At 39.2% G+C, this 72,089-nt stretch overlaps 1 protein-coding gene across 1 annotated transcript; it reads left to right on the top strand.

Moving 5' to 3' along the window:
• Nucleotides 1-36,957: 36,957 nt before the first annotated feature.
• RRP15 (ribosomal RNA processing 15 homolog) lies at nucleotides 36,958-66,944 on the top strand. Its single transcript, XM_027641351.1, has 5 exons — nucleotides 36,958-37,026; nucleotides 40,342-40,616; nucleotides 42,452-42,549; nucleotides 43,374-43,572; nucleotides 58,771-66,944. Exons 1-5 carry the CDS (start codon nucleotides 36,963-36,965, stop codon nucleotides 58,921-58,923), a joined length of 789 nt encoding a protein of 262 aa, XP_027497152.1. The 5' UTR covers nucleotides 36,958-36,962; the 3' UTR covers nucleotides 58,924-66,944.
• The last annotated feature ends 5,145 nt before the right edge of the window (nucleotides 66,945-72,089 follow it).

Genomic DNA, 72,089 nt, shown 5'->3' with positions numbered 1-72,089 from the left:
CCCCAAAAGCTGGTTTTGTCTTCTGTGAAGGTATTTGACAGTGTCACTGCCACTCCCCATCTACAAGTGCTCTGAGTAGATATGCAGCATCTCAACAAATGCACTCCCAAGCAGTCCCTTCAAAGGGCTGACTTGAGACAGCAGTCTGCTAAAACCACACTTGAGAAGTATCACTCCTCTGTGTGTCAAGGCCACTGTGTCCCAGTGATGGGACATTTTGGCAGGACTTCCAGGAAGTTCATCTCTTCTCTCTCTCCTCATCCTGTCTGCTCAGTTAGTTACTTATTTGTCAAAAAACCCTAAACTATGGGACAAAATAATACATAACCCTTAGTCTTGTAATGCTGCGTAACAGTATGACAACTGGATTTGAGGACTGTATTAGTTAAATACACTAAGAGCAAGGTTACTTATCACAGACTTTTATGCTAGCATATATCGATGTCAGTGTTTTTTCTCATGCTAAATTACAAGTAACTTTGAATTTTTAAGTGTGTATTAGCAACCTTATTTATGTTTGACTGTTGAAGATACCTCCTTGCTTACAATCTCAAGGGTATTTCTGAGATTTAACAATTATAGACTATTAATACTAGAGAATTGTAGCTGTAGTACTTGCTGCTCTCATGTTTCATTTTGTCACTTGCTTGCAAATCACTGAAGGCACATCTCAAAACACCTTTTAAGCATGGAGATATGCAGATAGGTGTCCAGTGTGATTTTCATACACACTCTGGTGTCTGACTTCCATAAAACCAGTAACTTCATAAAGCTGGGTCAGAATCAGAGCCTCCATCACAGACATTTCAACAACTATATTTCTTTGAATGACTACAGACTTAATAAATTATCTTTGCAAAACTTGGCCACATTTAAGATATTGCCATTAATGCCTATAAACAAAGATTTCCCTTATCTGCTACTGTTGCATTAAAAAAAAACCCTAAACAAACCAAAAATAAAGGGAAGAGAACAAACAAAAAATGCAAGTAATTGAAAAACTAATAGTAGCCAAAACCAGAGAGGTTTTCTTGCCATAAGTTTTGTCTGATGTGCTGCTGTGAAGCAGCTATATGGACTAGTGTTCCTAAACATGAATCATCTTTTCCTTATTTGTGCAAGTCTGTCTGTCTTTTTTACTTCCCTAATTGAATTCATTATTTTGGCAATATGATTGATTGGATCAAAGAATAGCTTTATTATGTTGTTCTTTTTCTTAAAGCAAGTTTCCTGCATTACTAGATGTGAAAACAGATTTGTTTTTCAGCAAAAGTAAGTTTTTGTGTCTGGTCTTCCAAAAGACCATGCTCTCTATCTGTTATGTTGCTTAATACAAATAAATACATTGATTTTCAGCAGAGGTTTTCATATAATAATAAAATCTAAGTAATAAGAAAAGTATAGATAAATACTAGAAAGAATTATAACAATAAAATGCCCTCTAAATTACAGAAAATGTCTAACCTAGGTGAACAGAAAAAAGGGTTAAAAAAATTGCAAGAATTCAAGAAGCTTAGATGACTTTGGAAACACAGATCAAAAACAAAGAGACTGGAAGTATAATTAACTCCATTACTGCTCAGTCAAATGAAAACAGCTGTGACACCCCATCTTATTTATGACAGCAGCAAATAGCTCTATTCCCTTGCTGGTTATTGCTGTAGGACAGCAGTGGTTCTATAGTAGGTGAAATAGAAACAAGCTGCTAATATTTATGTCACTAGATCAGGTTATGGATACAAGATTTATGCAAAAGTTCTATAAAAATATCTAAGTAGCTTTTATATCTTCCTGCAGCAATCCTTTTCCAATAGCAAACTAAATATCTCTTTATTAAATATGATCCTACACTCTGAGTAGTACTGTGGCACAAAGGCAGCTCCTCCACTGCTGAACATGAGAATACGTTTTCCCTGAAAACCCAGTTTTGTTCATTCTAAAACATAAATAGAAAGCTCTTTAGGTCTCAAAACCCCCCAGTTATTTGTAAATTCAAGCTAGACATTGTCAGTGTGGGCTGGGATATGTAGTAGATTGGTAATAGAACAGTTTGCTTGACTTCAAACAGCCTCTGATTTTAAAAGCATGGAAGGCAAGAAAAACATTTTTCAGATTAAAATCCTTACTTTATTAGAAAATATCATTAAATCAGATGCTACCTCCTTCGATATAAAAAAAGTGTTAGTGGGCAGAAGATTTCCTGAAGCAGTTTTCTATCCTGCTGCTTTAATCACTGTGCTTACTACACCTAATCTGTCTTCTTACTCAGACTAACTGCCCATTACATAATGACTGAGAAATAAGATTATCAATAACGGGACAGAAAATAAAGCTAGTAGGATGTTGCATACTTCACTGCTAACCTTTTTACCTTCTTCCCTGCTCATCAACCTCCCTCCTCCTATTCCCCTCCAGTTTTGATGCTGCCTGTACTCCCCAGCTCCACGGTGCATTGATGCTTGCTCACCATCACAACACCTACCTGCACCCTCACAGATCCAAATCCCTTTAATTCTCTGCCTCTCTTCCATTATGCACCAGGAGTTTGTTCTCTAAGTACCTCACTTAGGCCTCACGTGGCCAGATCCCTTCTCAACAGCCATTGCCTTCGAGGGGCTTTGGACAAGCCTGACACCCTCCCAGAAGAGGTCATCTCCTCCACTTACACCATGGATCCTACACCAGGGACCCACATGGCATATGGGGGTCCCGATCCCTGTCCGAATGCAACCAAATATGTGCAAATGTTCCTTCCCACCCCTCCCAACATCATGCTTTTTCCCCACCTTATGCTTTTCCCCCACTTATTATAAAGAATATCATCAGGAACCAGGCTCTGGGCTTTGGCTATGCTGGAATACCTTAATGGTTCTGTGCCATATCCCCAGGTAACAAAGGAATAATAGCACAGCTGAGGTTGGGGACCAGACAGACAGATGCCATGTGTCTTTGTCCCCCATCTGGTTCTTGCTTCTTTTTTGGGTTTTCTTTTTAAATATTTCTCCAAAATCAACAATATTAGTAATCCTGGAGATTTGTTTAGCCCATCAACTGCATATCCAAACAAATGCCATCAAGATCACCATGAGGATTTCAGATGCAGGTAGAAACAAATTTGGTCTCTTCCTACCAACACAAATTCATTGTTCTAAAAGGTTTAACATTTCCTCCTGTTTGGCTTTCACTGAAAATTATGTGCAGAAATCTGGTGAGGAACTACATATGTATTCAGGGATTTAGTTATGTATAGGTACAGCACAGACCTGGTGAGCTTTCCATGTTGTCTCATCACTACCCCTTTACTCGGTCTTTTTGCACCTGCCCACAAGAAACCATAGGTATCATCTCTCTTTGTGATAGCCTTTAGCATCTTGCCACTGACTAGTGTTGAAGACATTTTTTGGTCCTGACACTTAAAATTATTCATGATAGAGAATACAGGAGTGAAGCCCTGGATCTGACAAAGATGAAAGCAAAACTCCAGTTGGCCTTAGTAATACTAAGGCCAAGCTCCTGGCAGTCCTGTGGGCAAGTGCACAACAGTCACATTAAGACAACTTGGCATTGCCATGTTAACACTGAGCTGCTGCTTTCAGCTCTTCCACAACGCAGATGTTTTTGCCTCAACCTGGCAAAAAAATTACCCAATTTTGAGTAACAGTGGTAATAACTGCAGTTTTTAACTCATAAAGGGGTGAATTCCCCCTGTGTTTACTTCCTGCATGATGAAGAAGGAGTTCTAGATGCCCATAGGAAATTAGGATATATAAAACATATTTCCTACACTTTTTCTTAGGGAATAAAATTCCTCATTCCTGCCTAGTACAAAGACTCAGATTCCAAAGATAATTTGTGCAGGCAATGTAAATTAAGAACATGGTAAACACATGCTTGGATTTGGACCACAAATCAAACTCTCCCAGGCCTCATTGAGATCCCAGATGATTTCCCTGCTTCCAGAGAGACCCTGCATTTCTTGGCTTTCAGCCTCCTTGCAGCTGCAGCACAGCATCACCATTACAGCTGTGAAGGCAACACAGTGGCCAGCTGTGCTGGCAAGGCTAGGCTTCCCACGGAGCTGTCCCTGTGAACACTGCTCAGAGAGCTCTTGGACAAATGAGCTGAACATCCCTGGCAGTCAGAGCCACCTGGGGCCTTTTTCTGCTGTGGTGTTACTGGGAAGACTCAAAAGCAGGGTTTTTCATTTCGGCTTTGTGGAGAGGGTCAGATTCTTAAAAGTATGAAGAAACTCCATTTTTGCTTCTTCTGTGTGAGTTATCTCTTTTGTTGATAGAAAATTGCAGCCAGCTCTAGGTAGCTGCTTGCTCTGTAAGCTGCACAGAGCATGCAGCCGGCAAGGCTGAACACCTTCAAATCTTCGGTCAGGAGATGGATTGTAAGGTACTTGAGGCACCTGCACAGAGAGGGCTGATTCTCAGAATCTAGGAAGCCTTGCACCCTGTTGCACAAACAGCTGTAGAAACACAGGACAGCCAAGATACCCCAAAGGATACCATGAACCCAGGTTTTTGTTGCTGAACGAAGCTCTGAGCGCCAACAGTGATCCCTGAACCATCATCACAGGAAAATACCCTTCTCTTGTCTTCTGCATAAGGTGGTGGCCAAACACAAAAAGATGGCTGGCGTGGTAATGCATGTGCTGATACAGGAAACTTCATCACTACAGCATTCTTGGTATTTTGTAGCTTGCCAATAGCATGACTATAAGCTTTCCTATATTATTATAACAAAATTAGATGATCCTAACAGTTATTCATGAAGAAGCATTTGAGGCTACACACAATTAGCACAGTAATAAATAATTGTTTTGTAGCCTTAATGACACATTCACTTCTTTTGTCATATCTTCCCATATTTGGCCTACAACAGGCCAAAGACAGGCAATGTTTAAAAATTCAAAACAAGAAATGCAGGGTACCCTGCACATTTCTGCTGAACTTTCAGCAACATAATCAAGAGAAGAATGTAGTCTATGAGGTATTCATATTTTTAGAAATTAAATAGTTCTTGTCTTAAAATAAATATGATGTCATATAATACAATTTATCCAGAAAGTAGAAATATAATACTACTCCAAATCAAAACACAGGAGGTAAAAATAAAATTAAGAAAACACATTTAAAACATACTGTACTTAGTTAAGATAATAATTAAATGTCAGTTTATATTTCTGTATAGGAATATCTTTAACCTGCAAAACACCACAAAAATATTTTTTCTTTAATAAGGGGAACTATATTAACTCTATTTTGTGAAAGGAAAAAAAAAAGTCTTTTAATTTACATCTGTAAATTGCTTATTAACCTCAAAACAAATTAATTTCTTTATCTGTCCCTAGTCCACATCACCGAGATGGCAATAGTAATTAAAAAACAGATAAACTGTTAAAAAAGTCCGTAACTTAATACACATAGGCAACCTGAGTTCTTAAGTGTGCAGCGATAGAGATATTAAAAACCACCACACTGATAAGATTCTGCTTTAAAGATGAGACCTCATATGCCAACTTTCAACAGAGAATGATTTCTTAAAGTCAAGCCATAAACACTAAAACTAGGATTTCATGGCGACACTATAATTTATAATACTTCTGCAGTTTTCAATTATTCAGATGCTCATGGCCCAACAAATTGAATAATGAATGGAGTAATGAATTGAACCCTGACAAGATGATAACAGAAAATACTATGAGTAGTCAATACACAGTGGAATCCACTTACAGAAAGATCCCTCAAAGAAATAACTTGTTTGAAGGACACATTTTCTCTTGAAATCCAAAAGACTTGTGGGAAAAAATGTGCAGGAGTTGCCATTAACAAATAACTGCTAAAGGCATAAAACTGCAGAACAGTAGTATATTTCTAGTGACCGAACTGTGAATCATAATCATAAATAGACCAGTTATATTTTCTGTGGATGTAGGTTATGCATTTCATTATTGCTTTTTTTTTCCTCCCTCTAATGCCACAGAGAGGGAAAAAGAATGGCCATATAAATTCTTAAACACTTTAGCTGCAGGCTTAGCCTTGGAGGTGTGATGATATTCCACAGATGCTAAAGCACACAGGTCTTAACAGCATTTAATACATTTGCATCCACACTGCAAGCCAAAAACATAAATAATAAAAATGATAAATATACTGTTCAGAATGGCAGAGGTAATGCACGTTTGTATCTCCCAGCTAGTATTTAAAGGAGCAGTGCAGGCAGCCAGCAAATGCCATGTTAAAAAAAATTACACAGGTTTTAAAAAATAAAATAAAATAAATAAAAAAATTACCCCGCCCCAGAATCACAACAAAAAAAAGCCCACCCCAAAACCAGATTTAAATAAAGCACTACTCTGCATTAGCAAACAGATACGTATCTTATTCCACATCTTCAAATTTTATGAGACATTGACCACTGCTTCAAATTAAGGTAAACAACACTGCCTTCCAAAAACTGACCCCAAACTTTGTGCCAAAAATCAAAATAAGCCTTTTATGGAAGCCTGGCTAATATTGGACAAACTATAAGAGAAAAAAATCCTGACTTGTTTTAGAGTAGATCCAAACACAAAGCCAGTTATTTGTGGCATGTTTTGCTTGAATCCAGGGTTAGTCTTCAGTTCTGGGTCAACACTTCCACTGAGTTCACCCCAAAGACCCAAATAGCTGTAAACACTGTAAAAGCTGGAAATAAACTTAACAGGTCCAGACTGTTTGTGATGAATTTGATTCAGCAAAGAAAACTATGAGGCATCAAAGGATCCTGAGCTTAGTTTTATTTGGTTTTCTACAAGCCAGGGCTAAAAAAAAAATAAAAGAGAATACAGAAGTCAGGCTGTTTTATATTCATTACTCAAATATTACAGTGGGTTTCTCACCCGTTCTGTGTGCCTCATTGAACTGTTGGGAAAGAAGTGTGCTTATTTCTTTCAAGTAGTGAAAGAAACTGCCCAATTCTGGCATCCTGAAGAAAAATCCCAGTAACCCAGGAACCACTGACCAGGTAGCATAGCCCACCTTTCAGGAGCATCTCCAGGTGCTCTGTTCCTATATGGACACCTCTAATGTGCAATGACAGTTCATCAAATAGTCACATCAACTGGAAAAAATAGATCTACATTTCTGTCTCCAATAGGGGCTCAGCTCCAGCCACGTGGAGTACCAGCTCACTACCCTTTCAGAAGCTCCCACATTTGAATGAACTCACCTTGGACCACCTTGGTAATAGGTTATAGCTGGGTTACAGTGTACGGTGAGCCTAGACTGCACATGCAAACCCGTCCCTCCTTATAAACTTAAAGGGATTTAGTCAGCTCTCAACACCCTGAAGATATGTCATGGAGAAATTCAGATCTCTGCTGTAATCCTGTAAATCCATAATTAACTAGATGGGTGGAAGAAATAGACATATAAATATCTAAACTGTTTGTATATAATTTTTCTTTATTGTTTTCCTCTCAGAATAAAGGGACAAACAGGCAAGTCTGGAAGTCTGGACTAGTACTAACACTGAAAAGGCAAGTCTGCCTTAAGAGTGAATTGGCTTTGAAAATGAGATGCTGCAATAGAATCATTGTAATTACACTTAATATCACTTACATTTTTATTTCAGCATTTTCAGCACCCTGTTGGTACTAAGTGACCGCCAATCATATTCTAAACATTAAATTGCACCCTTTGTCTTTCCATTTTTCTTCAAAAATTTTTTTTTTTTTTTAACTGGTCTGCACTGTGCTTTTTTCATTTTTTTTCTAGTATTTAACTCATCAGCTCTGGCAGCTTCCAATGCTTATCAAATCCAATATCCCATTATTGAAATCATGATCTAGCCATAAAGACACATTGATTTGTGTTTATTGTTAATATTTTAGAGCTTAAAGCACATTTTCCTCACCAAAAGAATTATTTGGTGCTCAGTTCTGTCATCTTAGCTCATATTGAGCTGGTGCAGTGAAGCCAATGGAATGTCAAGACTCAGTGAAGCATAGGGATGTGATTCTTAACTAAAGAAAGAAACTTTTGAAGAACTTTATTTAAACTATTGCTGTTATTCTTAAGCTCAACTGCTATGGAAGGCAGTGGGAATTGCTCCAGAGAAAGCCCAGTAACTAGTTTTATACAGGCTTAAACCCTAATTAACTTCCTTCATTTTCCTTTCCCACAAAACCACTGTGAACTGGAGCACTAAAGGGAAAGACAAGATCTTGCAAAGGATACAGGAAAGCTCTTTGCAAAACAAGCTTTTGAAAAAAGGAAATAGTCTATGTATCACTTGAAGACAAGTCACCTGATCAGAGATTCATCTGTTCTCAAAGAGATGCTTCACCAAAGAGATCTAAATTTCAGCCTGGTACCACCAGTAAAATCTTGGTATGGTGGAGCCCTTCCCCCACAAGGTGGAGACTTCAAAGGAAGATTTAAAGTAATTTTAAGGAACATAACATTTGGAAAATGTCAGCCAGCTACTATTAGAGAAAAAAAATCACCTGAAATATCTATTTCTGAAGAACTTGCACTGCTAAAACATTTTCTCCAATGGCATTTTCTTCACCTGGGGCCTGTGTTTGATATTTTTCAGAATCTTTTTTTTACAAGACTGCTTTTCTCCCATATGTTTCATAACAGGAAAAGCACCTCTGTGCCTTCATTGCTACTTTGTATTTCTCATTCTTTTGTCTGGTGTTGTCAAGAAATGCATTTCCTTCATGAAAAAAAAAATCAGTTGTATGTGGATGGTGAAGAGCCCTGGCCAAGGCTGTTTTCTTTACTTATTTTGAGGTGCTAGAGAACCTCCCCTATGAAGACAAGCTGATAAAGCTGAGGCTGTTCAGCCTGGAGAAAGGGTTGCATGGAGATCTCACAGCAGCCTTCCAGTATTTGAAGGGGGCCTATGAGGAAGACAGAGAAGGACTCCTCTTCATCAGGAGCCATAGTGACAGGACAAGTGGGAATGGGTACAAACTGAAAGATGGGAAATTTAGGTTAGATATATGGAAGAAATTATCTACTGTGAGGGTAGTAAGATACTGGAACAGGTTGTCCAGAGAACTTTTGGATGCCCCATCCCTGGCAGAGTTCAGGGCCAAGTTGGATGGGGCATTGAACAACCTGGTCTAGTGGGAGTTGCCCCCAGCCATGGCAGGAGTGTTGAAACTAGATGATGTTTAAGGTCCCTTCCAACAAAAAACATTCTATGATTCTATCTGTACAGCCTGTACTGTCTAAGTCTCCATTAAACAGTTTGGGTTAGAAATTACTTGATATTTTAATATAAAGGTCATTTGTTTCTGTGCCTTAATTCACACATTTAGCAACACTAGACAGGGCACTAAAACAGGGTTCATATTTAAATTCTGTTATGATTAGTGCTTCAAAATTCCCCAAACATGTTGGGGTCTCAATGAAAGACATCTTGTAATTATAAAATTGCTATTTTATTGTAGTTTCAGTTTGCTATGTACAACATATCTGCATCATGCAAACTTAGCTCCTCTTGGGGCTAGTAAAACTTGCTATTGGTGTTTCAGAATACACCTCCTGCAGCAGGATCACAGTGGTTCAGTGGTTCTTACCTCCCTATACACCACAGAGCAACATTTATGCAAGCAGCTCATGCTGATGCTAATATATGGGTTATCAGCATAAATCCAATGCTAAGTACGGGAATAACTTCTAACTCACCTATCAAGATTCTAAAAGCTCAAAACTGAAACTGTTCCTGAAAATGTTACCCTGTCCAGCAGCTCTGGCTTCTCTCAGACCTAAAACATTATATGAACCCCACAAATCATACTGGGGCAGCACTTCTACCAAATCCTAGCTATGTGGATTACATGTTGCCCACTTAGAAGCATTGTCTGAGTGCCTATCCCAGCTGGTTCAGGCAGACACAGCACCTCTCTTCACACTTGGCCCCAGAATGCTGCACCATGGGGCCAGGCATGGCCACTGCATGCCCTTGCAGTGCTGGGGAAATAAATGCCTCCTTTGCTTGTTTGATGAGGAAATGCTGCAAAGCATGTAGGTATCCCCACAAAATGAAAAGTCAGATGTTACTTGAAACCCCTTTCAACATGTTGATTTTTAAATTTCTGTGAGGACAGATGAAAACACAGCTGTACTGAGAAATGAGGTGTTATGCTGCAAGTACTGAAGAAGGATGTGTGTCCTTGCTCAGAGCCAAACACTGAGGCAACACCTGTGGGTGACTCCAGAGATATGTGTGAGGGACCCTCTAAGGAGCTCAGGAGTTCACTTTCTTTGGTTGTGCTCACCCTTACTTTGATCACTGTTTAATCATCCCTACTAAAAAAAAAAAAAAATTACTTCAAGAGTTTATGAAGATAACCCAAAGGGTATGAGTCATGTTGCCTTCAGTAAACACACATGCATTGATACTCACATTTATAGAAAAGAAACAACAAAATCAGCAGCAAAATTTTGGTGTAAACAAGGGATGAAGTAAAGATTCTCTCTTTCTTCTACAGATCAATTCTCTATCCAAGTTTGTTCCTTATTTTATGCCTCTCTCTTCCATTAATTATCCCCATTTACTGAATGGCAACTGTAGTAGCTGTCAAAACCATAGTGCTTGCGTTGCAAGCCAAATTCACTTATGAAAAGAAAATGGAATTTTGGGGGTTGTTTTTGGATTGGTTTTGGGGGACAGATAGAAAAAGACACTTTCTTTAAGTACTGAGGGTGCCTCTAAGTAGATTATTTTTAACCACATACAGTCCTAGTATGATTCAGCAGATCAGTGAGAGTCCACTTCTTGAGCTAACAACATTTTGTGGTCCTTGCTCTCCTATGGTGAGGAGGTATGCGACTGTCCCCAAAACAGTCTACTCCCCTGCAAGTCCCTAAACTTCGTTCAAGCTTAAATGTCAAATAAATCTAGTACTGGTATTTTGCACAATTATTAATATCATCATCACCTAACAACCTGATGCACGTAATTTATCACAAATTTAAAATGTTTCTGTAGGAACTTCTGTTTTATGCTATGGACACATCATCGGTAAAACAAGTTGCTTACACAGTAGGGTTAAAAAATGAAAACCCCACAAACAAAAATGCAAGCACCATTTAAAACTGCAGAAATGGTTATAAATTTTGTATTACTGTCTTTCTAATTGTTACAGAAAAATGAAATACTAAGCCATGCTTTATTAAACTATAGCTTCTATTATACCTTCTCTTCAATGATATTGTCTCCATGTTTCATTTTACTAACTCTGAAAACACTGTTGGAGTCAAATATAAAATAGTCTCAGGTTTCTTACAAATCATGCTTCACAGTTAAATTTACTAATCAAGTTAAAACTGCATCACTTCAAAGCCTAATGTATAAAACATTTTTATCTAATGTGTTAAGAAAGACCAGGTTGAAGAACACGTTTGACTCACAGAGCATACTGACTTGTCTACTAAACAAACAGCTCTACTCAGTGAGAGCCTGGTTTCTAACAGATTCCTTTATTTTTTGGAAATCTATAATGTCACTCAGAAAAGACTCTAAAAATGTGTACATGCAAAGTCAAATGTGTATATACAGTCCTGCTGGACTCAGTGGGATTCAATGTATTTCAAACACCTGCACCTATGGAGCATTTTACTGGATGAGAGTCGTACAAAATATTAAGACCTGGATTAAAGCATAAGCATCCATAAAATCCATATCTAAATCAAAACTGTAGCACAGTTCTAACTGCATTAAGCACTTAGATAACACTATGTACTTAGAAAATGCCATATGGTGAACACATACCTGCATATAGCAGTAAATCATCCAGGATTAGGTGTCTTAGGTATCTACAGATCTGGTACTGAAATGAAGTTCTATGTGGAAGGTCAAAATTCAGACAAGTACAGTAATACCAACATCAGGAAAGGTAGCTTTGTAAAATTGGAACAGTTTATGTTGGGCTTTCTGCAGAGGAAGAAGATATTACATACACTGTTGTTCATGGGATCCATTTGAGACTCAGGCATTGCTGTGCTAAACATTGTGTTGTAAAAAGACAGCATCTGCCATGAAGAATGCATGGCTTAAATGGGCAAGAAAGAGATGATAGGAGTGGAAACAGAGAGACAGACAGATAAGCAGACCATTCAAAGATCTCAGAGCAGACCAGTGCCATGGTTGTGGTTGGAATCTGCCCTGGAGAGGGACATGGAAATCTGATGGATACAAACAATCTTCGTTTTGGGGGCAGGGATCAAAAGGAGATGTGAGTGCCTCCAGCTCCACTGAGCACCATCCCCAGAATCTGCCTCACAATGTGAAGGTGTCTCCCAGCACTCCCAATCAACTTCCTTAAGCACAGTAATATAAACTGTATCTCTTATAGGAAGGGCAAGAAAGTCCATTAGGATTTCATGAAAGAATGCAACTGTACAAATAACTGAACAACTGTGTAGACTGGTCACCTTATCCAAAATGAACACAGTTGAGGGGTTTTCTTCTTCCTCTCTCTCAAACAGACTACTGAGACAAAGGAAATATCCTTTCTGGAGTCTTGAAAGTCACTCCTACAGCTGAAAGCTCTCTATCTGGCACAGCAAGCACATGCATTGTGCTCTTCACCTGTCATTTCACACACCTGTGCCAGTCAAGGTCTTCTCTTGTCATGGAGACAAAGTCCAATGCTGAAGAACTCCAGCTCAAACAGGGAAGACCACTGTGTGATTTTAATGGGGCTTGGTCTGTATATTTAATATCCTCCTTTGGTGCTCTTCCAGAGATCAGACTTAAGAGAAGTCAACACAGCACAAAACACAGATATGCTTGCACAGTTGAGAGGTATTTTTTTAATAGTAAAATAAACAAGAAAAGTGGGGGAAAGCAGAGGAAAAACTTCCTCTCTGATCATTAGTGTAAACCTAGTTCTTGGAACATTATGGAAAATTAGTAGCTTTTAAGAAAGGGCTTTTAATTGCTTAATCTAAGTAATGTGGACAATGGCATACGTGTTTTATTTTAGGGTCTATCTAGCCCACTCAGAAAATGTAATGGACCTAATTTTCATTTAGTATAGGTCTGTGCAGTTCCTAAAACACCTAAATGGCTATTAATTTAATCAGGTAATTTAACTATAGCTCTAGAAAAGGCCACCAGCTAGTTGTCACGCAATGATTATGAGGATGACATTTCTATCCCATGATGCCAGAGGCAGACTTTGATACATCATTTTCTTTTTGAAGGTTAAACTCAGATAACCTGCCTTTGGCATTTAATTAGCTACATATTAAACACTCTTTTAATAATAAAATGATTAAAAATTTTATTGCTTCTCAAATGAGGCCCTTTTAGATAGATTTAATGACTTGGTTAGAGCACTGTAGTTTGTGAACCAAACCTTAGTTAGACCAGTATATAGTATAATGATATGCTTTACAGCTTGCAAAATCTGTATTTTATTCAAATGACTGCCATAATCATTTTGGGTAAAACTTATAATGCATTCTTCTGTATTTTTAAGTCTAACTGTTAAATGTCATTGAAAAGTAACCGAGAACCAACTGATTTCAGGATTTAAAGAAATGATCAAATTCAGGGAGTTACATTAAGCTGCAGTAGGATTAATGTACTGTATTTTATACAGAAATTGTTTATCCTTTTAAAAATCATTTTTCACAGTTCAGTATCTGCAAAAAGAACCCCCTCTTGTTCACCTAGCAATGATAAAAAAGCGTGAAGTGGCTGACAGTCTCCACTCTTTATTTGGTATAAAAATGTTAGCAATTTAATGAAAACTGACACAAAAAAAGATAATATTTTCCCATTCCTGCATGGTAATAACAGTGTCATGACTGCAAAATAGCTGTAAAGATAATAATTCCATGGGCTGTGCCCACAGAGCAAATAGCAATATAAGGCAAAGCAAGTACATGGCATTTAAGAACATATATTTTATGTCTGTGTGCATACAGATTTCTCCCTGTACTTAAGCCAAAGAAGCACCTTACCTACAGATTAAGGTAATTATTAAAAGCTCAAATTTTTGTGGCCAGGAGTTTGGCCCACCAAAATCCCATCACCTTCACAACCAGAACTAGGTCATCTCCTCACAGGCAGTTAGTTGCTGGCAGAGACGCATAATGTAGGAATCAACCTACCATCCAGTCCCCTTAAAAGTGGTCCCTTAGGGAAGAAGTACATTGTCAGGACAGCTGGATAAAGAGAGAAGTTCATCTCCAAGTCTGTCAACCTAGCACTTTTCATGGGCATAAAAATGAAGGAGATAAACAAGAGCAAACCCAATGAAGAACTGAAAAGTAATATCTTTTAAACTGTATGCCTTGTTTCCAAGTCTCTGAAATATTTCTCATCGTTTAGACCCTGCTGGAAAAAAACCAGTTTTTCCTCAACATTTCCTCAACCCAGTCGTGACAAAGTAAAAGCCAGAGCCTTTTCAAACCTGCCCTTTAGAGACAGGAAGGACAGATTATTTCCATAGCCAAGATCTATTTCATAAAGGAAAAGTCAGAGGCCATCAGGATTGTAGTTATGCCCACTTAAGTCCCTGTCCAGATGTAAATTAAGACAATTTACAAGTTACTCTGCTTACAGTCTCATCTAAGCATGTCACAGGGAGAAGAGGTCTACTTCTCTCTGCTCTTCCCATGTCTCCTGTGCCAGGGCAGGCATGCACCAGTGTCTTCACCATTGACACCCACACAATTTAACATCTCAGCTTGATATAAGACACCATATATCTACAGAGTCAGGGCAGATGGTTGTGTCAGGGCCCCAAGCATGCCAACAGGCTGCAATTGCCCTGACCAGCCTCTCACACAGAGTGTACCTGCCTTTGTGCCTTGGTGATGCCTTGGCCTGGCATTGTCCACTGGCCTCCCTGGGTTGTTGTTTGACCCTGGTTGCTGTTGTTGGACTCACCCTGCTCCTCCTGTTCAGGTACTGTGTGGCTGAGAAACCCCTGCCTGAGCTTCCCTTGCTGTTACCCTTGCCTCTTGTCTCATCTGCCCTTGGGAAGTAGACTGCTCCTGCTGTTGCCTGGCAAGTTGCTAGTCAATACAAAACATTGGGGTTTGTTTTTTTTGTTTGTTAGGGGGGGTTCTGTGGGTTTTGTGGGGTGGTTTTCATGGTGAGTTTTGTTTTGTTTGTTGGTTTTTTTTCTAAATGTACAACCTAACATGTAGAAATAACCAAGATAGAATGGAAACCACAAGTTAGGTTAGGAAGCCAGCAAAGTGCTAGACAACACCGTACTAAAAGGATACTTTTCAGGGGCTAACATCCCTGTGAGAAGCCTGTTGTCAATGGTTTCATACAGCATCATGCTGGTGTATGGACATTCCCAACATGCTCCCTTTCAGCTTTTTTAGGTCACACCTCATTTCAATATTTAAGATGTCTGCATGCCTAATTATATGATATCTGTAAAAGGGTAAGAGGTGCTTTGCACCTCACTTGATGCTTGGAGCACCTAGCCCATGAGATGAGATAAAAATGTAGAAGTGCTGCCCTGACAGCCCAAAGGTAGTATCATTTACATTTTTTAATCTACACAAAAGATTGCCACAGAGGACTGCCACAGAAATGTTTCTAGTAGAAATTGTAGTAGATGCATCAAAAGAAAAGATGAGGTTATCTGCTCTTGGGCAGTTCTTACAAAGACAAATGGAGAGCATATAAAGTACTACCATTTCAGTACACTTCCACTTCAGTAAAATGCTAAACACTGGGAACTAAAGATTTTGGACGCTATTTCTTCTCATAATTAGCGGACATGTTGCTTGAAGAGACAGTTTATCACCGGGGTGATGACACTGACATTGTTGCCTTTGCACTGCCCTTTTGTGCAGGGTGGGGAAAAAAAAAACTCTCAAAGTTTGTCTTCAAGCAGGCACAGTTTTCAACATGAACTCAAGAAGAATGATGGTGGGGAAGAAGACAGGCCAAGGATTTTCTTAGGTACTAGATCTGCAAGCAGTACAAAAAAGAAATTGTATTTTTTTTCTTGATTTCTTTTTCAGTATCATTCATTTTAAGCACTTCCAATTCTGTTACCCTTTCCAGGATGACTTTGGTTTTCTGAGGTTTTTGGTGTGGGAGTTGAATCTTCCCTTTCAAACCACCTAACGCTGCAAGCTATTGTTACTCGAAAGCAGAGGAATAAAACAAGCAGCAAATCTGTCTTCAAATGCGAATGCCCTCTTCCAGTCATGCATGTGCCTGCTCTGGGAACATGCCCACCCTCTGCAAAAATTCCTAGGCATATCAGCTTCCACATTCTCATTTTTCTTTGTGAGTAATGACTATCCCTTTTCTTATGTTACACTTCTGTGCCCAGGTATTCAGTTTCTGCTTTTTCACAGGGGAAAAAAGCTATGATCTTAATATCATGGGATGATACTGTAGTGTATTATTTTACTACGCATCTATGCTGCAGGTGAAATAGTGAATGAAGAAGGTTCAGGCAACACTCTCTTTTTACTCCTGTTCTGAAACTATGCAGAATTTTTACTCTTCAAATACTAGAAAAGTACTTCCTAGTGTGGTGGATTACATGGTCAAGGACTAAATACATAATCAAATATAAATTGTTAGCCTTTTTGTGTCTCTTGCAGTGCCCATCAGGACTAGTCAATGTGAATGCAGGTCAGAAACTGTCCTCCAACGATGCCACCAAGCAGATCCTTGGGTAAAGGCCTGGCTTCAGGAAAGGCAATGGTAAAACTCTGCCTGCCTGCAGTGATGCTCATTTTTCACCCAATTTATTCAAATACATCACCTACAGCTAAACCAAAGGTATTGTATTAAGGATATCGTAATAATGGCTGAGCCAAGATAGGTACTTGTTGCAATGAAATAAAACTTCTCCCTGTCTCCTAGGTATGTGATCCTACACTCCCCAGTACCCTACAGAGTCAGTTCATAACACCAGTAAACATTTAATTTGGCAAGGAGAAAAATTTTTGGTTGCACAGGCAGCTGAGCTGAAAGTTTTCTGGTTGCACATCCCCACTTAGGGATCTGACAAACCCCAGGCCTGGCTTAACTGAACAAAACAAGACAGCGGATCTGGAAACAAAGCATACTGCACTCAGAAACTGTAAGAACTTCAAATATTCAAAACCACATTTCTAATTATTATTTAAAACCACTCACAAAAGCAAAACCCAAAATCTCTGTATGTGATGTTATAAGCTTATCCCAGGATTAAGAACTGGTAAACTAACTAGTTTTAAGAGAAAGGTCTAATAGCACTGTGCTAGCAACAATCAGAGGTACAACACTTAGAAAAAAAAAATAAAAAAAACACGAGATGTTTCCTAGAAAAGTTTGATGAAAAATTTCATGGGGTAAATGAAATCTCTCCTTTGACTTCAATGGGCTTTCTTTGAGGGGTCAAGTGACTTAATTTAAGAGGTACTTTTTTGCTAAGATAACTGAAAACAGAAAATAAAGTTACTAGGATTCCAAATTTACCTCTAAACCCTATGTGAATTAAAAAAAAATAATCTTTGAAACACAAAGATTGTTATCCCATAATTTGCAGAAGAATATCTGGTTTCCTAACTCATTTTCTATGGATAATAAGATCCCCTTCCCACTGTTACAACATTTATCCTACTTAGATTTGCTTATATTTTTTGTTTAGGAAGTAGAAAGTTCCGAAAGTGGTGAAAGCCACTATCAACTTGATATACTTAGCTATGAAAGAGAAGTCCAGTGAAACTATATATATAGTTTTATTCTTCCTTAAGATCTTGAAAAAAACCCCAAACCCAAAAAAACCAACAAATATAAAACAAAGAACTATAAAGAAAAAGTAGACAATAAAGAAGACTTTTGTATCAGAAAGATAACAATGAGGTTTAGTGGTTTTCAGTTTCTGGGCTTTTTAGGTACATTTTGGCAAACTGTTATATAATTTGCATTGCTTTTCTTTTAGAAAATGGTTTTATGGACAGGGCTAGAAAGCAGCTTACTGATAGTTCTAAGCTCAGAAGGAAAATACTCTTTTGGAGTTCCACATACTTACAGCATGTACAGAATAAATTAAAAAAACAAAACAAAACAAACAAACAAAAAAATCCCAAAACCAAAACCAAAAAACCCCAAACAAAAGAATATAAGAAAGCATAGCATTATTAATCTTTTTACATTCACAAACACAAAATGAACATCACCAAAAAAACCCCACAATCAAACCCCAGCAAAAAAACCAACCCCAAAAAAACCAATCCCAAATAAACCAACCCCAAATTTCTTGTTTCCCCAAAGCCACCCAAAAATAAGAGCATCCCTTTTATATGAAGTTCTGGTTCAGGCCCTGGTGGCTATAGGAGCTTCTATGTGTTAACGGATTACTACGGAAAAAGGAATCAGGGTCTAGTATCTTGGAACTACTCTATTTAACAAAAAATTACTTTTTCTCTTCAAACTGGGTGGAGAGTTTCTACTGAACATTATTTCAGCTCCAAATGAAAATCAGTTGGTCCATAAGGATTCATATTTAAACTCATGTTACTTTTTCTACTATTCTTTGTATGATTTCAGAATTACACGTACAGTTTTTTCCTGAACCCAGAGAAGGAATCATGACCTGAGACAATGGAGCAAGATACTCTTTTAGTATATATCTTGACCTGTGCCAGAAAGCACGTGATCCTTTTTGTTTTATTCCTGGCTCAGCATTCAAAATAGTAAAGAAGTGATCACTTGTAAGGAAGTGTTTAGAATCATTAGGCATACTTTGATCAGACATTTGCCTCATACAGAGTAATGAGAGATCAAATTTGACTGCCTTTGTGGCAATAATAACTTAGGAGCGGCAAGGAGTGATTAGTTTTCTGCTGATAACCCTATTGACCAGTCTTAATATCTCTTTACTTCCAATACAGTAACTCGGAACAGAAAACTTTTCCATATAGGTAACACATTCTCAGTAGCATTGAGAATTGCTATTGAACTCAGCTATTGAACTCAGCTGCTGTGCTCAGCCACACATACAAGATGTAACACTGCATTTTCATTACTGAAAATTCTTTGCCTGTAGCAGTCCCTGTTGCAGAAGAAAAGTTTGATGTGCCCAGTGAAAATGAGCACTTGCTCCACTGAGGAATAAATTACCAGTGTAGAAGTCCAAAAGAGAAATTGCTGCATTTTTTTTTTTTAATACAAACTTCCCACAGACATGTACAACTTTTCCTGTGCAGGACAACAGCAAGAATTCTTAGTTTTACAAAACCAAGTAAAATCCAGCTTTGCCTAACAACTGCTACCTGCAAAGTACAGGAGCTTTCCTTACGTGAAATATGCTCACACAAACCCAAACCCCAAAGCTATTGTTTCTCTGCATATCTGCTGCTTTGCTGTCTCCCCTCAAGGACAGAATCTTGGGGGTTTCATTTAATTTCTATGAAAATGTAATGCTTTCTCACTCTTTCATTTATGTTATGCAAAGTCAGTATTCTCCTCTCCAGAATTTAAAGCATACCCAGTGAAACTTGACAGGTAAGGGAGGGTAGGTGGAGGAAGGTCTTAGAGGTCTGAGAAAGAGAATATAATTTACAATGCCTAAAACCATAAAATCTCATTAAATATGTAAAGGCAGCAGACCTACCAGGAGAGGAAACTAGGTAGGGCTGGCCCCAAGCACGGAGGACGTGCTCCACAGAGACTCCCTGGTGACCTTCAGTGGGGAGAGGACTGTGTGTCGGAGAGCTTTCCTTCACTGTAGCAGAATTCTTGTGGGATGTTCTCCAGCAAGGTGAGTTGCTGGGACACCACTCCATTCCCCCTTCCTCTTCACCAACAGTGGATGAAGTGTGGGATCTGTGTGTACATTTGTCCATCGCATCACTGCTTTGCTTGGAAGGATTGCTGGGGTGAGTGAGAAACAATTGCCCAGTTTGATCAGATTTAAAGACCATTCCTGTAAAGTATTCATGATTTTTTTTGCAGTTTCTGCTATAAATCGGACCATCTAGTGTTTGGAGCATATAGGTAGGGTGTACGAAGAGTAGCTGTCCTCTGAACTATGATCCACAACAGTCCAGGAAAGCCCATCACTGGGCAGATCTTACCCTTGTCTCTCATTAAATTTTTTCCCAAGTCCTCACAAACCAATTCTGACAAAAGCATCATTAAAATGCTACATCTAGGAAATGCTCAATCTCATCAAATTTTTCAGACAAATGCTGTCTTTGAGCTTTTCCAAGCACATCACACTCAGTCTGCATATGGGGTCCATTTCTATTATCTCAGTAGGAACAGAGTGTGCTTAAAGACCCTCAGGCACCCACATAGACATATATAGAACCAGATTCTATACTTCAAGGATTAAATATGTGCATTGGTCAAACAACAAAGAATTGACTGCAAAAATTTCAAAATGCCTAGTGTTCTCTAAAAGGAGGACTAAATACATATGATTTACTATGACACCAACTGAAATCCATTCTTGGCCTTTCAGTTCCTTACCTTTTTTTTCCCTCTTCTTTCTCCTTTCTGTTTCAGTGGACAAAAAAAAAAAGTTCCATCTTAAGCATGGCACTCAGCTACTCAACTTTGCTACGAATATGAAAAACAAATGCTCAAAAGAAATGCATCTGCTCAATGCAGGTCTCTAAAATACAAGATGCAGTGAAAGAGCTGTCACGAGTCTTACTGCAAGTATAAAAAAACTCAGGGGTTTTTCCTTTGCATGCTTCACATCTAATCAATTTATGATGTGACAGTATTCCTAGAAAACCTTCTTTCTCACTGTATAAAGACCTGGTATTCAAGCATTTTTGAGTGATAATTCAATAGGATTAAATTACACTCATGTGACAGCTCAACCTCACTAATGAGGTACATTTCAGTAAACTGTTGACAGAACTGTCTGGAAGGCTTCTTTAATTTACCAACATGTAACAACATGGGAAAAGCATTAGTCAACTAGATGAAGATGAATAAGCATTGGGGGCTGGGGGCATTTTGCATTAACACATGACAACCTAAAAGTGTTTTTGTCATTTGCTCTATTTAGCCCAAGGCAGTCACTGAATAACTGGTACCTATTTGTGTGATTGACTTACCAAACCAACAGAAGGGATTATATTTACAAATATCTATATGGAAAACAAGACAGAGGAATGTCTTTTTTTTTTCTTAAAAGATAACAGTTGTTTTGTGGGAAGATGTCTTACAGCTACAGCCAGGCTGAAAGAATTTTTAAATCTCCTCAGCCTGCCAAAGTGCTGCATTGATTAATCCATTTCAGAGGTTCTTTAAAACTAGAATTTTTTTAAGTTTGTTTATAACATATAATTTCATAGAGCTGTTGACTATCAACCTTTTACTAAGCAGAAAATGTAAAAGGAAGAGAAAAAAGATGCAGAGACAAACTATGGCTTCAAGTAACACAAAACAACTCTTCAAGTGTACCAGTTTCTGCATATATACTGCTATTAGCATGTTTAAATAGAAGCTGAGGGATACTTAAGGAACTGATGTCATCATCAAACAGGGAGACTAAAACGCATATGAAAGCAAAGACAAAACAGTGCCAGTAATTTTAAACGTGCAGCTTCCTGTAGGTGTAAATCAATTCGGGCAATTTTAAAGATATAAGGAAAAGTCTCTTGCCCAGTGCCCTCAGCTAATGTATCTGCTGCATTTTTAAAACTAGTAGAGTTAAATACTTGCAAATAGCTTAAGATTAGGCAAAACAGGTTGTGCCATGACTGATGGTTAGTGGTCCACTGAAGGAAAAGCCTGTCTTTCTGTTTAATCAGGTTGCATATTCAGTGTGTGTGTGCGTGTGTGTATTTTATTCTGTTCTTCCTCACTATCACCTAGTGCAATGTTCACAGTTCTGTGAGTTTTCCTCTCCAACAGGGACTGTCTGCTTCAGAAGAATTAAAATATTCCTTGACGGAGGGGGAAAAAAACCCCAACTGAACTAGAATGTAGATATACATCCTAAAATAAGACTGTGGTAGAGGACTGAGAGGAAGCAGGAGATTTTTCTAGGATTACCAAAAGAGGAAAATTGAAAGACTGAGTTCACTTGGATGGGAATCAGACCCCAAAACCACATAGTTGTCTGATTATATTGAATTCAAATAATGTGAAAAGAAGAGAAACAAAAGAGGTGTAAACTAATCTTGCCATGAGGAAAGCCAATGAGGTTAAGTGACAGATAACCACTGAGTCTTTTAAAAGATTCATCATATTTGGATTTGTGCTGGTCTGCTGCTGTGGGCTACAATTGCCTTAAGTTTTTTCCATCTGTACTGGCTGTACTACCTGAACTCACCACTTCTTTCATCTGTTCATTAAAACAAGACTTCATCTCGCCAGTGTAACCCTATTGTCTGTGACCACAAAATTAGAGAAATCTGCAGTCTTAATACCGGTTAACAACCCTCCTGCAGTCTCTTCAGCATTTCAGACAAGGAAATATGACTGATGAAAGAAAAAGGGCTACCTGAGTAACACCTGGGGAGCAGCATAACTGCCACAGTCTCATGCTGAGTGTCCACTGTCGCTTCCCTGTCACTTACACACCAACACCCCTGGCTCTATACAACAGCAGATCCACAAAACAGCAGGGGCACAACATTAAGGATAACCTGAGTGTAGAGTAACCCACATTCTGGTCCCTTCACACCTACTACAAGTAGCTTCCTACAGGAATAAAAATACTGCAGGTGCTGGCAGGTGCTTCCTTCAAACCTCTCTGTCCTTCTCTGCTGTCTCTCTCCTCCCCATGTGACCTTTGTACAGCTGCAGCACTGGTGTTTTGTATGAGCTGTGCTCTCCTTCACCGCGAGTAGTGGGAAGCCAAGAACTTTGACTGCATTTGTAAAACTGTTTTGAAAATGTATAGAGAAATGTCTCAAATGACAAATATCCAGAAGAAGGAAAAGGGGAGGGAAAAGATGATTGTCATATATAGAAGAGCTCATTTAAAATTGTTTCTGAAGACCCTTGCACCTTGTGCTCCCAGTGACGGCTGATTGAAAGCACTGATGCCACAAAAATAGAGTAGAAAAACAGATGCGTGCTGTGCCGATAATGTATCTTTTTTAACAGTTTGAGTCTCTGGGGCTAGGAAGGGCTGGTGCGTGACTTTGTCTCTCCCTTTTTTTCCTCAACCCAGATGCAAGCGTATTTATTATGCAGCAGGCTGAAACCTCTTTGTCACAAAAGTTAACTTCTTTCCATTGAGTTTTACTATCTACTGGAAAGGGGAATGACTTATACAGATTTCACTCCTGCAGCACGAGAGTAGCTCACAGTCCCGAAGTATTCATTGCCACAGAATTATTTGATGGAGGATAACACTATTACTTACACTCCGTACATGGCAGAACTTGAGCTCAGAAGCTGATGCATTCAAACTCAGTGACTTGCCCAACATTACATGAACTTCTCTGCCACAACAAGGCCCTGAACTCGGGTCACCCAAGGTTGCCTACATGGAAAGAACAGCAATTCAAAGAGCTTTCTCTTCACATAAACCAGCTTCTGAAAACACAAAATTTCCTTCTTAATTGGTTCTTAGGTCTACCAAATGTCTACAGCTGACAGATGACACCCTGAATGATCCTCAGGATGATATGATCAGACATATTAGTAAGTCTTAATGTGGCTTAGATGGTTTAAAGTGTTTTTCCTGTTCTGCTATTTTATTAAGAGTTTCTAACTGTGGTGTAATAAGTGATAATCAAAAGGCTGGCATGCACTGGCTAGCCAGAGAAAGACTAAGAGCCTTAGCATCCAAAATACCAACACAAGTAATTGTCAACACAAGGGGATTTGTTGGGTTTTTTTTTCTAAAGCACAAAAATGTCCTAACCAGTCACCAATATCTCAGGAATAATTTTAACTGGTTTCCAGGGGAAACAGGTAGGAATCTTGTAAATTTGTTCCTGCCCATGAATGCTTGACCCGTTTCAGAAACACTACTACATTTATCAGGAGAGGTGCTCTTTCAGAGACCAGGGTTCATAGGTTTCCTCCCTTTTCCCTTCTAGCAAAAGTACTTGGAACAAGTATGACTTAAGAAACCAGTCTGATCCTCTGTAATGAAAAGCAGCTTTATTCAAGTCCATCTCATGCATTGCCAGAAATACATAGAAAAGAGAGAAATTAAAACACTTCTCATTTCCTGCATGAGCTTGAACCACTTCTCTTTCTTAATGAGGCAGTATCGGGGAACATCCACGAATTATGAACTATATCTTGTATTTCTCACACACCATGACTTTCTCAGGCACAAGAAATGATGCTAGGGAAGTGAGTGTAGCTGAATGAGCACAAAGATCTAATCCATACAGACTCTGTGAGTACATCATAGACATCCAGCAGTGAATTCACTAGTGGGTCAAATTTACACTCCTCTGGCACAGTAACAGACTAAGTTCATACCCAGTACTGTTATCCTTTCTCTACAGCTAAAGAAACTGGACAGTGCAGAACTCGAAGTAGGACATTGGAATGCCAGAAAATCTCAGGTTTTGAGTGCTTCTTCCCCAACACCACCAACGTGCACATAACCTGAGCTTGCTAGCAATTCTCAGCCTCTCTGGCACCCTAAGCAAAGTCCCCAGGGCACACAGAGCAGAGCTCAGCAGCCTTCCTTGCTCCATCCCATTAGGGAAGGACAGCAATGCCATCACATCTTCCTGACAGCTTTATTGTGCAATTCCAGAATTGGATCTTGGGGCTATTTTGTCTCTGTGTTTAAACATCCATGAGTTATTAATTTACTATATGCCCATCACTGTCTTGATTCTTTTGTTCAGTTTCCTTTTTTATAAGACTGTAACACACGTACTTTACTGGTGGCAATGCCTTCGGGCAGCGATATCTGCAAAAACTGCACTTTCCCAGTCTACAGGCAGAGCAGCCAAGTGTCAGAAATGGCAGCCAGCTCCATACTGTCCTCCTTGGCTCCAGTTCCCTGAACATACTCCTATCTCCGCTGACCAAGGGTAACCTCTTAGGCAGAGGTGGTGAGCTGGGCTGGAGACGCAGTACCCACACACAAGTCAGCTGCCTGCCAGCGTGGCTCCTGCCTGTAGGCCTCAACAACAATGACCGCAGGTAACACCCACCTGAAGGCGTCTCCCAGCTAACAAGCACCTGCACAAAAGCAACCAGATGCTTTTTTGCCATCTTCCTTGAGAAATGGCTCAGGTCCTACCTTGTCCTTCAAAACATGTCCTTATTCATGTTTGCGCAGCACCACCTAACACAAGACAAAGAAGAGGCACCAGCCCCAAAAAATTGTAATTGTCCTAAAAAGTACAGCACCTATGCCAAAAAATGCACATTGTTTGTTCACAACATACGGCCTTGAGTTGCCACAAGAGAATAGCTAAGTGGGCAGAATGTGGATATCGTGCTCCATCTTTCAGCTCAGGGAGAAAAGCATACCCTAAACTGCTCTTGCTGCTATCACTGCTCCTCCAGCTTGGAGCATTGACAATTCCAGGTCTGCTGCCCTTATCTGCTACAAGATCTGCCAGCCAAAAGATGACACACGTGCCTTGTTATGACAAATTGCTTAATTACAAGTTTGGCAATATGCAATACTTTGTATTTGCTATTATCGTCAAAGATGAAGAAAATGAAAAAAACATCCATTATCCTGAGAAAAAAGTCTACTCTTACCATAAATTTCTGATAAAGAAATGAAGTAGGTTCAAGTTTAATCACACCAGCAGTAAATCAAATATCAAATTTAAAACAACGAATTACAAAGAGCCTCCTCACAGTCACTTAGCATTGATAAATTAGTAATGTAATATTAAATTATTCATATCTTTTTTTTTCCTTAGGACTATAATGATATACTGTACACAGCACTGATAATTTACTTAGGCTGAGTCCATTCATTTAATTATGCTGCTAAACTTGGTAGGCCAATTGGTCATCATGAGAGTTTCCAGGCAAGCTAATCACAAATATATAGAACATGTCCCTTATTGTCCCCAGCGGCTAAGTGCTAAAATGCTATTTAGTGCTCAGAAGGTTAATGTCCTGCTTATGTAAATTGTCCAATTTAACATTCAGCAGCAGTATCATAAATTCTGGCTCCAGGATTTCATTAAACGTATGTTCAAACTAGTTGACCTTAAAGGTTAACAAGCACAAGTTAAACAGGACAATTATTTAACTCGCTTCTTATCAAGAGACTGAAGCGCTCTAGCCATTTAATAGTTATGCATACTTCACAATTAGAATTCTTAAAAGGTCTCTGATAAAGTGGCAGGTCATGAATTTTCATAAGGATGTCAGATAATAACTATTTATCTGCACTTGTTTTTCTTTCTTATAAACTTAAACTTTGATCTTAACATTCAATTAGAAATGATTCCACAGAGAAAGACTAGGTGACTCAAGGAGCTTGTCTTCACATTAATTTGAATCTAAATTAAGCTTTAAAAACATTGCATCCATATTGTCTCCTACAGAAATTAATTCAGAAGTTAGTGACCTATTCTTCATGCAAAAACCACTTCAGCCTTTCAGCATTAGCCGATCGAAAACCACTGAATGCCAAATTATTACGTCAGGCTAACTACCGCATTTTTATGCAAATCAGAGCAAAAAAGTCTCCCTATACATCATAAAATAATTTGTATTATACACAATCAACTTGTCTCTTACTATGTTAACCAAAGATGAAGACAGATTAGCTGAGATCATTTCTTTCTTAAGCTGCCCTATTTCTCACACAGCCTCTTTTCCTGAGGCTTTGGTGAAATATGAACACCAGCAGCTCCTGAAAGTGGCTGCCACAGCCACCGCTACCTATGGCAGCGGTGATGCATTGAGAGCAGCTCCTCTGCTGACAATTCAAATCCCAAACACTACTTCTAAATGCAAGGGGATCAAGTCATAGCTTCAGGGATACATTAAAACAGTAAACATACATAAGAAATCTCTGGAGCTGACAGTAACTATATTCCAAGGAACACATAAGAAACCTTTTTTTTTTTCCCAATCTCAATGGTACAAGGTGATTTTACTCTCAGATAAAATAGCAACTACAAACAGTTTTATATTGACAATCATGCAAGTGCCACAGTATTTTTGAAAGAAAAAAATGCAAGAGAAATCAAACTGTTATTTGAAAGAGAAAAAATATTTTCTTTTTTTCAATAGGATTATGCTTTCAGCTAGCTCATGAGGATTTTTTAGTACAAAATTTTGTTCCTGATGGTGCCTTTTGTAAATAGGACCAAAGGACACTTTAGAGCTAGGGCCTAATCTTTTTCAGTAATACATAAAAAAAAAAAAAAAAAAGTCAGTTGGAGTAAGTCTATGAAGATGAGAAGTTGGCTGCACATTTCTCAGTACTTTATTTTAAAAGTTTTTTATCCTAAAAGAGATCAGAAATCTACACACTTTGGCAGTCAGAACAAAAACTCAAGAATAAAGTTACGTCATGTAAGCCTTGAGGGGAAGGGACTGACTCTGTAAGAGCTGCTACCTGCAGTACATTTAAACAGTCCAAGCAGGTACAATATATTTTAATTTTCTGAAATTAGCAGATTACTTTGGCTTGGTCCACCGGAGTTTTGTTTCCTAAAAGCATTGTAATTTAATGATGGCAAAGCAGTAGATGGTGAATATTCATTTGTCTTTCTAAAGGTTATTGAAAACCTTGAAGAAAGAGAAGAAATTTCTAGCATCCTGAATGTGACAGCTTTTTATGACCTCATGTGTGGCTCTTTTTTCAAACTTCATCTTTTGAATTCTGGCTTCAAATTCTTCCTGAAAGAGGACATAAATAAAGCTGAATGGCTAATGGACTAAAAACACTTATGATCAGGTTTTCATAACGAACATTATTAATGGCTTCCTTTGCACATGCACTGACATATAGTGCAATACTCATTTCTAAAGTAAGATTTAGAGCCCTATTTGCAATAAAAAGCTAACAGATGCAAATAAAAAATGAGAGATTCCATTACATAGCTACACGCAATGGATTTCTATTAAAGATAAACAGAAACATTTTCTTCTAAAGGCAGAAAGAGCTTCATTAGAAACTCACACATGTATGTAGGATTCACATTTGTCTTCTCAGACAGACGTGGGTATCTTTCTTTTATTTCTAGCAACAGTACCAAAACCTTGGGTCTGGTTTTAAGTAGCAATGCACACACATCCCCTATTTTGGCTCTTCCTAGAGCTGAATCTTCACACTTGAAAAATCAGGTTGACAGATTCAAGATTATCTCCAAACAATGATAAAAACCTCACCAAAGACAACAAAATCCCCACCCAAACCCCCAAACAAACAGGCAAACAAAAAACCCCCAAAAAAACCCCAACCCAAAAGAAGTGTACATCTCTCTGCCAGACTTCTAGTCTTTCTCTAGCATCACTTCCTCCACCCCTCACACCACCTTTTTCTTCTTAAAGGCCAGCATGAGACATTTAAGTTCAGAAATGAAGACAGGCGAGTTGAAAAATTACTCTCATACAAAACACTGCATTCTGTCCATCTATTGGTTAAGACCAACAAATCCTCTACTTTTGCTCTTCACAAATCCCAGATTTAGCTAAATGTTTTTGTCCCTATATTGAAGGCCAAGTTGCTTTTCCTGATGCCGCCATAGGACTTCCAGGTATCCACATTCCTGCGGAACAAGTGAGGATCCTGTAAGCATGGGGAGACTCAGGTGGAGACTGAAGAGCCCCACAAGCCTGATTTACTCAGTAGGACTTACTGTCACAACAAAACCAAGAACATTTACAGAACTGTTTTTGAAATTAAAAGTACAGCTTATTTCTCTGACCTCATGTTCTTTGAATAATTTCCTTAGGCCTATTACAAACATCCAAACTCATTGCATCAAAAGAAACTTAGGGAGTTCATTTGCAAAAATAATTTCGGTTGGAGCTGCAGGGAAAAAAAAAAGTGATTTGAATTTGGTTAATGCTAGCATTCAGATGAAAGCTGAAAGAGTACTATTACCATAACAGGTTTGTCCATTAGCAATTCCATCATCAAGGTAAATCAGTGTAAGTTCATAGGTAAGAAAATGAACTTGACAAACAATGACTAGTAATTACACTTTTTCACAAGGACAAAATATAGTATGTAATTCTATTTTCCCTGAACATAATGAGGGATCTGTTACTGACTTCAGGGGAACCAGGAATTTATCCACTTGTCTTTCATTAAAGATGAAAGCCTCCTAAAACACTTTGAAAAATAAACCCAGTGTTAGCTGGAAGGGTGCCTGTTGCAAGAACACAAGGAGAGGAAATCTTGATGAAGACAGATTGGATGATGAATCTCTCCAGCACTTTTCTTAACAGAACAGGTTTTTGGCTTGACAGACATCTTTTCCTTTACCTTTACTTCAACATCTCTAAACATACATAACTCACTTTTCACTGAAGAGTTTAGGTTCCTCTAAATATGTCCCAGGCATGGTAAGACTCTTGATAGATCTCACCTTGTTTAAATAAGTCTTAGCTATGGTTGTTGGCCAAGTTCTCATTCAGTTGAAGGATTATTAGCTGGATTCGCTGATTTGTAAATGATTTCCACTGTGAGGAGGAGGGAGTGGAGGAAGAGGAATTAATTTTTAGGAATAAATTAGTTTGCAGCAATACAACTGAATGCAAAGTTTATTTTCCTATGTTTAAAACGTTCTTGTGACCTTGCTACTAGAAAAGTTCAGGTTTTTTTAAAAAATACCATTACTTGAAAACCTGAGAGTATGAAGGGAAACACTGTAAACCAGTTCCCATTGTGTTTCATCTGACAGGAGAAAAAACCTAAAACTTAATCATTTTACAGAGTATTTGCTCATATGAGAATTATGGCTTTTCATCAGCACTCGGGTGCAAGTAGCACATCCTAGTAACAGCTCATGTGCCTGCAACCTCATGTATTCAGGCTTCATCAAGGTAATTACACAGAGGCTTAGTTTCAAGCTTACAAGAACTCATGGAGAGAATTCACGCACTGAGAGTTCACAGGTATATGAGTTTTGACGAGGAAGGATTTAGAAGCTTTTTGAAGTGAGATTTTAGGTATTTATTTTTACCAACTGGAGTAGGCTAACTTAGGCAACTAGGTGCTATTGGAGATATGCGTATCAAAATCTGGTATTAAATGAAGAGCAAATATACATGCACTTACTCATCTTGTGCAAACAAATTTGAAAGTAAAGGTCAAGTCCAGCTAAAACCCAGAATTTCCTTGTCTTGCATTTCAAAGAAATATATTATGAAAATTTTAAACTAGTTTAACGTGATGTTTCTTTAGCTCTTACACCGTTGTACAAGAGTATTATCTCATTCTCCTCAATTATCTCAATACAGATTTTGCTTTGTAGTTGCAATAATGTTTTTGGCTAACCCTTCTGCATCTCTATTTTATAATGACTTTTATGGCCAATGTGAAATCACTGCAGTGAGCTTTCACGTGGTTTTGTGAAGACTGCTATAATAATGAACAAATTTTACTATTTGAAGTAATAATTAGGCAGAATTTAAAAATATTTAGGTAACAAGTACATAAACCTCTTAATTAAAAATGTATATAAACTTCTCTGAGACTATTCGGTAGTAATAAATTACTCATAATTAATCACTTTACAGAATTATCTTTCTCTGCATTTTGTTGCTTTATAACTTGTAGGACATTTCCCATTGTCAGAATTTACAGGAAGTGTCCCTCCACGACCCTCAGTGCCTACAAGCTAAGTCACTGTTCTGGCACTTTTTTCACACTTTGAGGTTTAATTATGGCTTGGGTGTTAGGTATTTGGATATTCTTCTACTACACACAGGCTCAAGCCACAGTCTCTTCTGTGATTCCCAGAGAGCAGGAGACAACTTTCTAAGCTTACCTAAGCTTTTCTGACTTTTCATATATGCAAGTTTCTTCTTCTTCTCTTTTCTAGCCATTACTGAGAATTCTTTAAAATTATCAGATATGATGAATATAACTGACAATAATTTAAATATAAACCCCTCCACCTTTAAAGCCTTAAATATTTGGATACAATATTCAGTATGACTCTTTTGTTCTCCCACCTGCCCTCCTTGACAAGTCCTTAAACATTTAAAGTCTGCTCTGGACATAAATCCACATTTTTGGGCACAAGCTCTTTTCCTCGTTTGCTCATTGTAACTCCAGTTAACTCCTGTGATGCAGATATTGATGAAATGGAGAAAATCTGACATGAATTCCTAAAATTCCAGTCACCGGTTCATGTTTTGAACTGGATTATGTCAGGCAATACATCACTACCATAATTAATTCCTATGAAATATAGGAATAAGAATGACTATTGAGCCTGAATAAATTAATGAATGGAGTGAGTAAAGAAGAAACAGAGAAGAATTTAAGATTTAGCTACCAGGTACATTAAGCCCTTTTATCTCTCATTTTCTCATATTGATGTGGGATAAATTAATAATTGCTCCTCAACATAACATATAAACTTACCTATCACTTAAACCAGGAAGATGTATTTCAAATGGCACTGTGGTATTGGTTGAAAGCTGATATATAATAATTAGCAACCACATGCAGAATAAATTGTGTCAAATAACAGAGACAGTTGCAAACTCAAGCACTTAAAGTTAGGAAAACACAGTTTTAAGATTACCCAGCATCACTTCATGGATACAGAATGTGCTAACCTGCCACACTCAATGGGCAAAATTTCACAGTTTCTTTATAGCATCATTCTTCAGTCCACGATTGCACAAGTATTCAGTTAAGTCTAAAACCAGGTATTTACGTCAAAAAATACAGTCATGAAAGCATGCAAATGTTGTGTTTATCCCTCTGTGTCTCCATCCTAAAAGCATCAACAGAAATGATGTTTGTGAGGCTTAGGGACCAAGTGAATTCACAGGGAAAGAAGTACAAAGTTTCCAACTGACCTTGCTGGGAGCTGGACCAGAACTTTCATGAGGCAAAACATTTGCAGAGGACCAGGTAGTACTTTATTATGATTTATTAAATGTCAGTTTATATGAGTTTTATTGAATATGAGATTAGAGTGGTAGTTATTATATGACAGTTCAGTATTCTGTGATTTACTCATGAACTGCCCTTCTTTCTTCATCTGCAGTTACCCTGCAGAGTTGGGTAGAAAACATGGCATCAGCTAAACCAAAGAAATGGAAATGAGAATAAACATGTTTAAATCTTGGGGCACTGGAGAGCTTTATCATGCTCATCTCCTATCTGGTGTTATTGATCTCTCTTACTGCAGGAATCAGGCTGTGAATATGACCTACAAAAGTGGCAAAGATTTTAAACTTTATTATACCAGCTCGGAATTCAGCCTTCATTGGAATGGAAAGGGTAACTGTTTGGGAGACATGTGTGCATCAAGGCAATTTATTCATAAACAGGAGAGGAAGAGAGTGGTAGTAGCAGCCATAGAGGACAGGTGGAAAAGAAAACACAACTGGACAGATCAGAAACACAAAGTTGTTCAGTTCGGATACTAAGGCCTTGGGAAGCTGAGGATAATGCCACAGGAATATGTGAGGGATGCTACAATGCTCAGTTCTCAGAGATGCCCATAAGAATTTCTAGAACAGAACAAGGGGCTACATTAGTAATTATTGTAATTATATAATTTTTTTTCATTTCTATTCTATTGAAATTTAAACATGAAGAACTTGATCCAAAGGCCATGGGAGGCAGCAGGTCTCTAATTTACTTCCACACCTATCCAATTAAGTCAAAACTGAACTCCTGTCTTTAAGGTTTTTGGTGGTCTGCACCCAGGATATCTGAGAGGCTACACTCTGGGATGAAGATCATGGCTGATAACTAAGAATGACTGAACTTTTTTAGGAAGGTTAATCCTGTCTACCTAGGTAAGAGTTCCTTTGCACAGAACGAGACAAGCCTGTGGAGTACTTTCCTACAAGAACTAAGGATAGTGCAAAACTTTTACTACCTTGCTTAACCACAAGGTATGTTTCTCTGACCTTGGTTTCTTTTACATAAACCCACTACACCTTTGCCTGTGTGTTTATGCATTTGTGTTGAAGTGCAAACTTCTCTCCCAGAGACAAACTGACAACAGGTATACAGTAGATGTTGGTCACTTTGCTTAGCATGTTGCTGGGATCTATGTGTTCTTTGCAACTCTAGAACAGACCATGACAGAAAGGAGCTCTATCACTCCAAAGAGAAACCAAAGGAAGGTTTTGTCTTTACTTGTCACCTCTTATGAAGACAGACTAAGAGAGAGGGGTTATTCAGCCTGGAAAAGAGAGAAGGCTCTGGGGAGACCTTATAGCACCTCTCAGTACCTGAAAGGGATTAGAAGAAAGTTGGATAGGGATTTTTCACAAGGGCATGTAGTGATAGGGGTAGTGGCTTCAAACTGACTGAGGGTAGGTGTTAGGAAGAGATATTAGGAAGAAATTCTTCACTGTGAGGGTGGTGAGGCACTGGCAGAGGTTGTCCAGTGAAGTGTGGATCTCCTGTTCCTGGAAGTGCTCAAGGTCAGGTTAGATGGATGTTTGAGCAACCTGGTCTAGTGAAAGGTGTCCCTGCACATGGCAAGGGGGGTTGAAACTAGATGATCTGTAAGGTTCTTTCCAACCTGAACCATTCTATCATTCTATGATTTTGCTGCTGCTATCTTTGTAATGAGGAATACACAGTAACTGCTTCAACTGCGCTGTTTCCCAGTATTGTTGATATTTAAACTTTCAGCTAAAAAAAATCCCCAAACCCCACATTTAAAATCTTATTAAAAAAGAGTTAGGATTGCAAATTCCTGTACCAGACCCATGGCTCTGCTGCATCCATAGGTCAAAGTTTTGTGCACTATTTCATTAGCTGTGGTTTTACTACAGACCTGTACATGCAGAATGTCAGCTTGTGCCTCTGCTCCTCTTCAGTTGCTGCTGATAATGATAAACTGGGAGGTAACTGCTGCTTTGTCTGCTTTGGAAAGATTTTGTAGGCCATGTGTTCTTCAGACCACAATTTCAGTACAGAAAAACATTCAGGCCAGAGTGATGGGAGACAATGACAGTCATTTGAAATGAGGTTTGGCAACAAATTTGCTGACAAATGCTTTGGGATAATGCTTGTGGAGAGAAGTATGCTCTCAGAGATGTGACTTGTTAATTCAGTCTGAGGGAAGAAGGTTCAGACCCGTCATTTACTGGAGCCCATTACAGAACTTAATCTGAAGATTTTGACATATTTCCAAGACAAATATGCTACCACGAGTAAGATATGTTCAATAAGGTGTGTGTTCTAGGAAATGAAGACTGTAATTGCCATACTGAAAGAGCTTGTTGTCTATGCAATTTAATAACCTTCTCCTAGCAGTGTCCCTTCTGACACAACATGATTCAGAGATGAATCATGCCAAGCAAATGGTGTCTTTATCATCACATAGCAGACTTGACCAAATGGTTACTGCTTATTATTGGCAGACACGGTAGGATTTGAGCCCTACAGCGTAAAACACTAGGAATTACATCTCCTGTAGTGCTTGTGCCTCTTCAATAAACATCATGAGGATGTTTATAGTTTCCTTCTTACTCTGCAAATCACAGCACTGGCCCAAATTTTTCAGCATGAGTTTTCTCTTTGTTTGTAACAATGAATTAGACTGAAATTCTTTCCAAGTAGCTCTGCTCTGCAAGACAGCTTATGACAGAAACAGAAGTCCAGTACCATTGTCCTTAGCCAGCACTTAACCAAGACACACTTACTTAGCCTTTATAATCTTTCCTTGTGAAACGGTTTCCCCAGCCAGGTAAGAATTTCTGTCACCATTTTCTGACCTCTGTCCAACCTCTGATTTTCCCACTTGATACCGAGTGAGCAAAATAAAATTTGCTATCTTGGCTGCAACCCACATCATTATGGAAAAAAATTGTGGAATGATAGAAGTACAGAGACAAAGGTCACTTGTTGTGCAGTGTTGCAACAACAAAAAAAGTATTCACAAAAATACAGGGTGTGAAAATTAGAAACATTTTTTAAGATTTTAAAACTTGCAAAATACTGAGGAATACGCTACATGCAACATTTTTCTCCAGTAGTAATTCGGAGGCACCATCATAAGATAGCTGAGCTTTAAAAAAGCAACCAAGTCATCTTAAAATCAATCCACTAGTCTAAGATCAGTAATAGCTAGGTAAAGCATTGCCTTGCACCTCATTTACAATATGAGCCACCATTCCTTATTTTAATATTTGTTTATGTATCCAGGCTCTCTAAGGTGTCAGCAAAGTTGCAGAGCAGTGCAGTGTTTCATCCACAGGATCTTGCTTAATAATTATGATGTAAGACAGTAAGTGTTTGGGTCAAATCTTCTCAGACACGTTTCTAGCTTCGCTCATATCTATAGATGTACTTTGCAATGTCAAAAGTTGTTTGTACTGCACTACTTTAGGGCTCCAAGGAATACTGGAGCTTCTGCCTACCAGCACATTTAATTGCTACAAGAACAGCAGTTCTTCATAACTAATTTTTGTTTGTTTAGTTTAGAGCACCTTTATGTAAGAGGTTGCCTAAGAAGATTTGCTTCCTATACAGTTCTGGTGTTTTAGGTGGTGCTTTTTTCAAGATATAGTTCTTACAGATGCCTCCAATTGAGTAACTGGATGACTGGTAATGTTACAGTCTGGTCTTAAAATCTGTGTGTCCGTTCACTGGTTGTGAAGTGACAGAAAATAAGTGTTACTAAGATAAGAAATTCTCTAACCTAAGGTATAAGAAATTTTGTTCCCCTACACATGGGGGATAGTGTGCTCTTCTGAACACCCAGTGCTAACAACAAATACTACCATTGAGAGAAACGGATTTCAGTACATGAACTGGAGTTTGCAAAAACTTCTAGCATCCAAAACTCTTAATCTGAAAAATTTGTAAAAGAATGTATAGCATAGTCAGTGATCTATGACCTAAACTACTTATGCTAAGCATTAGATCATCATGGTTTGGGTGGATAAAGTAATTGTCAAGTGAAGTTTAACAGCACAGCTCATCCCAGAGACCTGTGGTTTGTTTACAAAAGGTCCATGATCTACCCTATCTGGGGCCCACTTGGTGTCCAAGGAAATTTGAGCTCATCCCTTCCATAGATACCACCTAGGGTAGACCAACCTTAAAGATTGAGAAAATCTTTTTGTAATGTAGAAAAAATGACTTCAAAAAGTATGTGGTATCAGTGTGAAAATGGTAAATGTTCAGGGATATAGTAAATGGTCAGTTGTCTTTTTTTTCTTTTCTTTTTTTTTTTCCTGATTGAAAAGCCAACGAAAGATAATTTCAGTTTTTCAATCCTCCCCATGACAAACCTCCTTTTGGGCCTTAAAGGAATGTTTGAAATCATGGCTAAGTGTCCTTGGGGACATCAGCACTGTGGAGATTCCAAATTCCTCTTCCCACCAGGCAACCTACACAAACAGAACACTAATTTATATATTTTTATCGCTGCTGCGCCCACCCACACTGGCTCCCCGAGATGGAAGCCAACAACCTCTCGGGCACACAGTGTAGCTCTTGCGGATGGCCCCGTGCAGGGCTAAGGGTCGCTGTGACTCTGTGAACCAGGCAGGCTGAGCTTTGCTGGGTCTGAGGGTTTCCCAGGGCGCTCTCCACCTTTTCCCGCACTCGGGTCCCGCGAGGCCGCGGTCCATGTCCGCTCTCCGTGCCCCCACGACGGCGCCCCCGAGGGCTCGAACAGCCCGAGCGGGAGGGGCCCTCGGCTCTCACTGGGTTCTGCCCTGCCCTGGAGGAGCGGTAGACAGCGCCCCAGGGGGAGCAGGAGCACGGGCTGCCCTCCCTGCCTTATTCATCAGCTCAGATCTGACCCCTTTCCCCCCACAACCCGCCCCGGAAGCCGCCGCTCGGTCTGTCCGGAACCTTTGGAGCCGGAACGCAGTTTGGCGGCGCGGGGGCCGGGCCGGAGCACGGTGCTGGCTGGACCCCAGGGAAGATGGCGGCGGCCGTGGCGGGCCCACGTGGGCGCGGGACGGCGGCGGGCGCGGGCACAGACAGCGGTAACGAGGGCGGGAGGGTCGGAGCGTGGGCCCCTCTCTTCTTCTAAAGCCTCTGTGTTCCCCGCTGTGGGCCGTCGCTGGCCCTGGCGGCCTCTCCTCTCTGCCGCGCCCGAGCCCGCCGGTGGGTCCGAGGCCCTTCATCCCCCCCACTCCGAACCCTGGGCCGGGGCTTGGAGCCGTCTTCGCGGGGGATGGGAGCTCAGGCCCCGGCACAGCCACTTGCTGAAGCTCCTTCTCAGCCGGGGGTCCCGTGGGTGGCATTCCCGCTGTGCCCAGTCCTGCCCTCTGCTCCTGCCCTTCTCTAGTCAGCTAGGGGGTACCGACAGCAGATGGTTAATTCCCTGGGCCCACCAAAATAACTTTCGCTGCCTCCTTGGGAGCGGGGGGAGCGACTGTGCAGAGCTGCAAAAGTTCTCTGTGCCAGACCGAGATCTGCTTCTATTCCGAAGAAAACCCGTGGGATACGCAAGTTAGTGATTCAGCAGGAGAGCGCAAACACTCATACTCCATCCTTTACGCACAGTTCTGCGCTCTTCTTGCCTCCTTGTGAGTTGAGAGGGTGTACCTAACTAGTTGTGATCGCTTTTTAATTATATCTTGTAATTGGATTACTTTTTTTTCTTTATTCTGGGAGGAATCAAGGTTGTGGCCGTTTGGAGCTGTAGCTCACATTGGTTCTGTTTGCTTTGAGGGTCAAAACTGAACCCAAGGGAAAGCTTTGTGTGAGAGCTTCTTTCAGAGCTCGTTTTGGAATGTTTTCTGTATTTAACTGTGCGTCTACACCTTCATCACTGAGCAAGTTTAGAAGAGTAAAGTATGGAAATGTGCATTTCCCACACACACAATTAAGACTTTTTACATTAAACCTGTGCCAGGCTTTAAGCTTTACAATTCAGAACAGAGCTTCAGGTCCTACTTCTGATAGAGTTAATCTAGTCTAAATTACTCTGAAATACCTCTGCTTTATCTCATGCTGTTGTCTGATGCTCTGATGTGTAAAAGAGTAAGTTAAGGCTGGTCCTTGAAGCCTCGTTAATCTCTCTGTAATTGTTGAAAGCAAAATGTTGTTGGTATTATCTGGCACTATCCTCCTATATTACTGGCAAAAAATATTATGTAAAGGAAATTAATACATAATTCTGCAATTTTCCTTTTTATAAGTCTGATCTGTTATTTATGGCTAACTGTCAAGCAACTGGGGAATTCACCTTTGGACTTTTGTTAGTAGTTAGCTTTTGTATCTATAAAAAAGTCATAAGTGGGGGTTGATTAATTGTTTAAAAACTAGATAGTGTTATCCTAGCATGGACAAGGCCTAGGGATGAAAAGTTGACATTGTTTTACCTATAGGAACCAGGCTGTGGTGATGCACCAGTTTCTTCATATGCAGTGGTTTGAATTTATTTTTTTTAATCTGGAACTCAGGATATGGAAACATACTGATATCTAAAAGGATAAAAAGGATGCCTTTAAGTAGTTAGTGAATGTGTTCAACATATCTGCAGCTTCTAAATTTCCACTTTATAGGAAGGACTGTTGAAAAAAAAGATCAAACCCATTATTTATCTCAAGTGGAGTGTGATGCAACACTGTGTGCACCTTGATGCTAGTAGAAGTCATCCTGATCTAGATCATGACTAAGTACTCAGTAATTATTTCTCTTCCACATTTGTTTTGTAAACATGTAATTTTACTCCTGTCTCTGACGGTAACTAAATGCTCTCCAAGCCTCTAAATGTGCCTGGGCATTAGAGGTTTTGTTTTAAATTGATTAATGCCACTGTTTTGCTGCTATGTCGGGCTGTATTTTTTCTGGTTTAAAAAGGCACATGGAGAAGGCAGAATAATGAATAAGTCTGGCAACAGAGTGTATGTTTATGTTTGCTAAGTAATTAAAAAGACAGTTGATTAATGGGGAATGTCATTAATAGCTGTCTGCATGGCTTTATAGAAAACAGATCTTGTGAAGCAGTCCTGACTTCGTTCTCTTAATGATTTGATTGATAAAGGTAGTTCATGGCATAAAGCAGTGCTTACAAAGTAAAGTACTTGGCTCAGTAGTACTGTGAGTACAGTAGCAGTAATGGTAGTAGTAGTAGTAGTACTCTTTTTCAAGTAGTGTGAGTGCTAGATGCGTGAAAGTGAGTCAACTGGTGGGGAATTGGCCCCTTGCTAGTGGGACTGGGCAGGGTCAGAAACCAGCCTCCTTCTGTCCAGTACTTGGTTTGTGGCCTTGAAAGTTGTATATAAAGAAATTAATTTAAAATTTCACATGACACAAATATTAGTGGAATAGTAGTTAATAGTAGCAGGAAATATGTGTGCTCTTCATTACGTGATAAAGTGGGTCCACTGAAATAACCAAACAAATTTTAGCACACCCTAAACTTGCAGCCCGTTTCATTCTAGTTAATCTGCACCATTAAAGACTTTAATTTTTGCAGTTTGACACACTGAACAGACAAATGAGGAAAGTGGCAGATTATTCATGTGTTTGATGTGCCATCTAGTTGGCTGTTCTGTGCTCTCTTGATGTTGCTTGATTACTAACTTTGATATTGTTGCTTCAGCTCCTTTAGTTTTGTTTTGAAGGGCTCAGAGGGTAAGGAAACTTGAGTTTGGGGGTGTTTTATTTCTGTATTAAGAACTTGAACAGTTACTTATGGCAGAAGAGCTTAGTGCTTCTGGTTTCTTTAGAGTACCTGATGACTCTTTTGATTCTGCATTTCACAAAACAATCTCCCCTGTGTTCATTGTACTTTGGTAATTGTATTTTTGATGGCATTGTTTTCCCTGGGCAGATTTTTTTTTCACATAAGGAATGCCCTCCCAGCTTCAGTTTAATCCCTGTGGCTGTTTGCACTCAAACACCAGATGTCACTGTTGCAGTTTGTATGTATGTGTGTACATACACATATGTATACATAAGATATGTATGTATATGCATTTATAAGTTATAATTTCTGAACTGGGAAATATAGGGGTTTTTTCCCCCCACAATTCCAGCCCTAAACATTAAAATATTCATATTCTAACAAAAAATATCCAAGGTTGCCTTTTCCCTTTTAGCCATCCACTTCAATCACTTTAAATCATTATTGAGATGAGCAAGCGCTTGCATTGCATAGTTTCTAGTAAATTCATTATGATGGTGTTTGCCTGCTTGAGGAAGTAATTGTAACAGTACATGTGCAGCAGTACGTGGCCCTGGACTCAGATAACATTTACATATGGAGCAAAGTGATATGGAACTACCAGTGATGGATCCTTACCAGAAAAAGTACTGATAATTTTTTTTTTTTTTTTAATCCCTAGATTCTGAGTTAAGCTCAGAACTTCCAGAAGACAGCTACTCTTCAGGAGATGAAGCCCTGGATGGTGATGATGAAGATGAAACAGCAGCGCCTGGCAATGTGGTTGAAGAGGCAACAACCTCCAAAGATGGCCCAAGTTCAGGCTGGGCAGATGCCATGGCAAAAGTGCTCAACAAAAAGATTCCACAGAATAAGTCCACCATCTTGTCCAAGAATAAAAGCTTGGAGAAGGAGAGAGAAAAGGAAAAACAAGAAAGGCTGGAAAAGAGGATGAAGGTGAGAAAAAGATGCAGTATTTCCTATGTAGTCATAGTCAGGTGGGCTACTATATGCAAGATAGTCTCAGCAGAGATTTGGGAGAGTGCTCTGAGGCTATCTCAGTTTTGGAATCTCTCTTCCACAGTGATGTCAAGTAACTTCAATTTTTTTACTTTCCAGTCATGCTGTGTAGGGCTTTTTCCCTTACTGCATTTTCTGGGTCATCAGGCAGGCTGATCTTTGGCAGCAGGACTGTTCCAGTCTGTCGGCTTAAGGTGTTTTTGTTGTTGAGAGGGTGAAAGCAGCTGCTTTAAGCTTGGTTTTCTAATTCTGTTGTTAGTTTGGAGTGAAATTCACGTGGTCAAAATTAAAAGTCAAAATAGTTCTGTATCACAAAAGGTGAGAGGGAGAAAAAGAAGAAAACTTCCTTCATTTAAATTATGCCACAACGTCCGAAATCAAGGCCTCTAGGTTGAGACTGTAGTAACTATTGATGCGGTTGTGACTACTTGTTTGCTCTCCTCAATGATTTTCTTGATTAGAAACTACTGTTTCTACTACTGTAGAAAACTGTGTCTGTTCCCTAAATAGCTTTCTGGTTCTGAACCTGTTACGAAGAGAGCAAAATTATGTTGGCAAGTAAGTCTTTTGTTTGTGTCTTTAGTGGAACTTTTAATTCCAGGCTGTGATTGATTTACCTTCAGGCTACAAATGCATTAATGGTATTAATGTCTCATCTTACCCATTCTGTTTCAGTGGGATAGCCAGGTTAGTCACCTGACAGTTTGGGACATGCTGTGGTTGGGCCACAGCTTGCCTTTTAAATGCAGAGATGCTTCAGTACAGCATCTGCGCGGTTCTGGTTGTCCTAAATACCTGTTCTCATCCAGTAAATATGTGGGAATACTGCAGAACAGAGGTGGGCTACAGGTCCCCAAACTGACTTGTTTACCTTAAGAAAACTTAAAAGTGCTCTGCCTTCCACTGATTGCTTGCTGATGAAAGGTAGGGTAGGGCAGTTCTTTTGATGAAAGGCCAAAACATGGTCATAAACTCAGAAATTCATAGTGGTTTGCCTGGAATTATAAAGATAAGGACTCTGAAATTCCACTAAAAACTTCTTGCATAAAACAGATTTAATGGAACATCACTAGGCCTAGAACACTATTAAATTGTTCAAAGGGGAAGAAAAAAATTCACTACCTTTCTCCTGAAGCAGAGACTGTGAAATACAGTGGTCTCCTATTTTAGCAGAAACAAAGCTGGTGATATTGTGGCCCCTGGTAATGGAAAATGCATCAGTTTGGTTTTGAAACAGAGAGACTCAAAAGAAAAAGACAAAAATCAGTATTGTACATGAGTTGTTGTCTGGTGGATACTTGGTGCTCTTCCTGGTGTTTGAGTTCTGCCTGTTGCAGTCTTTGATGTGCCTCACTGTTGGTCACAGAGCTGTACTGGGATTAATTCTGTGGGGGAAGTCAAATTCCCAAGGCTTAAAATGTGACGTGCCTGTCTTGGTAGACACAGAATTTTATTATGTATGAATTTCTCTGTGATCAGCTTGTGAGTCTTGGAGTTGAAAGCGGTGTTTGAATAATTTCCTTGCTCATGGCAGTTAGTGTGAAAGCATTTTTATTCTAGACTTTTGTCACTGAAAGCAGGTGATTCTTTGAGATTTGACTGTGGGCCCTGGTGTGTCAACGCAAGAGACTTACCTCAGACCTGTTGTCCAGCCCCATATTGGAGCCTCCCTTAGCCTCAAACCAAACTGAACTTTGCAGATTTTTTTTTTTCTTCCTGCTACATACTCTATCAGTGTATGCTGCATTCTTATAACAATATTTATAATGCAGCTCGATAAAAAGCGGGAATGGGAAATGATGTGCCGAGTGAAGCCAGATGTTGTCAAAGACCGAGAGAAAGAAAGAAATCTTCAGAGAATTGCCACAAGGTAAGAGTTTTTCTGAATGCTTTCCTTAAATATATGTGTATCAAAAAGAGGAGGAAAAGGGGAAGAAAAGGCTTATGCAGGTAATCTGTTTCCAATCAGTTTGAACTCTTAAGAAGTGACTACCAGGAGCCGAGAGATTTATATACAGGTCTGCATTGTACAGTATCAAGTTCAGCAAAAGATTTCAGAAGCTTTATGAAAGAGTAAAAATTTAGATGGGAATCTAATATTTGCTTAACAGAAGTGCTTTGTTGAATCCCATCATTTTGTTAATTTAATGCTTTAAAAATGCAGAACAGTTGTTTCTACTGTTCTGGTTTTTTGCTTCTCTGCAGAGGATTCACCAGACTGATGGCTGTAAAGTTCAGTGTGTTCAGTAGTTTGGTGTCACAGAACTAGTTGAACACCTTGATGTGCTGCCTGTGTCTGCCTCCTTAATCATTCCTCTGCCTTGTCCCCTTACTTCAGCTGCCCTTGAGATCTTGCCTGAGGAATTCAATATCTGGTTGTAGGACGAGTAATGTGCTTCTGAGGATGAAACATGCTCATGCACTGATTTCAGTGCCAAGTTACTATGCTTACTTCAGGGTCTGAATAGTTATGTGTGGATTTGTTTGTTACTGGTTCCTAGCAATAACTGTAAAGGAGGAGTGAACATTATAGCAAATGTTACTTCTTAACCAAATTGAGGTTCCCCCTAACCATTCTGGGGAGCTAGAAGCTGTCCAGCATCTGCACCAGTTAGTTGCTTTGGTAGGGGGTTCATTTCTGTAAAAGGAACTTGAGTTAAAAAATTTGTTCTGTTGTTTTTTCCCCTATCCCAGAGGTGTTGTACAATTATTTAATGCTGTCAGGGCGCACCAAAAGAACATTGATGAGAAGATGAAGAAAGCTGGGAGCTCTGACAGGCGACGTGCTAAACTGCTGTCTACTGTTTCAAAGAAAGATTTCATCAGTGTTTTAAGAAACATGGAGGGTGCTAAAGGAGGCAAGAATGATGGAAAGGCCACAAAATGTAAAGAGGTAGGCTTCATCTGTGAGAAGAAAATGCATACAAGATACCTTCTCAGTATAGTTACTGTATGTTAATGTGCCTGCTCTTCATAACAGCTGTGATCCAAATGGCTGGGGTGTTTTGAGACTTCTTAGCAAGGGAACAAGTAGCTCTTAGCCTGTTTTCTCTGTATTTTGAGTATCAAAATACAAAGTGCTGTATGTTAAAAAAAAATATAGGATTTTTTTTCTTGGGTTTTGCATCAAGCATGGAACAAACTGCTAGATTTTAGTGGGTCGTGACATTTGGAATTTGGCCAATAATAGCTCCTTAAAAATTGTTAAAGACATGGAGGCTCTTCGTCTTACACAGTGTATTAGACTGTACTACTTGTGTGTACCCAGAGTTTAGTCATGTCAAACTCACTTCCTTCAGATGATTGCGGTATCCAGAACTGAAGGGATTTGCTGTACAAAGTGAATACCACAACAGAAGGAAATAGAGACATATTAAACATTATATGTAGGCTTTTCTTTCCCTGATTCTGTATGCGTATTTAGGTTGATGTGGCTTCATTGCTGTTATGATGTTTTGGAAAGAAATACACTCCACTTTTTCTAACATGTTTGAGGCGCGGTGTAATTAGACTTGCCCAACTCTTCAGTGATTCTTTCAGCTCACCAAGTAGCTCAGGGTTGAAAACAAGTTCCTCAGACATACTCTCTCTCGTATTTCAGAAGCTGCACGTTTTTGAAGCGTATTTGTGTTCAGGTTTGAACTCTGTGCTCAGTAGTGGGTGGAATACTGCTGTTGGCCCAGACTCACAGCAGTTAACTAAGTGCTTTTCTGTGCCAGGAAGAAATACTTTAATCAGTTGGGAGACAACAGTTTGTCATATGTTTTTTGTTTGTGTGCACTTGGGGAACATGCTGAAACACTGCCTAGCATGAAGTGCTCATACAATTTTCATGCAAGTGTAATATTAAAGTATTTTTTAAATTCTTCAGATAATAAGAACAATTTAGCTTGGTGCTGACACTTTATTTCTCCTTAAATAATTCCAGCTTGCTTTTTTGGTTGGGGGAGCGTGCATGTGTGTGGTTCTGGTTTTTTTTGTTTGGTTTTTTTTTTCCTCCCCTGGAATAGCAGAATATCAGAACAATAGCAGTGCCAACTAGTGTTGTAGTCACCATTGAAGCAATAGCTGAGCAAGAACTAGGACCTTTGTTTTCTTTTGTGTCAGATTGTAGCAGGACAATTTTCTAATTAGTAGGTCAGAAAACGTAGATTGCAAATGTTTCTATACTATAAAAAAAAAGTCTTATTTTGGCAGCATCAGTAAGAGCATATTTCCATTCAAGTGCTCTGGAGATGCTTTAGAGGCTGGCTGGTTATTGTTGGGTTTGACTGTTAGTGTAGGTGCTGCCTTCACATTACTTGTGAACAAAAGCTGGACAGGGATCGAGGTTTTTGGTTGGATTTTTTAAATAGTGTGTCTGCCTAGATAGACCACCCCTCTTCCTCTCTTCCTTACTGCCTCTGCTTCAGTGACTCTCCATTCAATACTGAATCAATCTCTTCAATAACTCCTTTTCAAGCTGTTTTTAATCTTCCTTATTTTCTCTTGAGAACATATCTTACTCATTTAGCAGGCTCCCATCCTGGTAGTTAATGCTTGAGCTTGAGGCCAAAATCTGATCTGCAGTCTTCTCTTCAGAATTACAGAGACATTTAGCCACTGAACAGTACTGTTGGCCTCCACTGTCATAGCTCTGCTTCTTGGTCTTTGGGGGTTTATCAGAGGGTAGTAAGCAGGATGAGGCTTTTCGGTAGTGAATTCCTTGCAACAGGAGTTTGGTAGTTGTTTATGCCATCTGAAAGCTTTTGTTTGTTTGTTTGTTTTGTGGGTTTGTTCTTTCTAGCAGACTGCTTTCTTTTTACCATTTGAGAGTATAGCATGTATTTAATTTTTAGAAAAGAGGGGTGAAACATATTTATTTATCTCAACAAAAACAATGGAAGAGATGCCAATCCCAAACTCCAGGCATTCTGCCATCAATTAAAATGCAGTCCAGAACAATAAAAATACTACCCCACCCACATGAAACAAGCAGTCAGCAGGAAAAATAGCAGAATAAAGTTTCACCAGTGAAAGCAAACCCTTCTTGACTCAAGCCCTGTGCTGTGACAGGAGACTTGACTGTATTTGTGGGAATGGGCTAATGCTTCTTCTTGCTCTGCAGTACTTTTTGAATGCAGAATTTGCTGCATATTTTTGAAAATTTGGTAGTTTCTTCCAGATGTCAGGGATTGTTGAAGAAACCCCTTATAAAGCTCTGTTTTGATTGACTTCTTAGTCAAGTATATTTATATATGAGAAAAAGAAATTGAATGCTCTGTAAAGGCCCATCTGCAGCAGAATTTGGTTCTCTACTTCCATCAGCTTCAGACACTGATGGGAAGGGCAAGTAACCTGTGCCCATGAGAACGTTGTTTATAGTCTTGTATACTTTTAGTCATTGACCTAATTATTACTTAGCGTACACCAACCAATGTAACTGCAAAAAAAAGACTTCAAGGCTGTGAAAGTTTTCTTGTGCCCGTCTTGTGAAACTGTAGCCCTTCTTGGGGTTTCGTGTGCCCAGATGGGAGTAATTACTTTTCTGAGCTGGAGCCAAAACCTTTGCCTTTCATATAATTAGCTGTTTATCAAGGTATTTCTTAATACTTGCTGAGCCAGCTGACTTGTGTAATATTTTATCCTGTTTTTTTTTCCAAGGGACGGTGCACGATGCTTGCCTCTGGGTAAGATCATCTAATATTCCTCCCCTTACCACTTTGTCTGAAGCCTTGCAATGTGGGAGAAACATATAATAATTTTCTTTTTTAAAAAAAATCCTATGTGTTTGTTGTTTAGGTGTTTTGTTTTTTTTTTTAAGTTTTGGGGTGGGTTTTTTTTGGGAAGCATTTATTGGCAGATATGAAAGCTTTCAATCTTGTTCAACACAATCCTTACAGAGCAGTTTTTCATTTCAGTACGTGTTGGTTGTATCTTGCAGCTTCCCACCTGTAAGATATTGTAAGAAATATTATTAAACTACAGGTTTAGAAAAGGTACCTATCAGAGATGCTGTTTTTCCAGCCCTGAAGGCTGAGATCATCTTTATGTCTATGGAAGAAATACAAAAGTAGGTAGTGGCAGTAAAGGATTCCTTGCAGGAATCTTTTGTTTTCTTTAGGTCCTGAAGAAATTTCTGGGTGCTCTGAGGAAGTACCTTTGCTTCCAGTGTTGAATGAAGTTTCTGATCTCTTACAGTTGTGCAGACGTGTTGGCTGATGTAGTGAATTACAAGAGGTCTTCAAATCTTAATGTAAGGAAACAAAGAATTTCAGAGTTAGCATTCTCAGAGCAGCCTCACCTTTTCTCCCTTACTGCATGTCAGGGCAACAGGGTTGTTCAGTACCAGATTTCATCTTGACTATTTTGCTTGTCATTTGTGCTACTCCCTGTAAAGCATTACTGTGTGGTAAAACATTTTTCTAGTGACATACAAACAACTGGCATGAACGTTACAGATACTATTTATGACAAGCATAACCTGAACTCATGAACCTTTCATTTTCAATTAGGCCTTTGTAGCATGATTTTGCTTCAACGTGTAAGTTTTCTTACACCAGATCTGTGACAGAGCATTTCAATGGTGGAAGAGCAGGATTTCCTGGCCTACTTCAGTAACCATGATCCAAATTCTGTAAGGTAATTTTTCTGTAAATGTGCTGGCTACATGACCTGAAGGTACAATTTGCTTCCTGTGTTGTGATGACATCTGGAAAAAATTGGTTATTGGTCTCAAAATAGTACCTATTCTAAAATAATTTATTGATAGGAAGGAAGATGAGTGGAGAAGAATACAAGTGCTATTTCATATCAGCTATTGCTCATATGGGATTTGAAATAAAGTGCTTTTCCAGAAAAGTTCCTTCTGCCTGAAGCATATTTTATAAATGCTCCTAGTGGTTAGTAAGTAATTTTTAAGCACAGTGATTAGAGTCAGGTTTACTAGAGATTTTTCTTTTGTTCATAAGACTAATTTTAAGCAGTAGTTTAAAGATTGTTCAAGGGCAGGAGAAGTACTACACTTTTGACTTTGACTGCTGTTCTTATTGGGATACAAGAAGTGGCATTGGAGCTTTCATTTTTCAAGTTAAATGAGGGTATAAAATGTTCTTTTCAGCTTAAATGTTAGGTCTGTAAAAACTGTGAGAGTGCCTTCTTTTTCTTGCAGCTGTGTGAGTACTGGCCATCAGCATGTTCTGTTTTTTCCCAATCTTTCCACAGTATAGAAATGGGGAGGAAGGGCAGAAAATAATACTATTTTCATCCATATATCTGTTTGAAGTTACAATAGTCTGAACAATTGCTTTAACTAGCTGTAGGAAATAGTTTGTTACTGAAGTATGGATAAAGGCAGAGATGATTTCTAGAAATCTGATAAGGTGTATCAACACCTTTTTTAATCTTAAAAGGAAACTTTTTTTCCTTAGGTGATAATGGCATTGCAGAGTAGCAGAAGTTTATTACTACAAATGTTGTGTGCTGGTTTTACAGAACAAATTGAAGGAGTAACCAGGCATGCATGTATTCCAGCAGATTTGAGGGGGCAGCCAACTATTAATTTAGTTCAGCTGCAGTCATAATAGATGTGTTCTCCCAGTTTTAATAAATGCTTTCCCATCACATGCACAGAAACTTTTAATTTGGATTCCTCCGGATACTGCATTTTTACCTGTTTTTCCCAAACGTATGTACATACTCTTGAAAGTCACCTCTTGTATGTTTGGAGCTGATGCTTTTAACTTAGTTTCTTGGTTTCATACCAGAAGGCTGCTGACTACCTAATTGCTGTATGCTGCTTTTTATTCGTAGAGGCAAATGTAGTGTAGCCTGCCACCAGTTTGCTATATCCTATAGTCCTTATGCTCTTTAAGGTAAAGAGTTGTTTTGAAGTATTAGAAGTTGTTGGATGGTGATGTTTTTACTTTTTTACTGTTTAGAAGATGTACTGACTTAAACGGTTTGGGTATCAACAGGATTAGGTTTTTAAGATGTGCAAGCTCAGTTCCCTATCTGTTGCCGTAGCTGGTAACGCACATCTGTGTCAATGTGGGAATGTAGGTCAATATTTGTCAATATTTAAATGTGTATTTGATTGATAGATGTCAATAACTTGACACTGTGAGTTCAACTCCAGATAAGAGGATTAAGAATGGTGTGATGGGCTGTATTTCACCAGGTTAACCCTTTTTCCTGTGTTTTATACTCAGTTCCCTTTCTGTTCTTGTTTTTCCAAATACTTGATCAGAAGTCAGAAAGGAAAAAAGACTGTGATTTTGCAGTTTGCTCCCATCTATCTCTCTTTATCCTCTTCCTGTTTTATGTTCCTGACAGATTCTTTCCCCCTGCACCTGAGGACCAAGCACACAGCCCAGCATCCTGGTGCCTGATGTGAGGGCAGCCCTGACAGTTGTTCTCACAGAAATGACACCTTCTTTGTCATCATGAGTCATGCACAGTCCAGCTTAACGCTGTCTTCTAAAATACTTTAGTATGTGATATGACAGTATGTGATCAGTGAGGACAGATATCTTCAGAGAATTTGGATGCTAAATGCCTATTGTATCTACTGAGGTGATGACCTGAGGTTTGGGGAGGGCAGTCTTCTTCCAGATGTTTATAACTTGTCCCAGTCCAGGCAAATGTTTATGGAGATGGCAAAAGATATGTTCCCAGCTGCAAAATACATCCTTAACTGATTTTTAAGTTCAAAAAGAATGAATCATGCAAGGCTTTAATGGATTCCTGTAGGAAATGTCTCTTTCCTTCTTGGAGCTGAAGACAAAATATTTTAAGTTTGTCTTTCTGTGAAAAGGAATGAATTGATTTTAGTTGAAACATTGCAAAAGCCTTCAGCACCAAGTGGCTGAAGTTTGGCAAATTTTTAAGTGAATATAAACAGGGACTTGTGATTGAAATACTGAGACAGCTCCATCTGTCATATTTGAAAGTAACTTGCCTTGCTATTTGTTTATTAGTGCACAGGGTACTGCGATGGTGGTTTTTTTCCCAGAAGATGTTGCAAGGGTTTTTTCAGTAAAACTATGTCTAAAACAACCACATTTGAAAAACTTGTGGCATACATCTTCTTTTGATCTTCCCGTAAGTATACAAAGCACTAAGAGTCAAATCCTATTAGACTTTTATCTGGTAAATCGAGTTGGAAACCTTATAAAAGCAGCTCTCCACTTTTGGCTTTGTTCATAACTCTTATAGGCAGGGCAATATACTTAGAGAAAAATACATCTAAACATTTCATAAAGTTTTATAAAAAAATGTTCTCTGGAAGTAAGAGTTTGGGTGGAGCTTGTCTATCTGAACAAGTTTGTTTCCCCCATCTAAGCATTTTCTATTGGAAATTATCTTGAAAAGTGATTCCTTTACTTTGAAATTTTATTAAGGTATAAAATGTTCTGATTTCTAGAGTGTTGAACTAGCAGATGTGTATTATAAATGACCTCTGTGGGCACCTACTCATCTGTTTATCTTGGTAGACTTAAGGAGTGGTGGGTGAAACTGCTTCCAGCTTTCAATGGTTAGAGATTTGCTGAGTTCAGTATTTCTTTTTTTGTATGGGAAAATCTGACCAGTTTTTAATGAGTGTTTCTGAAATTTACTGAAAGCTTAGAAAATATACGTTGTTTTTTTTTAACCTAGTATTATTACAAATTATACTAAAGCTGCCTCTTGGAAAGATCTGACCTCTTTTTGGTTCATTGCTGAACCCTGGACAGTGTTCTGCAGGTGGTCTGTGTCATTTCTTCTCCACCTGCAGCTGTTGGGAAAACCCATACAGAAACATAGAAGGAGATGGAAAGGTCAGAAATGCAGAGAAAGGGTAGCCAGATGGCTAAGATAAGGGATTGGGATCATGGGCGGTTTACATATTCCTTCATCGGGTTTAAGCTGCTTTTAGAAAGCAGCCTGGGAGTGTTGAGGGGTATAGTCTGTTCCTTAATGAGTTTGCCACTCATATGTGATAGTGTGGGGGAAATTACAGGAATATAAAATCAGAGAGACTTGGATTTGAAGACCTTTAGGATATGTTGCAGAAGCTATTTAAGTAAAAGCAGGGGCAATGGGGGTAGGGAGGTTTAGTCTGACAAGCTGCTTAGTAGACATAAAAACTTAGGTATTTCACATTTAGTAATAAAATTACACAAAAGCTAGTTCCTTGTGGGCTCTGGGATTTAGTTTTTTCCTCACCCTCCTACCTCATAGTTTTTTGGATCATTATGCTTCTTTTGGGACTCAAATGTAAGTGGAAATCCTGAGTCAGGAAGGGGAGGCTTTTTATTAGCCCTACTTCTTCCTCATCAGCTGGAAGTGATGGACATGGTCATTACTGTAGCTTTCATTGTTTGAGACAGGCTTTTGGGAATCTCTGTTACACTTCTTGCTGAATCATAATGACAAATTGAAGGATTTCACCATCATTTGTAGGAAATAATTTGAGTCATATTCAGATCATTCAAAATTTTTCAAGCTGCTAATTTATTAAAAAAAAAAAAAAAGAATCAAAAATACTCCAAACAGCTGCAGATCTGCACGTTTCTTTACTGTGCCAAAAGACAAGCCTTTATAAAAACCTGCAGAAAATTTTAAGTACCCAGTTGAGATAGTGCACAAGTATCTTGCATAAATGGGTGACATCTGAGAAAAATCTGTTGTGACTTGAAAATGTTTATCTAAAGTAGACTGTTGAAAGACATGAGTACATGACTTCTGAGGGATAGCACACTGAAGGCCTTAGTCTTGACTGGATGCTTTTTACCACGCACTCTTGCTGTATCTGCCTATTTTCCAGGTGCAGCTTGATGGTTCAGGAACTGTGCAACTTGCAGCAAGGATGTTGTGGATCTCTGTATTGTTTAGGTTGATCTTTAAACTCTGTCTGGAGAAAATACACATTAAGAAATGTAGGACCAGCTGATGGAGAGAAGTTTTTTTTATTACATGTGAGAAGTGGTGTGGCATTTATTTCTGGATTGAAGTGCTACCTATGTAGAAAAGTTCTTTATTCCTTTATCTTGAATACCATCCAAACAGAAAAACTCCTGGTACATAATCTTCCTTTTAGTAATAATGATGGAAGCTGGTAAGGAGTTGTCCATATAAGATTGCTCTTGGTAATTAACCAGTATGCTTTCTAGTACAAAATGAACAATATTTTGCAGACTGTTTAGCTGAGTTTAATGACTACAATTCAACTAGTTTGAATACCATAACTTGCTATAAAATTTTTTGTCTAATAAACAATGAAAGTGTAATATATGGCTTTAAACACAAAAGTCTTAATCATATGTTGTTTTCAACCAGTACTTGTTGGGTCTTTATGTCAAGTATTAATTGATCCTGATGCTGTGCTTTGTTTGCTCTAAGAATTCTGTCTATCAAGTGCATGAACCATGAAAGCTGTGTGAAGACTTAGTGGTGAATAAAGTATGCAAGTAACAGGTGAATACACAGATAGTAATGGCCAGGACAGTAGACAGGAGTTTCACTGTCAGTAATATAACTGCTGATAAACAGGTGTTGCAGATGCAAAGGTAAAAACATATAGATGAGGAAGATGAAGGAGTTTTGTTTTTACAGGAGATAAAAACAAGCAGGACTGAAAATGAGTTGTGGTGGCATGCTGAAAGAATATATGGGCTATAAATTATCTGCCCTGATGTGTTGCATGATAACCTCATACAGGGCATGTGCTATTTGTCTTTTCCAGGTATCTTCTCTGGAATAACTTGCAGTCTACTTTGAGCTTATCTTTACTTGGTACCTTCTTAAAAATGCTTACTTGTGGACAGGGTTCTTTTCTTTTTTTTTTTTTTTTAATGTCAGTGGAGTGACAAGTGGAAAGACAGTGTAGTTACTTGATGTTTACGACATTGTCATTTTGCCTTGTATTTAATTGAACATGAGTTACAAATTACAGAATGTATTCCGCAAGGGGAACTGTTGGTATGGGTAAAGGTAACACTTCATACCTGAGTCGTAACTTATCTATAGGATTATTTAGGTGAGTCTTACTTTCAGGTGAGTTTTTATTTTCTGTGGGCAGCTTCTGGTGTAGCATGCCCATGCTATTCATCATGCTCATTAAAACATGTGAAGGGAATCTCCATGCCGGTATAGCCAAACATGTCTTGTAGCAACATGTGGTAAAATTCCTTGTGCAGCAGAAGGGTTTCTGAGATGGCTGCTGGAGAACAGCACAGGCTGAGGAGTTCCAGAGCGTCCTATATGCAGAAGGGGCCCTGTGTTAAGCTTGAACTCTTAAAATATTTTTGCTTTTTTCTGACAGAAATAACAATTTATGAGGCTTCTGGTGAACCAAGGCTGAGGAAATCTGTTCTCTCATCAGCTTTTCCTAAGATTTTTCTTTGCAACTGAGCATTTAATAATGATGCTCATGAATTGTCTTCTATGCTTGGGCCCAGATTAATGCTTGTTTTTATAAAATCCGTAATTCAGTTCTGACCCCTATAAAGTTGGGACATGTTTAAGCCTTTGCATGCCAACCCAAAGCATTCCTTCTCATTCGCACATCCCCAGTTGTAGTAAGCCCTAGAGGGGGATGTAAGGATGGGGAGATTCCTCGTAGAGGTCATTAAGCTCTGGGTGGTCTTCTGGCTGTGCTCAAAAGGAAAATCAGTATTTGTTGTGCTTGTAGTAATAATTCCAGTGTGTTACTTGCAGAGAAGGTTGAACAGAAACAGCAGGTTTCAAAACACACTGTAAAAAAATTTCATTCTTAGATTTATTTACTAGAATTACCAAAGCAGGTTCTGGTATGTATGAGAAACCTTGTGAACTGACTAAATTTCCTGTGCCACTGTTGCTATCCTCAGAATGGACATCTACTTCAAGTATACAAAGCTCATTCAGAGAGAGGATGCAAATGGGTACTGAATAACTCTCACTCCAGGGAATAAATCCTCATGCAGAATTATGCTGCAGCAGAATAGATTTCTGTTGTGCAGCTCACATGTTCTGTGAGCTTGAAAATGCTTCCCAAAGTGAGTTGCTGTGACAATTCAGCGCAGAAGTTCAAGATAATAGCGGTACAGGTTACAATCTCAGTTTGTAAATCTGTGGCTTTTTGGCTGCTTGGGATCAGGCTTACATAGGAACCTTTCTTAGAGTCATGATCTTGCTGTAATTCAAATTAGATTAAGTTGTGAGTAGCACTTACGATCAATCCCAAGTATCGTTCTTCTGTTCAAAATAATTACATTTTGTTTTCTGTTTATACTTCTGCTTTACATACTTCAGCTGCAGTTTTATTTATTTCTTCCCAGCCTGGAGGAAACTTATTTTCTTACCCTGTGAGCTTGGATATTGCTGAAAATTAATTTAGGAGAAGTGATTATTCTGGTGTTCTGTTTTCCATTTTCTCCTCCTCTTCTGCCAAGTGGTTTATTATTATTATTATTTTCAATTGAGATTTAACACACCTCAGTGTATGCCTGTACTGTTTTTTATTTTTTTGAGCTCAGTTTAAAATGACTTGCTTGGGGATGAGACACAGAATAGCAGCAATCATTTGGAGCAAGATGCAGGCTGGCAAGGGAAGATAATTGTCAGATGTATGTGAGAATGCTTTTTGGCAGTTACACTTTTTAACTTCATCATGACAAAAGCTTCTCTGTATTTCAAGGTCTTAGATGTTTGTACTGAGCAAAACAGAGGGATGGGGGGGGGGCAGTTCAGATTAATTAGACACGTTAGAATTGTTGTCTCAGGGCTTAAAGTTGTTACTTGAGAGATATTTATGTTAGAAATTCCTTCCCTGACAGGTACAAATAACATTTATTGTAGGTGATGGTTAAGAGAGATGCCCCTGCAAGCTCTGGCATTTCATCTTTTACACGGAACAAAGGCGTGGGAGTCCAGTGTGCTGATTGTAATTCCTAGATCTGAAAAATGTTCCTTTATTAATACCCTGCAGTCAGTGTTTTCTGGACACAGGCTGTAGGGGAATCTCTATGGTGCTGTAGGTATGTTTGCTTTTTTGCAGCAGCAGGAGCTGGAGTGTGCTCAAGTGACACAAGCTGGTGGGAGATGGAATGAAATGCTGTCTTTTGCCAGTGTGCCCTGATTTCAAGGAACATCTTTTAATGCTATTACTTACCAATAAGCATTATGGACTTTGGTCTGCTTAAGTGTAATGTTTTGAAAAGCTCTGGCAAACTTTCCTGCTCTGTTTTTAGGATGTTGCTGTACCAGTAAAGCAAGAGATGAAAACTACAATGTCCTGTGGCTTAGACAGACTGAGTTTAATTCCCTTAAGCTTTCAAAGGCAAAAGGCTTTGAGCTAAGGCACTCACTTGCAGAGTGAAGCAGCTATGTATGGTTACAAGTATCCTGCTGCTGCTTCTGACAGCTTCAGAAGGAGTAGAGAGGATTGACCTCACACTTTGGTGTCAGTGCTGTCTGCCACAACTCCAGTGTGAGTTTGGCAGGTTTCAGTTGAAGATACTTTACTGTCACATCATTTACCAAGAGCAAATTATGTAGCTCCAGTTTTTTGCGGTGGTAAAGAAATGAATCAAAACAGGGAGATTTCTAACTTGATCTTGATCATATAGCTGCTGCTGCTACCATGAGGCTTTTGTAAAGCAATTGGTTCTAAGACATCCAGGAGGCAGTTCCAGCCTGGATCCTGAAAGGGACACCTGTTTTTTTCTAGGTGACAGAACTAAGCATTGTTGGAGGGTGGATGGTTTTATTAGGACTTGGCTAAGAATTTCAGTTCATCTTGTCCTGGTGCAGATTGTAGAGGGTATGTCTTCAAACCAGAATTAGTTTGGGAAGTATGTCCCTGCTACAGAGACTTCTATGAGACTTGACCTTATGCTATGAGAGCTTAGGTGGCACACCAAGCAGGCAAGATAGTGTTTATTTTATTTATATGATCGTTTTTCAACTGGACTATCAGTCCATCGCAGCAAGTATCTGCACTACAGTAACCAACACTGCATGTTTTGGTCTGTCTTATTTCATCTCATGAAAACAAGTACATTACAATGTACAAGTGACTCCTGAGGGGCAGCAATTAGTAAAATACCTCAAACCTTTTGAAATAGGTTGCCACAACTTCTGCAAAGAACAAATCCATTTCAATGTATGTAAAAGAGGAGAGGATCCTTGCCTTACCAAGGATCTGCATGATGTGGCATTACACTAATGTTTATATAGCCTGCTTTGTTTTCATTTGGGGGTGTTCAAAGGGGACTTCAGTGTTGTAGTGAGATGTGCATGAACAGCTGACTGGAAGTTCAAAAGCATTTGTGTCGAGTGAAAGATGGTTTATTTTCCACGTGCCAAGAATCATTTTTGTTTTATTTAGATGAAACCAGATTATGGCATTGAAAACCCAACTGTATTAACATTCTTACATAAAGCAAGTTGGGAAGTGATGTTACAGTTGAACTAATTGTTAATTATACAAATAGTCTTTCTGCATATTTTCTTAAGACTTCAGGAATGTTTTTTGATACAGTAGATTTGAAGAGGTTTTATTCTGAGGAGGAAATAGAGTAGCAAATGAGTTAGGAATGAAGATACTAAACAAAGCATTTTCTGCACTTGGAAGCATGCTTAAAATTGATTAAATATTTGCTTTCAAGCATTTAATCTTCATCTTTGAGGCACTAACATGCTAACTCTGTCTTTCTCCTTAGGGCTTGTTGTAAAACTCTATTCAAACCTTTGTGGTGCCTTACATACTGGGTAATGGAGGATCAGCATCCCTCTTTTGTTAAGGTCCTGCTTTTGTCCTGTTGTTCACTTGACATAGCCAGAAAGAAGGGCTAATGGTTGCTGAATAGTAGCTTGTGATGAATTTGAGGATTGGGCTTTTCAAACCCTGAGCCTTCCACTGTCATTGCCATCAATAATCTACAGCTTCTGTGCTGTTTAAAATCCAAAACAAAATAAGCAAGTGGAAAAAAAAAAATCCCTATTCTGCACATCTGGGAAAAAAAATGGAATTTGGTTTTATTATTGAAAAAAAAAAGTGAATTGTTTTGAAATTAATATGGGATGTTTACACTTAGGTATTTCATATTTAACTCTCTTAAATGTCACGGTTCAAACAGTGATTTACCAAAGATCTGAGATTAAAAAAGAAAAAGCTTGGTGATTTTTGTAATTTTTTTAAACCTTTTTCTACTCTGCAAATGTAAACATATAAACCAACTGCAATACAGTTTAAAAAAGAGGGAAAAAAAGTTACCCTCTCCTTGCGTCCCAGAACAGAGTACCTCTGTTTGCACTAATACACATTATTCCCTTGCGAACATTTTAAGGTCTTCTAGGGACCCACCCACCTTATCGGTAGCTCTTTGATTCCAGGTAATTGATCGTCCTGTCTGAGATGATTTTTAAGATTTACTGGGTATAGCATTTGAAGTGAATTGCTGCAAGAGTGGAAAATGGTTAGGAGGCATTACCCTGGGGAAAAGGGGGATTGAATGGGAGTAGGCATTAATGAGAGCAGCTGTGAAGACACAAAAGCAAACCCCAAAGCAAAACACAGTGCAAACATCTTGAGGAACAGCTGTGAAGTTTCTTTTTTTGGGCTGGGCCCTGGGAGATTCCTTTTGGGAAGGAAAGTGTTAAGACTTGTTACTCTGTTTTTGTGAGTGTAATGTTTCAAAAAGAACTGTAGGAGAAATCACATTTGGCATTTCTGCTTTGATTACCTATTAAAAATACATACCTTGTTTGTCGGACTTTTTGCACTCAGATAACTTCTGTTGGTGTGATGCGATGTGTTAGATTTACCTTTTCTTTATTCCTCCTTTCTCCTGCTATTAAATTCCATATTCTGCTCTTTCCCAAAGACTGCACAAACATCGGATTCAATATGCAGAGGTTCTAAATATCACATTCTTAGATACATGACAAAAAAGAGGCATGAACAAATGTCTACAGTGATCGCTGCAGTGATTACTGCAGGTTTTGCATCTAGTAGGCAAGTCTTTGTCTGCAGAGGATGCTGCAACAGGTGACCCCATCCACTGTAGGGTATCAGGAGGTGCTAGTCACTTAAACTAGAGTGAGTCAGCTTATGTCCATCCTCTTGAGCAGGGGAGTGGGGAAATCACACCTGAGATGCCAGTGTTAACTGTGTTTCAAAGACCCTGCAAAACTAGTGTTTTCAGTGTCCCTAATTCCACTTTGGTAGGACAATTTTTTGCTTGCCTGCTGGACACTGAGCCATGTTGTTCCTTGGAAGTATTTTGCTACTAAGGTGTAAACCACTGAAATAAATCCTTCTTCAGTACACATAACAGCTTTTAGTATTTTCCTTCAAGTAAAGATGTAGGAATAGCTTCAAGCTGTTCTTTAAAACTGCTGCCACAGGATGGGGCTGTTGCACTGCCCAAATGTGATCTGTCACTTCAAAGAACTGCAACCAAGCACTGTTTTCAGTGCTGACCTGAAACTACACTCCTATCACTTTTCTTTATTATTCACCAGTCCATGTAGTGGGCCTCAGTTTATTCACTTTCAAGAGGTAGGAAACTTGGAGTAAAGTGTTGTTGGCTTGCTAAGCGTAGATCAACTTCGTTTCTTTTAGAGGCAGCTTTGTACAATATGACAAGCCCAGGTAGTGAGGTAATAATCCACATAAAGGGGATTTTGGTTCACATATCACAGAATATGTTAAATATTAAATTGGGGGGGGTCAAACCTTTATTAAATCCATATTTATGTTTTAGAAATGTGCCAAGAAGTGTTCTAATGAAGCAGCACCTGGGGGTTAATAAATGATATCATAAATCCATTCTGATTGCCAAGAAAGATTTTAATAAAGGAAGCCATGCCCAGGGTTGACTGTTTCATCCATGAGGAATAATTGTTTTGTTTCCATATTTCTTTTATTGGTTGGTTATAAGAAGTTTGCTTTTTAGCATCAAGTCATTTATGGTTGTCCTGCATGTTTCTGTGTACTATTTGCATAAAGAGCTAGCCCTTGGTAGGTCTGCCAGTGCAAACTGTAGGAGGTGTTATTTTGATTGCCTGAAGAGCTTCCATCTTTTACTGCCTTTCACGTTCATCTCGTGTTCCTCTGTTCCCTCTTCTCCCCTCAAACATTCAGGGTGAAGTGAAGTCTGAAGAGGGGCCAGAGTGGAATATACTGCGTGATGACTTCATGATGGGAGCATCTATGAAGGACTGGGACAAGGAAAGCGATGGAGAGGGTGATACTGAACAAGGAAGTGGTCTGAAACAGGAAGATGACAGTGACTGAATGAAACTGAAAACAATTCAAGATAATGTCTTATCTTCTTAACTTTGTTTGGATAAAAAGTCAGCATTCTGTGAATGTACAACACTTGTAGGATACCTCTTTTTTTTAAAAAAAAAAGACTTACACAACCTTGGAGTGTTTTCTCCTCCATGTCAAACTTTTATTTAATATAGCTCCATTTGCTATACTGAAATCCTGAAATATTTTCCAAAACAAGTATAATTTTCAACATATTTCCAAAACATTTTGTACAGTCAAAATAGTGGCACTTGCCCAATGAAGGAAAGATTTTGCCAAGGTCATTAAAAGTTTATACATTAGTCATGGCAATTGATGTATTAGCATGCCTGCATTTCCAAATCAGTGTTGCACTTCGAAAAGTTGTTGCAATTTGCAATAGAAATGGCTTACAATAAACACAGAAATGCCGTCACCTTGTAAAGTTATCGGACTCCTATAGAGTCTTTACTACTTTGGCCAGAAAAGGTTCTGTAGATAATAAAGAAAAGTAACCATTAATATGATAGTTCTGGTCTTGGAGCATTAGTTTGATTGGAGACAACTGTGGAGACATAATTGTAAAAAGAGAGACTTGACCCTACTGATTGGGGTTTATATATATAATTTATATATATGTGTGTTTTTTCCATTGTAAGTCTGAAGTTGTATAAGCCAAGAGTCTGGTAGGAGAGGAAAGGACAGTCATTGCTATTGGTTTCATTGGGGAGCGAGGGCTTTTCTAACAATACTCTATGAAATTGTGTTCTTGTTGCTTCATTTGCAGTTCTTTTTCAGTAAGGAGATAGACCTCTGAGATACATCCTATGGGTTTAGTCAGCCCTAATGCTAATTCCTCAGGTCTGTAAAGGGTCAAACGAGAAGAAATTTGGAAGACATCTGTCAGGGTAACACAATTGGCTTTAAGCTACAGCAATTTCTCCTCAGTCGTCGTTTGGTTGCGAAGGTGTAGAAGCTAACATATATAATAAGAATATATTCTATGTAAACATATGCATACAGAAGGAATTGTGTTGTGACTAAGGTGTTATAAATGAGAGGCTGGGGATGAATTCTGCTGCCTTCACTGTTCCAGACTGGCTGTCTGATGCTGTGTCGTTTGTTTAACTTTGCTATCACATTTCCCCATTTGCTGTGGGAAGCAAATGCCTTGGGGCCTATTAATTGATACTTAAAATACATAGTACTGTTCTGTCCATTTCTGCAGATGCCTTATGTACAAACCTTTCTTTGTACCTGCTTATACGCAGGATACCATTAGGAGCAACTTTGAAACTTTCAGCCTTCATCGAAATGTGCAGTAGGACAGCGGATTTAGATTTTCCTAATGAAGACACTGAGAAGGGAGAGGATGTTTGAACTTTGTGTGTACTGCAGGATAAAAAACATAGACACAAAATGGCAGAGAAACCCATCCCAACAACTGGTAATCGTTGCGTTATCCCTAGCCTATTCATCTGGTATATATTGTAGCATAATTCTTTGAGGAGAACTCAAAGCTAACAGCAGAAGTGTTTAGATTTTCAAGCTGTTTTGAGTGTTAAACATATTAGATATCTGAGGAGACATTAGTTTGTGGCCTGATATTTATTATCACAAACGAAGGCATACACTCAAAATATCAAGTGGCAAAACCACAGAAGTTTGACATATGGTTATCCAGGCTTCTGAAGGCTCGACATCTGTACAGCTGTTCTGTGAGAGTTACCATCTCATTAGTGCAATGCAAAAATATGCCACAATGGATTTTGAGTCTCTGAAGCAGCATAATATTCTAATCTGTCGTTGCTTTCTTTCTACAGAGTTCAGTAACTTTGTGAGAAAAAATTACATCAGCACCCTTAAATCTACAGTTGTTCTCTAGTTTCATATCCCCTATCTCTCTCAAAGATCAAACTTTTGGAAAATAATTTAAGTTTTTCTTAGGAACTATGACATCCCGAGATGATTATTAAAAATTTTGGAATACTTTCCAAATACTTTAAGAATACTTGGTTGTTTATTTGTGCATTTTTGGAGTAATGTTTTGATTAAAGCACTGAAGTGACTCGTGTTAAAGAAAAAAGTGGAGCATATCAATATTGCTAAAAATATTTTGAGCTTCCATTTCACATATGTAGAGAGCATTTCTCGCCTTTTAAGGAGCATAATACTTATATTTTTATGTATATTGAGTAGTTATTTAAATTTTATACTGTGCCTTGTCCTTTGGTTGTGCCAGATGCAGAGAAGCTCCTAGAATAACTAAAATTAACTACATATTTTGATTTTAGGCATTTGTTGGCTATTTTATTTCACAAGTTTTGTTTTTATTGAGTAGCAGTTCAAAAGATCTAAACTTTGTTTGACCCAGACACCTTCCAGTCTCCTCTCTTAGCTGTGGGATCAACTGCCCTACCCCCTTTTTCAGTAATGTTCTTCCTCTTCCATGGCTACCAAGAACAACCTTCAGCAGCTTTTCCCAGCAGTCAGAGTGCTTGGTCTGTTTTTCCTGCTCCCATGAATATCTCTGCTTAAGCAAAGCTGTGCCGCTGCCCTTCATTCCAGAGAGCATGAATCATCTCAACTTTGTATATTTCTGTACCTATCTATATAAAGCCAATAAGGATGGGGTGGTTCCAGTTTTATTAGGCTTCAAGCCAATTCCAGAGTATGTAGAGTTTAATATTCTATGGATTGCATGCAAAGCAACAGTTTTGTTTAACAAGAGAAGGCACAGGGTCAGCTCTTCCCCATGTCTTGTCCCCTGTTCCCCCCCCCAGCACAATTCACATCAATTGTGTTAATTTTTTTCAGCAAGGAAGGCATGAGTTGGCCTATGGAAAAAAATAACTATATTCTCCATGCTTTTCTTCAGCCTCCTGTTAGGGAAACACTTTGGGAGTGGTGATGGAATATCCTTGTTTTGCCTAATGCTGCTGCACCCACAGCATCTTCCCTGCTAAAACATGGAGGGAAGAGCTCCTGCTTCTGCAGCTGTGAGTAAGGTTCTCCTGGGTTCACAAGTTGAGCAGAACAAAAGAGCTGGAAGCTGCTTCCTGGTGAAGATAATGTTTTGTGTGTGTGTGATTTGTTTTAAAGAGAGAAATTGATTGTTTGGAGGCCATAAAAGTGTTTTGATTATGTGATGCTTCCAGAAGAAGGTGGTCTATACAGCTGCATCTGTTCAGTGCTGGCTCAGTGGCTGTCTCTAGGGAGGAAGGCAGAAGTCATCTGGCACACAACACTCTGCACAACTTAAAATGACAAACTTCTCATTCTTATGAAATGAGTCCTGGCATAGTTAATATACACACAGAGCAGTTGTCAGTGTTGTTCACTTCCAACCCCTGAGAATTGCTCAATGATTTCTTCAAGACTTGCTGAGGTAAGGAGTGAGAGGGCCAGGAGAAAGCTTGAGGTAGTGAAGAATCAGGATCTTGTTACACAGATAGGGTCCTTATGCTAAATAAGATGTTAAATCGGGAGTCTAAAACTTCAGTGACAGACACTGGAGACTGGACAAGTTTTTAGTTAACAGATGGTGGAAGACTGCAGATTTCATTTACTGCTGTTCTAAAGCAGTGGCTTCTAACCTCTTGCGGTATGTAAGCTTCAAATGTTTCACCTCCATAAGTGATCTAGCAGATAAAGGCTTTTTCTTAATCATTCTTTTTCAGACTGATAGCGGTGGCTGATACTGCATAGACAAAGCATTTTGTTTTCAAATGCATCTTTTCAATTGCTTTTCTGTCTTAAGGGGCATGTTAAAAATTAAACTCCAGTCAAACTGAATAGCTTCAACACCAGAGGTGCTTGTGTTTGTGCAGTGCTTCATCCCTTGAAATGATTTATTTTTGTTTAAATCCATGTGTTTAACCTGTTGGATACCAAATTGTTAAATGAACTAGGGCACTTTTATCAAGCTTTCGAATGTGAATTCATGAGCACAAGTGTCTTCCCAGAGGCACTTTGGAAGGTGATTTTAGGAATACTCATAAAAAGCATTGTTTCTTCACAGTACCTCAGTTAATTCAATAGCCCATTCTCTCATGCCAGTGCATGAACTTCTGGAGCATTATTTTACAACATCTTCTTAGTGTTTCTTAACTCTGTTTTCAGTAAATGTGTTAATTGCAAACTGCTAACCTAGATCAGACTTGCATTGAAGTTTTGATATCACTAAGATTTCTTATAGTGTTCTCAGAAGTAGCTGAATAATTAATAGAAATAGTTCGTTAAAAGATAAAGTGGTTACACGTATCAGAAACTTCACACGTAATCTAGAAACAGTTATTGCCATAGTTTTAAAGCCTATTTGAATATTGAAGTACTTAAAGATTCTACTAGCCATTTATGAGCCCTTTATAAAGTGCATTATGAATATAATCTTGGAAATTGTGGCTGAATGCCCGTGGTTATTCAATCACTGTTGCTTTGGACTTTGTTTTTTCTAACCTGATAATGGAGGACATTCTCATTCTTTTTCAGAACAGAAAGACATACAAGTGTTGCTTGATACAAGCAAAATGATAGTGAAAAGATTTCTTGATTATGTGGATTTTGCACTGACTTCAAGGTTGTGTACAGTTTATCTCAAGATGATTTTCTCTGGGTTTTAAGCGATCCATAAATTGCAAATTTTATGGGAAATGAAGCAGCCTTTTACTTAAGGTACCCTATGTCCAGGGACAAGAACTGCTCTGGGTCCGTTTTGGGAAGGGTGCCTGAAGTCAGGCAGCTGAATGAAAACTGTTACTAGAGGGCTGAGTACCTGAGCTTTTGGTAATTGAGGCTTTGACATACCTGCGCATAACAACTGTACAGCCACCACGTTGCAGGGCTCCTTAGAGGCGAAGGGCAATCAAACACACACTGTTAGCCTTTCCACCATTGTGTGCCTCTGCACCTTCACTTACAGTCCCAGTGAGTTTCAAAAGAGCTTTCAAAAGAGCTTAAGGTTCATATTGCACAGCTGCAATAATGTAGTAGTACAACAGGTAACAACAGTATATGGCTGTTTTTTAGAGAAGTGAAATACTTGACAGTACCTGCTGAAATGTGTTACATGCTTATGAAAGAAATACTTGATATTATGAAAAGACTTCATGAAAGTCTCAAGTGAGTGTCTCTTCACGATAACAGAAAAAGACTATGGACCATTTTCAGAACCTTCAGACATGATCCTCAATGCATTACTCAGCCAAAGTAATGTATTAGATGCGAGTATAAATACACTTCCAGTATGAATATTGGTCAAACAAATCCAGCCTCAGAGGATGATATGTTGGTATTCATTCAAGTGGATTGTGTTAGCAAAGGGACTAGTCAGGCCTTGCAAGATGTTGAACACCTTTCTCATGTACCAGTGCAACCAACAGCTCAGATCAGGATTGCCAGTGCCACTGCTGTTCTATCTGCTATGTTTTGCCTTTTTTAAAAAAAATACTGAGTGTTCTTTAAGTTTTGGTGTCATTGCCTAGAATTAAAGAAGTGAAATACATTTTATGTGAAAAAGATAGTTCAAGTAAGAAGGGAAATGTGATACCTGTGTATCTTTCTATAATGTCAGTATTATGCTTCCCAGAGACAAACCGTTGTCTTTGATTCTCATTCACTTCAGTTCCTGTTGAAGCACATTGCTGAACTATCTGCCTTGTCATGAATTAATTAATTTTAATTTCAGAAGACTGGAGTGATGGATTTGGTCCTTTATGTGAGACAATACTGGGTTTGACATTTGCATTTTCAGCCAATATGTAGGCATTTTTACACTCTGATTTTACTGTTAATAAGGTGGACGTTCAAAACACCTGAATTTTTGAGAGGAGGCATTTCAGCTGTCAGTCTGTAGCCATGATGGGGAAGTTTAGAAGTTAACGTCCAAAGTACAGATTGGGCTTTTTTATGTTTAATGAAGATAGTTCTCCCATTTTGGTATCTGTTGTTCTTAAATCTTGTTTGCTCAACATATTTTTCTAGAAAACGTAGGACTCTTAAATTTGTGGAAAACCACAATTCGTTTCATCTTCCTTACACTTTTATGGATCTTTGACCTTAACCCACAGCCTGCCTTGAACAGTAGAGTAGGTGCTCTCAGGTGGTCCTCCTGCTGGAGAACAGTCCCTTCACTGAGCACAGTCCCAATGCAAACCACCCTCTTTGGGGGGGGGATCACATGTGTTGTTAGTTTCAAAGAGGGATGGTGCACAAATTCTTTGTGTGGTGTACAGCCAAACAGGGAACCATGTTCAGCTCCAGGGTGGGGCTGGCAGATGTGCAGGTGGAGCTGCTCTTCAGCTTCCTGGGGCAGCCTGGACCCAAACTAGTGCCTCTGGCTGGCATGAATCAGGAAAGCACAGAGTATCTGTCTGGATACAGGGCTTGGAGGCCCTGTTGCTGGGAAAGCTGAACAATTGAGTAAATACTGCAGCATGCTGAGTCCACAGGGCCCAGCTGAAAACTAGGGGAGAATCCTGTCTAAAAGGTCATTGATTCACTAGAAGCAGATACTGAACATCTTTGCCACTTCGTATAGGTAGCCTGTTCAAGATCCAGCTCTAAACTGTAGAAAAGTATCAAAATTATTACTAACACAGAAATGGATCTTTCTGTTCTAATTCTAGACGGAGTCACCAAGCTCAGACATCTAGATGGAAGGACGTAGTTTGATCAGTTGTTCAGGAATACTGCTTTCACTGACTTCAGTAGCCAGGCATGGAAAATGCATTTAAAAATGTGTAAGGCTGAGAAGCAACACAAAAACCTCTGCACTAATTTGGTCAGTGCAGCACAAAAGCTTGGTATTGCATGAGGTTTGGTTTGGTTGTGGATTTGTTTTTTTTCATGAGGTAATGTGAAACAATGCACTGCTTTCTCTAAACTTTCTAGGATAATTTTGAACTTGTGTTGCTTAAAAACCATTAGGAAAAAAACATTTCTGAAGCTGTGTTAGCTTAGAGCTTTTCATCTGTGCAGACTGCACAGGCAGCTTATGAAGAAGTCAGGATGCCAGACTCAGAGCTACTTGTTTTTTGTAGTTGCAGAATATGACTTAAAATATTGCATTACTCGCTAACCCATTTTTTAAGTTGCTGCCAATTAATCTTGCTATAATATGTAATTTTCTTAAAAACTTCAATAGTGCAGTCTGGGTGCACATTCTGACTTGAGTTACATGATTTTAATTTGTTGAATAAACTCCAGTAGATGCTCTCTTAGGAAGACAATATTTACAGGTATCATTTGTGTGTTAGTTAATGAGGTATAACCCAAATCATCACTGAGCAGTTCAGAAATAGAAGGCAACAGCTGTAATACTGACAAAGAGATGCAGGTTGTGAGTTCAAACCTTGGGATTAAAGGGATGACTTTTACCCTACTGTCTTTACTTTGTCGTGCTTGCTGGTAGTAGATGTCAAGACCCCCTGGTGTATAAACCATCATGCTTATATTTCTCTGTCTTTATAAAATTATTTTTATTTTTAGTTAGTGAGTTTTCCTCTGTTGATATTTAAGTCTTACTGACTTTAGTGGAAACAGGATTTCCTGTGGTGATTAAAACCACAGGTGCTAGGATTAAGGAAGGCCTTTTTTTTGGTAGCACATAGACTAAAACTGGATGATGTGGAGAAGATTACTGTGGCATCCTCAGGGCTGACAAGCAGATTTGGGAAAGCACAGGAGGGGATCAAACTCTGGGAGGTGTAACCATGGGAGAACTTCTCTGGCATACACAAAGTTTTTATGAAGACTTAAGTCTTAACTGATTCAAAGGTGCAAGTTGGATGTTGGAAGCAGAAACCTCTTTGGATGCAGCACTGATATGTACAGCCTTTAAAGAACATGTATATTTTTAGGATAAGGAGTTTACCCCATTGATCATTACATTCCTTCCCTAGTCCCCCTAATGTCTGGCTGTGCTCTTTAGAGAGAGGGTACAACTGTACTACCTAGAAACCATTTTATGAGCTGTAAAATCCAAGCTATGTAAAATGTGAATAATAATTTAGCACTGAAATACAGACTAATGGTGATGTTCCTTTCTGTTCCCTTTTTACTCTTATTCAGAAGACTTTTTTTTGGGGGGGGGAGGGGAGAGTTATTCTAAGGGACAGCTGTAATATCTCAGCATCTCCTGAACGTTCCCCTTTCCTTCAGATTTTAGTCATTCTGGTTTCAGATGTCCTGGCTAAAGTTCCAGTGTTGTTTTGGGGTTTTGGTTTTTAGGGGGTTTTTTGGGAGGTGGAGCGGTTGTGGGGTTTTGGGGGTAATTGCATTCTAGATGTCATTTATTAAGGTATAGTTTTAAACACACAGACTGTACACCACTGTGTGGACATTACAACTTGTGTTCTCACTGGATGGTGAAGAGAATACCATTCCATAAGATCACAGAGGTGATAGCTTTTTGAATCAGATCCTGTTGACTTGTGACTGTTTTCACTGAAGTTATTGAATCTATTTGTGTGAACAGGAACTTTTTTTTATAGATATGTGTATAAATATATATATTTATAAATACGCAAAAATTGTGTGTGTGTATAAATATATATAAAAAAGTTCTTATTCCTGTTACATATTTTGTATTTATTTATATATATATATATATAAAATAAGATCTGGTTCATACAGATAAGTTTTTTTCTCTATATATATATATCAGAAACCTTTGATTTGCAAGTTGACAAGTAGTTACATATGTATATGTATATATGGATGGCAGTCTTGCGTGTCGAACAGCATGTTCTATAAAGTAACCTTTATCTTCTGGAACATGAGTGTTGCAGGAATGGGCTGTGGTTCTGTGAAATGCAATCCTGGGGCAGTGGGGCTGCTTGTATTAGTAAGGTCAGCAGGGTTTGCTCTCAAATTCATCCAGGCGTTACTGCACACACTAATGAAATGTGCAGCACAGAGGTATGGACTTCTACTTCACTAAGGATAATAAACAGTAAAATCTAAGGTTTTATTATAGTATATATTACAACTTTCCATTATTTGTCATCTCCTCTTTGCCTCACCTTTATTAGGTGCCACCTTGGCTCTACGAGTTGAACCTTTATACATGTATTTTTATAAAAAGGAGAATTCAAAAATTTTTTCCCTAGCAGCCTGCATCAGAATAACTGAGATTCTACACGACCACAATTACGACTGCAGATTTCTGTGCGTGTCACAAAGAATTAATTGTGCAATCATCCTACGCTCGTCATCAGTGTGAGAATTTACAAAAGTCACCTCTTAACTTTTAAAAGTTATTCCTCTTCCAACAATGTTCTTTAGTTTATGAAATCTGGCCAGCCACCTTACTTAATGACCTGGTCGTCAGCAGTTTTAGAAAGATTATTGCCTTTGTATTTTGCACAGCACATTTGCGTATAACCAAAACAATCTAAAAAGAAACCACAAATTGTAAAATCCTGACCACGTAATTTTTAAGTTAATAGGAAACATGAAACCTTTACATTTAGTGAAGTAACTTTCCAGGTGTCTCTGTTTTTCTAATAAACAGTTACTGTTTATTAAAAAAAAAAAAAAGAATATGTAAAAAGACAGTATTGTATTGAATTAAAAGCTCCAAAACAGATAACTTCTGTTCTTTCCCTATGTGTACGCTAAGGGCCCATTCCTACTTCTGGACTTGCAAAGCTTCCACTGACAGCAGCCCCAGAGGACAAGGCCGTTTCATAGAAGCACAAAGAAGAGATAAGTATAAGCTGAGTTAAACTTAAGTGTCTGATAATCTCAGCAGCATTTGAAAGAAACAGGTAGTCATCAAATAAAAACTATTCAGAATGAATCAAAAATAAAAAGCTTTTCAGGCTAAAATACAAAGCCGTAATTGGGATCACTTTGACAGATGTATCAGTTCCAAAAATTAACAGCAGAGTTTTGAAGCTGGATTACCTAGGCAGAAGATCATGTTATAATTGAATTCTGATGATACTATGCTTTATCCAGCTTTATAGAGTGCCCACAGTTTGGCTCTGTCATTTCTGACAAGTTTTCATTGCCTCTTCTGTTGTTGTTCACTTTAGCAAGGTAGAAATGACACCTGTTTGAGTATAGTTAAAGGACAACTGTGGCAAAAAAACCCTTAAATGTGCAGGGGAGAGATTTTTGAAATAAGATAGGTCTATCATGATGTATACATTCCAGATATTTTCCATTTAGATTACATAATGGAAAGTCGATGTTTATGAATGTGGGTGTGTATTTGAATGATATGGCTAGCAGGTAGATGTCCCTTCCTGGAGCAAACTGGAGCAGCTCAGGCATGTGTGGTGGGCTTCTGCAGCTGCTGGGGATTTAGCTCAAGTGGCTGGGGCTTTTGGAATGGAGAATGCTGCTATGCCTGGGAAGTTGTGCCTGGCAAAAACATCACCATGGTGACATCAGAAAGTTTTAGGGAATCAGGCTTTGTTGCAGTGGCGAGGCAAAATGGAGACATGCACCTGGGTAAGCCTGACAGCCTGTGTCACACTGAAAAGGTCAGAAGAGAAGAAAAGGGTTTGTCTCAAATGAGAACAAACCCAAGATTTATCTTAATTCTCTTTTTTTCCTAGCTGGTCTAAAAGACACTTGAGGAATCATTGACAAATCTGAAGGAATCTCAGCAACTTTCAAAATCCAGTCAAACTGGTTTGCTGTCACCCTGGCTGGATCTCTGGTGACTTACATGGAGGGCTCCTCTGGAGCTTAGACCTCCTTCCAGCTGCATGGGTAGCCTGGCCAGACGGGCACCGAGCACGTGGGGTTGATGGCCTTCAGTAACTCATCCCTAAGGCTCCAGGATTTGTGAAAGACACTGCAAAATTTGGGTTGGTGTGTTTTTTTCTTGGGTTGTTGGTTTTTGTTTTTTTTTTTTTTAAATTTTTTTTCACCACTAATAAAGAATCAAAACACTTTACCAGCTGGTAGGGCTGTATCTGCAGAGGTATCCTGAGAGATGCTGGGAGGTTCCCTGCAGAAGGAGGGTATCGAGGACTGTCCCACTCGCTGCTCTGAAGCCCTTGAGGTGAGTGGCAGGCAGCACATTTACAGCAGCAAAGTGTTACAGGGCCATAGTTGCTGTATAAGGAATTTCTCCATGGTTTCAGTTGTACCTTTTGGAGGAAATAATTTAATAACCCTTTTCTTTGGAAGTATTTGCGGTTGAGGTACCTTCTGTAACGGAGCTGACTCCTCAGCTGGTTAGCAGCAGAGCTGTGAGATGTAACAGCTCAAGGAACTGTCCCCTTGGTTTTGTACAGGTGTGTTGCAGAAGTGAAACCAGCTGAGTCTACATGTTGAGCTTGCTTGTTTATTTGAGTAATTTTGGAAACATTGCCATTCCTGACACTGCAGCTGTGTTTTTGAGGTCAGCAGGAGCAGGACATTGACATGTACAGCAGTAAAAGTGTGATGTTGTGGCAGAGACGTTTAATCTGGCCTTGCAGGAATTCATAGATTTAAGTGGAAAGCACCATTAACTCTTGCATCGGGAGACTGCAGTCCTGGCTGCGTATGTATATACCCACACACTGCTAAAGAATGAAAAGTAAGTTTGCTTTCAGACTCTGTGTGTGTACACATACCTTTTCAAAAATACATTTTCTTAGCTCCCTCATCTCTCGGAGAATCTCATCATTGCTGGTATCCACAGCAATACGAGGTTAGCTGGCCATGTTGGTGCAAGGTTTCCCTGCAGCAGAGCCCTGCCAAGGCAAACAGTATGTGGCAGCTCCATGCTCTGGGTGCCTCCATCACCCCAGCACACAGCCACAGCTGCTCAGAGGAAGCACTTTTCCTCACTGGCAAGGAAAAATTCACATTTAATTTGGGGACTGCCATTATCCAGCTTCAGAAAACATTCAAACATTTTGCAGAAAGAAGATGGTTCCTGAGATGTGGTCAGCTGGAGGAAGTCTTCAGTGTTGTTTGGCTGGTTTAGGTCTTACATGATTCTCATTAGGCTTTCAGATAGGTCCCAGTCATCCTATCTAACTTCTCTTATGTGTGTTTACCCATAATATGGCCAATGATGGCCGAGCTGTTCTTTAGAACAGCTGTGGCCCTTTGAGTCCCTCTTCTCCATGCTTTTTCATCTCTGGAAATAACGTAGAGTTTCTTCAGAAATAGCCTTGACCCACCTAGGAGGGTGTAATTGGAAATTCTGGCAAGTTAAACCAGTGCCCACTTAATTCAGAAGGGAATATAAGGCTAAAATGGGTGAGAGTAAAGAAAAAGGCTACTTGATCACTTTATAAAGTTAATGTACAGGGGTGATAAATGGACTGTAAAGGAAAAGCTTTATGGCATTAAGTTGAGGGATGCCTAGTAGACTGTAGAGTGATTTCCCTAGGGCAGAGAAGGGTATGGAAGGAGCCTGTGATGTTTGTTGTGGCCAAAAGAGGCAGCGGAAAAAATGAATTACAGGCATAGCCAAAGCATTTGGGGCTTGAGAGTTTCTGTCAAGTGCAGATGAGGATGTATTTGCATGCTTTTGACAGGAGAGGAGACCTCGGAGAAGGAGCAAATCCTCCTCATCTCTCGCTCTCCCTACTTAGGCAGTAGTACCGATTACCAAGCTGCCCGGGGAGCGATGAGAGTTGCCCAAAACACACTTGGAAGTGAAACCGAGGGGCAGTGCGGAGAGCGTTCTGTGACGGTGCAGCGGGCAGAGCCTTAACAGCAGCAACCTTGAATAATAGAAACGCATCTGAGTGGTGTCCAAGAGGCGTGTTATTCTTCCTCTAAAGCCAGAGTGGTATTTGGCCCAATTACTTTAATAATAGGTGCAAGAAGGACTGAAGCTTTTATTTTAAAAATAAATAAAATAATATCCTGGCAGGACTTGCTTTTTCTTCTCGGCTCCGGGCTGCCTCGCCTCTCCTCGCCCCGAGGCGAGGCACCTCGGCAGCGGCAGGCACGGCGGCCGGGCTGCGGAGGGGAATAAATAGCCGGGCGGCGGCGCGGAGCCCTCCGCTCCCGCAGCCCCTCCACGTCACTTCGCAGCGAGGCGAGCACGTGGGGCGGGGAGATCGTATAAATTTCCCTCTCCCTGCGCGGCCGTGATGTTATCTGCTGGCACCCGTCCCCTCCGCGCAGGGAGAGCCGAGGGGCCGGGGGCGGCAGGCGGGGGGCGCCGGGCGGAGCGCTAGAGCCGCCGGGGACGGGGCCAGCCC

The sequence above is a fragment of the Corapipo altera genome, unplaced genomic scaffold, assembly GCF_003945725.1.
Source record: "Corapipo altera isolate COAL_440 unplaced genomic scaffold, ASM394572v1 48b, whole genome shotgun sequence".
Classification (NCBI taxonomy): domain Eukaryota; kingdom Metazoa; phylum Chordata; class Aves; order Passeriformes; family Pipridae; genus Corapipo; species Corapipo altera.
This window is presented reverse-complemented; position numbering and strand designations above follow the sequence as displayed.

Coding starts and splice junctions, on each gene's coding strand:
- RRP15 (XM_027641351.1), top strand. CDS start 36,963: ATGGCGGCGGCCGTGGCGGGCCCACGTGGGCGCGGGACGGCGGCGGGC. Junction 42,550..43,373: donor CTTCAGAGAATTGCCACAAG/GTAAGAGTTTTT, acceptor CCCCTATCCCAG/AGGTGTTGTACAATTATTTA. Junction 43,573..58,770: donor AGGCCACAAAATGTAAAGAG/GTAGGCTTCATC, acceptor TCAAACATTCAG/GGTGAAGTGAAGTCTGAAGA.